Source organism: Triticum dicoccoides, chromosome 6B, assembly GCF_002162155.2.
Source record: "Triticum dicoccoides isolate Atlit2015 ecotype Zavitan chromosome 6B, WEW_v2.0, whole genome shotgun sequence".
NCBI lineage: Eukaryota > Viridiplantae > Streptophyta > Magnoliopsida > Poales > Poaceae > Triticum > Triticum dicoccoides.
Window position 1 is genome coordinate 613,978,832 of NC_041391.1, and position 72,089 is coordinate 614,050,920.

At 47.3% G+C, this 72,089-nt stretch overlaps 1 protein-coding gene and 1 pseudogene across 1 annotated transcript; one reads left to right on the forward strand and one right to left on the reverse strand.

Moving 5' to 3' along the window:
- Positions 1-18,121: 18,121 nt before the first annotated feature.
- Positions 18,122-19,195, reverse strand: LOC119324864 (annotated as a pseudogene).
- A 30,596-nt stretch (positions 19,196-49,791) lies between these two features.
- On the forward strand, positions 49,792-50,964 carry LOC119326681 (protein PHOSPHATE-INDUCED 1-like). Its single transcript, XM_037600306.1, has one exon. The coding sequence runs from the start codon at positions 49,930-49,932 to the stop codon at positions 50,860-50,862; it is 933 nt and encodes a 310-aa protein (XP_037456203.1). The 5' UTR covers positions 49,792-49,929; the 3' UTR covers positions 50,863-50,964.
- The last annotated feature ends 21,125 nt before the right edge of the window (positions 50,965-72,089 follow it).

Below are 72,089 nucleotides of genomic sequence, written 5' to 3' on the forward strand. Positions count from 1 at the left end.
GGCAGTCAAACGAACTCCGAATGCGATGTAATTTGGTAGACGGCCTGTCTACGCTACAATAAGACTGCACGCCAAGTTACATCCCAATCCGAGAACATTTTTATACCACTTATAAAATAATATTTCGGAGGTGCCGCGGGCGCGTGCGAGTGTGTCCAGACTCGGAACGGACAACGGAGAGAACCGGCGGAAGACGAATGGATGCAAGTTTTGAAAAACATGCAGATGAAATGCAGATGATGACAAGGCAAAATGCAACACGCAAGCAAATGACATGGCAACAACGGCGAATGACTGGCAGACACCTAGCGCATCGAATCCAGGGCGTTACACTATGGTTGGGGTCATCCTTGTGGATTTTGAACCCTGTGTCGGGAAATTCAAGGGCAATGACAAATTGAGCATAAGATGTTGTGAATGCAGTGCCTGAGGTCATCCATGTGACAGTGTTATCATGAGCAAAATAACATGTGGCATAGAATTGATGAATGGCAGCGTGGTTAAAATCATGTTGAAATGCAAATGGAGCAGCTAGATTGGAAGACTCAATGAGCTCAATAGCTCCCGGATATTTCTCTGGATGAGTGTGAATATGCTCAAGATCAATGCAGACATGGAGTGACAAGCCTTTAGGAATGACAATCATGGTGAAGATGTCGGCTTGGACATTTGTGTGAAAGCGACTATCCTGAGAATCCCTAACAACAGTAAATAGATCTACATTGCAACGCAATTTATGATTTGAAGCTTTGGAAACCTCGTTGAAACGCTTAACATGACGGCCGAGTGGTAATGGAGGCTCAATTGAGATGTGAAGAGCATCACCATGGGGTTGCACCAGAGGAGGAGGAGGCTGAAAGGTTGGACGACGAGTGCCCGGCTTGGGTGCAGCGAGGCGAACACCAACAAACGGGGCCGGTTCCACCTCCTCAAGTTCATCCTCAAAGTCCGACCCCTCTGAGGAGGAATCGCTAGACGAGCTAGGAGGACGAGCGGCACGTTTCCGAGGACGAGCCTGCTCCTCGGAGTCATCGGAGCCACCACGACGAGACGGACGAGCCGGCCCTCCAGCGACTTGCTTGTGAGCTGAGTGCTTGGTCCGAGGCATCATGACCTAGGGGAGAAAGAAGACACAAATCAATACCCCTCCATAGATCGAGGAGTAGATGCATGTGGGGGAAAGATATGGCCTACCTTGAAGGGAGGAACACGGAGGAAACTGCCGACCAGACCAAAACAAGCAACCGGAGAGAGACAGGCCGCCGGGGCTTGAGCAAAGCCAAGCAGGACAGCAGAGCCATGGCGAGGACGGAGGCCACAGGGAATATCCCGAGCGGAGAGGAGCCCCGGCAAGGGGCACAGCAGAATGCAGCCGCGGCAAGAGGCCACAAGGCAGGAGCGGCGGCGGCGGTGGGGAAGCAGTGGAGAGGAGATGAGGAAGCAGTTCCGAAACCCTACCGCGCACTATATATAGGGGCCGGTGAAAATGACCGGACGACCGGAGCCTACGGACGACCGGTGTCGAATAGGAGACCGGACGACCGAAGCCGGGGCCAGAAAAATGGAAGATGACAGAGATGAGTTTACGGACGGCCAGAAGCCTCGGACGTCCGGCCTGACGGCACCAGAAAGTATATTACGGACGTCCGGATAGGCCAGATGATCGTGCGGAGTGTAACAGAGAAGAAATTTCGGACGTTCGGAGTCTTACGGACGTCCGATGTTTCGGCGTCAAGGCCAGCTAAGGGAACCAGAGAGGATTTTACGGGCGTCCGGATAGGCCGGACGACCGGGCGAGGTCAATCGGAGAAGAATTTACGGACGTACGGATTCCTACGGACGACCGGCATTGAAGAAACACACGGACGTCCGGAACCTACGGATGTCCGACGCGGGAATTTGACAAGAGCAAGGTATAAGTGTATGAGCTGCTGATCATGATGAGGAGAAGACAATTACCGTCCACAGTAAAAATTTATTTATTTAGTAACTAATACCCTATCCCAATCAATAATAGCCATATACCATTCCAATATTGGTCTAGTGATACAAGTGGTGGATAATGCCACCATGTATGAGTAGACGTGACATGACACGGAAAGATTTGAACTTTGAGTGCATAATCACTACTCCATCATGTTAAAGCACCATAGTTCTAGAACCATGGTAACTTTGAGAGTGTTGGTTCTTTTTATGCATTAAGTAGGTGAGAATATTCATGAATTGAATGCTTCTCCTTAAATATATTCCTACATCATGACAAGACATTAGATTCATGCATGAATGGGTACTAGATTTCACATAATATTGTCAAGCTCCAAGATACCAAGTTCACGCCTAAGTCGACAAAACCTTGCTTCATCTAAAGGTTTGGTGAAGATATCTGCTAGTTGAAAATCTGTACCAATGTGATCAATGTGAATATCACCCTTTTCAACATGATATCTCAAGAAATGATACCTAATATCAATGTGTTTGGTGCGGAGATGATATTTGGGGTTCTCAGCAATATTGATGGCACTTTCATTATCACACAGAAGAGGCACATGTCTATAGGTGACTCATCCATAACAATTGAGTTGCACAACTGGCTGCAGCAATGTATTCAGCTTCTGCGGTAGAGAGAGCAATACAATTTTGTTTCTTCGAGGACCAACTTACCAAGGATCGTCCAAGAAACTGACATGCACTGGATGTGGACTTACGATCCACTTTGTCTCCAGCCCAATCCACATCCGTGTTCCCAATGAGATCAAAGTTAGCATCCTTGGGGTACTAGAGGCCCAACTTTGGGGTGTGAACAAGGTATCTAAGAATATGCTTAACCGCCTTATGATGACTTTCCATAGGGAAAGCTTGAAATCTAGCACACATGCATACAGTGAACATGATGTCTGGTCTAGATGCACAAAGATAAAGCAATGAACCAATCATAGAGCAGTAAGTAGATGGGTCGAAAGGAGTACCATTTGTGTCTTCAGTGAGAGCAATTTTGGTTGGCATGGGTGTCTTGCATGGATTAGCATCAGACATACCAAACTTTTCTAGAATATCCTTGAGGTACTTTGCTTGAGATAAGAAAATTCCTTCTTGAAATTGTTGAATTTGAAATCCGAGAAAGAACTTCAAATCCGTATTGAGTGACATTTCAAAATTCTTGGTCATTGAAGCCGCAAACTTCTTGCACAAATGAATGTTAGGAGAACCAAAAATGAAGTCATCTACATAGATTTGGCATAGGATCAAATCACCCTTGTCCCTCTTAGTAAAAAGAGTGGGATCGATCACCCCTCTCACAAAACCATCATCGAGTAAAAAGTTCTTCAAATGATCATACCAAGCACGAGGTGCTTGTTTGAGGCCATACAAAGCCTTATGAAGTTTATACACATAGTCTTTGTGAAAGGGATCAACGAACCCGGGTGGTTGTGACACATATACTTCTTCTTGTAGAGGACCGTTAAGGAAGGCACTCTTCACAACCATTTGATGTAATGTAAAACCATTGAAAGCGGCATAAGCAAGTAAGATGTGAATGGATTCAAGACGGGCAACGGGGGCAAAGGTCTCACCAAAGTCCAAACCTTCAACTTATGAGTACCCTTGTGCCACTAACCTTGCCTTGTTGCGGATGATTACACCATTTTCATCTTGCTTGTTCTTGAAAATCCATTTTGTTCCAATGGCGTTGTGCTTGGTAGATGGCCTCTTGACTAATGACCACACTTGGTTCTGTTCAAAACTATTCAACTCTTCTTGCATAGCAACTAGCCAATCGTTGTCCATCAATGCATCTTGTACCTTGAGGGGCTCAATAACACAAACGAGAAGTGAGCACAAAAGTTTGTCAAATGTTTACGAGTGATTCTACCTTCCGAGATGCCGGTGAGAATTTTGTCAACATCAACATGACCGGCCACTCGAGGCATGATGGAGGTAAGGGTTTCACGAGGTTCAACTTCATGTCCATCATCCACATCCTCAACATATGGATCATTAACGTGTGGAGGAAGATCTTCTTGTTCATATTGCATTTGTTGAGGTTCATCATCAATGATTGGACTTTCTTGTTCTTGCACTTGATGATGATCTTGTTCTTGAAGATTATCATTAAGAGGAACTTGATCATCCTCTTCAACTTGGGCTAAGGGTATCGGTTGAACAATAGGAGCTTGTGGTGGTATGAATATTGAAGTAGTTTGATGATGTGTGAGACTTCCATCTTCTTATTCATCATCATGAGGTTCTTGTTCCATAGGAAGAAGTGCACCAACACCCATGGTCAAAATGTCTTGAGAAGAATCTTCTTCACCTACATCACTTAGATCAACTTGCTCCCCATGGGAGCCATTTAATTCATCAAACACCACGTCACAAGTTTCTACAACACATCCATTGGATTTGTTGTAGACTCTATAGGCGTGAGAGTTTGATCCATAGCCAACAAATATACCCTCAATTGTTTTGGATTGAAATTTTCCTAACCGTTCTCTTTTGTTGAGGATGAAACATTTGCACCCAAATACACGAAAGTACTTGACATTTGGCTTGTTTCCAGTTAGAAGCTCATATGGAGTCTTTTCCAATATAGTACGGAGGAAGAGCCGGTTTGATGCATGGCATGCGGTGTTGACAGCTTCAGCCCAAAAACTATGTGGTGACTTGTATTCATCCAACATGGACCTTGCCATCTCTACAAGTGTACGGTTCTTCCTTTCGGCTACACCATTTTGCTAAGGAGTGTATGGAGCTGAATATTGATGCTCAATCCCTTCATCACTAAGAAATTCTTCCAAGGTATAGTTCTTGAACTCACAGCCATTGCCACTTCTTATTGCCCGGATTTCTTTGTCAAACTTGAGTTGGGCTTGCTTGGCAAAATCAATGAAGGTGATATTCGTTTCGTCCTTGGACTTGAGGAGGAACACCCATGTATATCTTGAGTAATCATCAACAATGACAAGCCCATACTTTTTCCCACCAAGACTATCCCATGAAGGAGGCCCAAAAAGATCCACATGAAGGAGCTCCAGGGGCCTTGAAGTAGGTACTATGTTCTTGGGTGGGTGCTTTGATTGATGTTGCTTCCCGGCTATGCATGCACTACACACATGATCTTTCTCAAAAGAGACATTGGTTAGTCCAAGGATGTGATTCCCCTTTAAGAGATCTTGAAGATTTCTCATGCCGACATGGGCTAGCCGGCGATGCCATAGCCACCCCTTGTCAGCCTTGTCCATTAGACAAGTTGCATGGAATGTGCTCTCTTTCGAGAAATCAACCGTGTAAAGGTTGCCATCCAACTCTCCAACAAAGGCCACTTCGAGAGTATCTCTCTTAAAGACTTTCACATCCGTTAGTCCAAAGAGTGTATCATAACCAACAGAAGCCAATTAGCGAACAGAAAGCAAGTGGTATTTAAGGGATTGGACAAGCATGACATTTGCAAGAGACATGTCATTTGTGATAGCCACCTTGCCCAAACCGAGTACCTGTCCTTTTGAACCTCCACCAAACATAATGCTCATGAATGGTTGAATAGCTTCCATGAAATCATAGAGCAATTTGCTATCTCCGGTCATATGATTTGTACATCCACTATCAATCACCCATTTCACTCCACCGGAGAAGGCAACCTACACACAATTAGGACTTGGTTAGAGGCACCCATTTTGCAATGGGACCTCTCAAGTAAGTCACAAGGGTCTTAGGGACCCAAACAGCATAGAACCGGAATGCATTTCGAGGGCCAACAAATTTTGCAAAGACTTCTCCATCCTTATTCTTACGAAGTACATAGGATGGAGGCATGAACTCTTTAGGCTTGTTGAGAGTGGGCATGCCCCTTGTGGCCTTCCCACTCACAACCTTACCTTTCTCCTTGTGCCCTTCTCTTAGAAATGTTTCTTTTACAGGAGTTGTGCACTTTTGAGAGGACGTCTTCTTCTTGCTTGTGCTTGGGTCAAACCCAAGTCCCTCTTTTTGCAAACACCTCATGGTGTTGACTCAATATCTCATCAAGATTCTTTTTCCCTTGAGCACATGTCATGAGGCCTTTCTCAATTTGAGCCTTGAGAAAACGATTTTCCTCAAGAATAGATGCTAGATCACTACTAGAGTTAGTAGTACAAGCTTCAACATTGATAATAGGAGAAGAGTAAGCCTTGGCTAGAGTTTCAAGATAAGTAAGTTTGAGTGTCTCAAAACTCTTTGTAAGAATGGTGAGCTCTCCTTCCTTAATCTTGAGAGACACGGATAGAAGCTCACAATCCTTATATAGAGAAGCATGAGACTTTACAAGCTTACTTTTATCATTCATTAATTCTTCGCAAGAGTCAATAGCCTTTTTCAAGGAGGCAAGATCATTAGTGTGAACATCAATATCTCCACCAATTTTTAAGCATAGTTCATCATTTCGTGCTTCCTCATATTGGACTTTCCGCTCAAGGATTTCACATTTTTCCTTTTCCTCAGTGATGAGGGTTTCGAGTTCCTTAATGGTGATGGTGTGCTTACTCACCATCTCGATAAGCATACGAAACATAGTGAGCCTCTTTCCTTTGAGGGAGCACATGAACTTATTAAGTTTAGCAATCATAGGATCATCTAGATCATCATCCTCATAACTATCCTCCGCATCAAGATACTCATCACTAGGAGTAGATGGAGTGAAGAGAGGAGGATTTGATCGTGGACTTACCTTGACCTTGTCAGAAGAGCTTTGGTCCTCTCAATCTTCAACCATGGCCTTTGCCATTAGGCACTTGTGAGTGTTGCCCTTGTAATCTTTCATGTAGTTGTAGGTGACCACGTCACCACTCTTGTTTACTAACCTCAAGGTGTTTTGAGAGTCTTGAGCAACTCCAGCAACACCACTAACATCATCCGGATCGGATTCTTCTTGAGCAACCATTGCTTTTCCATCTCTCTTCTTGAGCTTGGAGTTCAAAGGATTTGGCAACTTCTTCTTGGGAAAGGTCTTGGGAAACCTTGGTTTATCTTCTCTCTTCTCATAAGGGCACTCGTTGGAGAAGTGGTTGGTTTCTTCACAGTTGTAGCATTTTCTTACTTTCTTCTTTGGAAATCTTCCCTTGAATTTTCCTGCGCTAAACTTCTTGACAAAGAGAGCCATGTCTTCATATGAAGGGCCCTCGTCGGATTCAATCTCATCACCATCTTCATCATCATCATCATCTTCTTCTTCTTCTTCTTCACTTTGCTCATCTTCACATACATGTTTGGCCTTCAATGCAAGATTGATCTTTGATGATGGTGAACCATGCATGGCAAGATGTTTTATGGCATTAGCCTTCGACTCTTCAAATAGTTGAAAGGTGGATATGATGTCATCTATAGTCATTTCCTTGAAGGTATGGTGTTGTCTTATGTCCCACACCATTTGATGGTGATATGGGGCAAGAGCATGAAGCAACTTATCCACAAGGAAGCACTTAGTCATGTTGAATCCATCTTGTGTCTTGTCACACTCACATGACTCAATATCGGCAGTGAGAGTCATGAGATGCTCATGAAGTTGATTGGGGGTTTCACCTTTCTCCATACAAAAGTTTTGCAATTTCCCCTTGGCAATTTCATATTGAGCACTCCGGAGGGTAGAGGTGCCAGTCTTGGATCTTATAATACTTTCCCATAGTTTCTTGGCACATGTGATGTGTATGAACGGTCTCCTTTCCTTTTCAGCCATACCTCTCCTTATACACATGATTGTAGTGTCATTGAGGTTCTTGTCATATATTTCTCTTGGTGTGGGGTTCTTTGGATCAACCACATGATAGCCATACTCTATGATCTCCAGCATCTCATCGTTTCCATGTCGAAGATGATCCTGCATAGCAACTCTCCACAAAGCAAAATCGGAAGTGGCACTAAGTAAAGGAGGTTTTCCTTGAGGATTATATCTTGGTTTCTCAACCTGAGGTCTTGCATCAAGCCAAGGAACACTGGCGTGTTCATTGCTAGGAGGTTGTTGACCAACTGATGAAGTAGGAACAGTTGGCCTCGAACCCACACCACCTGAGTGTGGTGCAAGCACCATGGACAACGTGGCTAATCTCATTTGGACCAAGGCCTCAAGAGAAGCATCATGCTCCTCTTTTTGCTTAGCAAGGGCCCGTTCTAGATCCTTAGACGTAAAGGACTTGACTTCAGAAGAAGCCTCGCCTTTATCCTTAGGATCTATAACCAGGGAAGTCCCATCTGGGTTCATCTCGCTCTAGGGCGGTTAAGCCACAAGAATAGAGCACGAGGCTCTGATACCAATTGAAAGGATCGAGATGGACCTAGAGGGGGGTGAATAGGTACAACTACTAATTTTAATTATTACTTAACAATTTTAGGCAATAGTGTGGAATATGAAGGTGAGCCTAACAATTGCAAGTGAGTACTAAATACTAAGCAAGTAACACAAGCACGCAAGTTAACAAGCACAATATGGTATGCGTAAGTGCAAAGAGACAAGTAACCACAAGTAGAGAGTTAGGGTTAGGAATAACCACAACTCCGAGAGACGAAGATGTATGCCGATGTTCACTTCGTTGGAGGGAAGCTAGTCGCCGTTAGAGAGGTGGATGTTACCACGAAGGCACACCAACGCCAAGAAGGCTCACCCTATTCTCCCTTTGAGACAACACCACAGAGGCGTTTCTCAACCACTAGTGGTAGACCTTGGGGTGGTCTCCAAACCCTCACAAACTTTTCCGAGGGTAATCACAAAGTTCGATTCCTCTCCGAATGACTCCTACCGCCTAGGAGTCTCCAACCTCCAAGAGTAACAAGAACGATGGGGGAAAGCTCAAAACTTGCTCAAATCACGAATTCCTTTGGTGCAAAGAAGGGGAATGAGTGGATCTATCACTTGATTGGAGAACTTCTCTCAAATGCTCCTAGAACACTTGGGAATCTAGGATTTGGTGTAGGTGAATGAGAGATAGAGTGAGGAGTGTTCTTGGTAGGCTCAAAGTGAATGGTCAACCTTATCCCGTGGAAGGGAAAGGCATATATATAGTAGGTGAGAAAAGGTGACCGTTTGAGATACATAAGTGCACAGGATAGGTCGGACGTCCGGAGAACATCGGACGTCCGGAGGCACAAATAGGTCCGGACGTCAAACAGTCATCGGACGACCGGCCGCTGTGAACCTGTGAGCCACGACCCAGTACACAGGATACGGACGTCCGAGACGGGCTGGACATCCGGAGCCTGGACGACCGGAGAGTCCGGAAATCCATAAAAATGGTTTTGTTGTGAAAGTACCGGACGTCCAGAGAGTTCCGTACATCCGTAAAAACCACTCTGTAAAGGAACACCAGACGACCGGAGGGAGCCGGACGTCCGGGAAGCTGAGAGGGACCGGACGTCCGTAGAGCACCGGACGTCCGGAGGCTAAGTATAGGAACAATGGCTTTTGAGCAAGTTTTTCACTAGATCCAACGATCCCCTCTTAATAGTGCGGGATCCCTATACTCAAGAACAAACCATAAACAAAGTCAATGTCTTCTATCTCCATCTTGAATTATATGTTTTTTGTCCCTAGTCATGATCCCTGCACACGGTCTTTGAGACATAATCCTGAGATATACTTGATAAACATGATTAGTCCCTAGCATATGTGTTGTCATCAACATCAAAATATGATTAAGGGCATGATTGCACTTTCACCTGCGTCGCGCGGAAACGAGCCAAGGCTCCTTTGGTGAAGTTTGTGCCGTTGTCGGTGATGATGTTGTGTGGTATGCCGTGCCGAGTGGTGATGTCGGCGATGAAAGTCATGGCAGTCGGACCATTCAGCTTCTTGATTGGCTTTGCTTCTACCCACTTGGTGAACTTGTCCACAGCAACAAGCAAATGAGTCATACCGCCGCAAGCCGTCTTGAATGGCCCCACCATGTCCAGCCCCCAGACGGCAAAGGGCCGGGCAATGGGAATGGTCTTGAGCGCAGAAGCCGGCAGGTGTGGCTTGGAACGGAACTTCTGGCACCCTTTACACTTCTTGACCAACTCCTTGGCTTCTTCTAGAGCAGTCGGCCAGAAGAAACCATGGCAGAAAGCTTTGGCCACAGGTGATCTTGAAGCCGCGTGGCGGCCACATTCGCCTTGGTGGATATCTTTGAGGATTGCTTGACCCTGGTCTGGCTCCACGCGGCGCTGGTACACACTAGTGACATTGCGCCGCACCAGTTCTTTGTTGACTATGGTATACGCTGCTGCCCGCCGTTGCACTTGTCGGGCTAGGATCTCATCAGTCGGCAGCTCTTTGTTCACCAAAAAGTTGAGGATGGGTTGAGCCCATGAAGGTGCTGCTATTTCTTCGACTGCCACAACTGCAACTTGTACAAGGGTGGTTGGGCCGGGAGGCGGCGGGCTGGAATCGGTTGTCGCCCGTTGAGTTGAAGAAGTCCCCGGGCTGACTGCTGCAGTCCCCGGGCCGGGCTTTGGAGTCCCTGGGCCGGGTGCGATGGCCGCAGTCCCCGGGCCGCCTATCGAAGTCCCCGCGCCGGCTTCTAGGGCCCTCAATTCGGATCCGACTGCTTCAGGAGGGGCTGGCATGAAGATGGAGTCGGACTCTGGTGACGGCTTGACAGACGGCTTAAGGAGGCGATGTAGGGCGACACCGGCAGGTATTGCTTGGCGGGTGGAGCCGATCCGTGCCAGGGCATCTGCCTGCTTGTTGTCATTTCTCGGCACATGGAGGAACTCGCACCCGTCAAAGTATCCACTGAGTTGTTGTACGAGGAAGCGGTAGCTTGCCATATTTGCATCCTTGGCGTCCCAGTCACCTGACGACTGCTGGACCACCAAGTCAGAGTCACCATAGCACAGGATCCAGCGAATGCCGAGTTCCTTGGCAAGCCGGAGCCCCGTGTATGAGTGCCTCGTATTCAGCTACGTTGTTGGAGGCGGCGAAGTGGATTTGCAACACATATCTGAGCTTGTCTCCCTTGGGAGAGGTGAGGTCGATGCCAGCTCCTAGACCGGTGTGCATTTTTGAACCATCAAAGTGCATCCGCCAATGGGTGGAGTCTGGCGCTGGCGGCAGGTACTGGGTCCCTTCCCAGTCGACAAGGAAGTCGGCCAGTGCTTGTGACTTGATGGTGGTGCGAGGCTGGTAGTAGATGGTGTAGGAGGGCAGATCTATGGCCCATTTGGCCACTCGGCCTGAAGCATATCGGCTTCCAATGATCTCAGCAAGCGGAGCCGTGCAGACAACAGCAATTGGGTGCTCTTGAAAGTAAGGCTTCAGCTTCTTGGCGGCAAAGTACACACCATAACACATTTTCTAATAGTGTGGGTAGTTTTGCTTGGAGGCGGACAACGCTTCACTCAAGTAATACACCGGCCTCTGGACCGGCAGTGCTCTGCCCTCCTCCTTGCGCTCTACTACTATGACTGTGCTGACCACCCGACTGGTGGCGGCGATGTAGAGGAGCATGGGCTCCTTATCAGTCGGAGCCGCCAGGATAGGCGGGGTGGTCAACATCTTCTTGAGTTGTCGGAAAGCTTCGTCCGCCTTGTCGTTCCACTCGAAAAAAGTGGTCTTCTTCATGAGTTGGTATAGGGGAAGAGCCTTCTTGCCTAGCCGACTGATGAAACGACTGATTGATGCCAGGCAGCCGGTGAACTTTTGCACGTCCAGCAGTTGGGTGGGCACTCCATCTTCTCAATGGCCTTGATCTTCACACGGTTGCACTCTATGTCGCGCTCTGAGACCAGGAAGCCAAGAAGCTGGCCGACTAGTCCTCCGAGGACGCATTTCTCCGGGTTGAGCTTGATCTGAAATCGGTGCAAGTTCTCAAATGTCTCCTTGAGGTCTTCCAACAGCATGCCATGCTTCTCCGTCTTCACCACCACATCAAACATGTAGACTTGGGCGTTTCTGCCAAGTTGCTTGAGGAGACACTTCTGCATGCAACGCTTAAACGTGGCGCCGGCATTTCGCAAGCCGAACATCATGGTCAGGTAGCAGAAGGCTCCGAATGGCGTGATGAAGGCGGTCTTCAGCCTGTCGGCCGGGTTCAACTTGATCTGATGGTACCCTGAGTACGCATCCACGAAACTCAACAACTCACATCCGGTTGTGGAGTCTATCACTTGGTCGATTCTTGGTAGAGCAAAGGGATCTTTGGGGCAAGCTTTGTTGAGGCTGGTATAATCAATACACATGCGCCACTGCTTATTCTTCTTCAGCACAAGAACTGAATTGGCCAGCCATTCTGGGAAGAATACTTCCATGATGAAGCCGGCTGCTAGAAGTCGGGCTATTTCTTCTCCGACAACTCTTCTCTTTTCTTATGACAGGCGGCGCAAGGGTTGCCTGACCAGCTTGACATCAGGTCGGACATGTAGCTTGTGCTCGGAGAAATCCGTCGGAACACCCGGCATGTCTTTGGGAGACCATGCAAAGATGTCTCGATTCTCACAGAGGAAATCGACGAGCTCGCTTTCCTGTTTGCTGTCAAGGTTTGCACCTATGACAGCGTGCCTCTCCGGGTGCTCCAGATCCAAGGGTATCTTCTTTGTTTCTTTTGCCGGCTTGAACGAGCCCTCAACTTCCGACTCCTTAGGGGTGGGTGACTTTTCCGGCTGCTTGCCTGCCATCGCCACAACCCGATCAAGGAGCCGCTTTTTAGCTGCAATCACAAGGGACTCGGCCAGCCGGCTGCTGTCCGCAGCGCAGGTGGACGACTTCTTGTAGTCTCCGACTACGGTCAGGATTCCCTTGGTAGTCGGCATCTTCATCTTGAGGTAAGCATAGTGGGGGGCCGCCATGAACTTGGCCAGAGCTGGCCGGCCAAGTAGCGCATGGTAAGGGCTCTCAAGGTCCACCACCTCAAACCAGAATGACTCTCGGCGGAAATGATTTTTGTCCCCAAAGAGAACATCAATCTGGGTCTTGCCGATTGGTGAGCAGGAAAGGCCAGGGATTATGCCATGGAATACGGTCCGACTGGGGTGAAGCTGCTTCTGCTTGATTCCCAATTTCTCCATTGTGTCACGGTACAGGATATTGATGCTGCTGCCGCCATCTATCAGGACTCTGGAGAAATGAGTTGCCCGCCTCTCTATTGCAAAGGTGCCATCTAATACCAGGGCATAAGAGCCAGGGGAGGGCATCACCTCCGGGTGGTCGGCCTGCTCCAACTGATGGGCTTCTCAGACCAGTGCATGAACTCTGGAGTACTTGATGCCACTGCTTGTACTTCTTGCTATTGTTGCCGTCTGCTGCGCCTGTCGTCGGACAAACTGGTGAACAAAACGTAGGCTCCGTGCTCCTCTGGATACTCATCTTGTATGGCACCGACCAGCCGAGCCGCCGACTGCTGGGACGGAGGAGACGGCGGGCTGGCAGGCGGAGGAGGCATGAGTCCATCTCCCTTGGCGATCCTAGTGAGCCAATGGCACTTCCGAGTGGTGTGGTTGGACGGCTTCGCACCACTATGGGACTTGCAAGGTGCATCAAGAGTCTGTTCGTACGAAAAGGCGGGCAACCAATTAGGCTTGCCGCCCTTCTAACGCTTGGGCGGAGGATGCCCCTCCGGTTCCTGGTCATCGACTATCGCCACCTGCCGACTGGTGGAAGTCGGCTGCGTGGCCTTGCACTTGTTGTCGCTTGGTTGCTGTCGCCGACTGGTGTCACCAACCGGAGTCCGTGGAGCCTGTGGGGCTACTTTGCCGGTTGCGTCGACTTGAATCTCCGCCTTCATGGAGGAGTCGGCCGTGGAGTATTTGTCGGTGATGATTAGTAGTTCGTTGAGCGTTGCAGGCTCGTCGCAGAGAAGCCGGTGCTTGAGGAGGGTGCCCTCTCGGCACCCGACAGTGAAGTACTCGATGGCCTGCACCTCATGCAGGCCTTCGCAGGAATTGCGCAGCTTGGCCCAGCGCGTGAGATAGTCGCGAGTCGATTCGCTAGGCCCTTGAAGGCACAAGGAGAGCTGACGAGGCTTGGGAGGCCGCTTGTACATGCTGGTGAAGTTGCGGATGAAGGCTTCGGTGAAATCAACCCAGCTATTGATGTTGCGGGGCTTCAGGCTGTTAAGCCACGTCCGGACTGTGCCTTGGAGCATGAGCGGGACGTACTTCACGGCAACGCGCTTGTTGCCATTCGCTATGCTGATGGCCGTGGAGTAGTCGACGAGCCAGTCCTCCTGCTTCACAGAGCCGGTGTATTTGGGCGTATCCCTTGGGAGCATGAACCCCCGAGGGAAAGGCTCATCTCAGAATCGTGGGCTGAAACAGGGCGGGCCCAATGCGTCTTCTTCTTCTAGCGCCAGGGATTGGTTGAGGCAATCGATCTGATGGCAGACGTCATTCTCGCTGACACCTTCTCGGTGGCCAAGGCGGTCGCTGAGTGTCGGGTGCGTGACAGGCAGCGGAGTGGGATGCCTTTCTCTGCGAGGCTGAGGAGGAGGTGGGGCGCCTTGCCGCTCCACAGCTCGGGGGCGGCCGTCTGCGTCACGCTCGATGGAGAGGTGGGTCCGATTGTGGTTGGCAGCCGGCTCATCGCCTCTTCTACCGCGGGCGCCACTAGTCGGCGTCCGAGATGTCGCGTCATGATCCTCGCGAGGAGGCAGTTCATTGTTCCGCCGGACGGGCACTTCGGTGCGGCAGCCGGCTTCGTGCTGCTCTGCGGCCGCGTCAAGGAGCTGCTAGACTCGCTCCGTCATGTGGCGACGCTCGTCGCCCTCGTACTTGTCTAGCTCATCCGTCACTACCTGGGCAGCCCGGATGTTCTCTGTAGACGTGGCGTAGACGAGACAATCTGTCCCGAACATGTTGGCGATGGTCGCGCCACGCTGCCGGATCGAGCCGATGCGGCTAGGCCCCTCAAGAGCCGGCGTGCCGCTGACAACTCGGTCCATCTCGCGCCGGTAGGTTTCCGAGAAGCGTCGCATGCTAGCCAGTCGGTTGGCGCTTTCGATGAGCTGGACGCGGCATGCCTCCAGCGTCTCAGCATCTGCGTCTCCTGGGATGGGCGCTGACAAGTCTCGCAGTGCCGCATCGAGTGGGTCTCGAGCGCCTTCGTCTGAGTGCTCGCCACTATGGATGACAAGCACCTCTGTGACGGTGCTCTCGCCGCTGTGCTCGCGAGGAGGCGGCTCGTCGTAGACCCCCAGGTTGGTGGGGAACACGTCAAGCAACGCCGTGTCGGAATCGACGATCATCGGGTCGGTGGAGCCAACAGACTCCAAGTCCACAGTAGGCTCGCTGGCGACGTGAAGATGGTCGAGGAGGCTAACGAGGCGGCTCTCAGGGCAACCGATACCCGCGTCTGATGCGGGCTCGTTAGAGAGGCGGATCTCGCCAACAAGGTCGGCAAGGCAGCTCGCCGCGCAGGCGATCTCCGCATCGTGCAGCGCGTCGAGGCTGATGCCGTCAGGTGTGCAGGGCTGGCTGCGCTCGCCAGGAAGGAACAAGGTTCCCATCCAGAGCAGATCTCCAGACGACGGTGCACCTCGCCCCACGGTGGGCGCCAAATGTCGGGGGTTGGGTGCGACATATACCAAAGGATGGCTTATCATGATGGGAGCAAGTAGAACGTCGCCGGTGCCTGGAAGCGGGATGAGGCGTAGACATGAACGCCGGTGCACTATACCCAGGTTTGGGGCTCTCCTAGGAGATAACACCCCTAGTCCTGCTCTGCGGGGTCTCCGCATGATCACTAAGGCACTAGTGAATACAATGGTGCTCCTTGAGTTCTATGCTAGAGGCAGAAGGAGGCAGGGCTAGCTCTCTTCTTCCTCTAGGGTGGATGCTAGTTCTAACAGGTTGGGAACCCTTTGCATGGGTGCCCTGGGGGGTTTATATAGGCCTACCCCCCAGGGGTACAATGGTAATCTGGCCGGGTGCTGGACCCGGCTGTTAGTGTCTCTGGTCGCCGGCTTCCCCGCCGGCAACTGGGGCCCGCCGCCTGGTGGGCCCCGCCGCCTGGCCTGGTATGGAGCCGACAGGCTGCCACCGCCGCTGGCAGGTCTGGTTGGGGGCTGATCACTGTAGCCGTGATGCTAATGATGTAGGATCGGTCAGTGGAGCGTGGCTACAGTCCCGCCGCCTGGTGGGAGATCACTGTAGCCACACCTCGTCTTATCTGATTAATGGTGCATGGGCCTTGAGGGAGGAACTGGCTGCCTGCTGGAAGTCGGCCTCCCTCAGGTCCGGCTGGTCCGGCCTCCACCGTCTTCTGGGCTCTCACTGCCTGGTAGGGCACGTCGCCTGCGGGCCATACCGACAGACCGTCGTGGGAGTAGGGCTTCGCCTGTCAGGGATGACGTTAAGGGGTAGTGGCAACAGTGTCGCGTCGTGCGAAGATCTCCGGTCGTACGGGGCACTATAGCCACGCCACACCTAGGATTCGAGGGTGAGGGGCTGTGCTGTAGCCTCACCCAGTCTTGTCCTCTTGATGAGGGGCGCAGACTGTGAGTGCGCCTGGTGGCCGTCTGCTAGGAGCCGGCCTGTCTTGGTGCCATCTGCTGGCGCACAGCCGTCTCCGGGCAGCCGGCCGTTGAACCAGCCGGCCACCGGTAGGCGGCGTTTTATTCTGGAGTCCCGTGGGGCGGAGCCGGCCCAAAATCTAGAAAGGCTCAGGGACTAGAGTGAAGCTACCCGTGGCCCATTACTCCGACACATGAGTTTCATATTATTTAGAGAATTGCATATTTATAAATATGTGTGATAGAAGTAGAAGCTGAAATTTAGATATCCGCCTTGTAGGTATGTTGTAAAAGCTTAATGTTTTTAGCTACCTAAAACTTCTCTGCATCTAAAACAACATACCCCACATCCTCAAGGTTAATTTTTGAAATGGTTCAACTCCATGCAACTCTTTGTTCATTTGCATTTCGCTTCCATGTGCAATCATGAGTCAACAAGCCAACTGATTTTTTCCAATAGTCACTGAATCATATTTGGATATACCATGTTAACATGATCATTAACAACAGTTGGGTCATAAAAGCCTACAACCCCGCGTGTGACACTCATTTCACAACTGCAAACCATTTGTATGCAAGCAAACTCATCTCCATGTGCTATATTAGGTTTGAGGGTTCCGGTGTCCACCACTTATCTTGGTCACCAAGAGAAAGATGTGGCGGCAGAATATAAACTGCGCATGCATCAACCTTTTATTTTCAATTTTGATTGATATAAGTTGTTTGGGATTGTATTGTGTCTATCTCGACACCATGGATCACTCTGTGTGTTCGTATGAAGATTGACATAGTGGTGAGATATATCGAGATTAGACAAGACGTCGGGCACGACCTAAAAAGAAGAACATCAGGTGTCTAGAGCACCATCGAATTGGACATAATAATATCTTAGTTGACTCAAGCAATAGATGGAGCCTTTAGCAATATGTTTGCATTTCTCCTTGTACCATGAACTATTCCAAGTGAAAGCATGCAAATAGATTGTATTGTGGCCTTAGTGTACACCCAAAAAATGGTGCATCCAACTGCATCGCCACAAGAGTGCCTAGCAGCCTCTACCGTAGCTTGGGTCATGCCAAATAGTCAACCCTATGGTTGCTGCCTTCCAGCCTATTGGGGTGTGACTTCATGCATAATCAACCACCATGACCATACTACCACGTTATCGCACTCACGCCACCCACCAAGTTGCGCCATATCGTTGGGACAAAGACGTGTTGCGCCACACCTCACCAACGGCGAGGGAAGGAGCTGAGGAGGGGTGTTGGAAGCCACCGTCGTGGGGATGTTTCATTGGTCAAGTAGGGTTAGGCTATGCGTGGAGGTAGGGTCTTGTGATTGATATCGTTTAGGGTTCCGATGAACGGGCCAGTAGACTCATAAGCTGTGTTAGATAATGTAGATTACGGTTTGAGGAAAGGGTGCATGTGTCTGTTGCATGCTTAGAGCGCCATGGGGGGTAGGAGAATACATTCATAACTATGGAGGAGATAATGTTTTTTGGATTGGTGGTGTGTCCATGGCAGAGAAACTTGAAACAATGGGTGGGTACAAGTATGGTGTTCTAGCTGAACATACTCGAGATGGTAAGGATGAATCTAAATCATTGGATAGTCATCCGATGATTTAATTGCCGCACTTTTCTAACACAACACAGAAGATTTTTGAGAACTAAATTTTTTCGAGAAAACTCAAGAGACTTTGCGTTTCATTTCATTGAACAGGAAGACATCAGGGGTACAACCTCCAGAAAGGAGGGACACACACACACACACACAAATACACGACCGTCCTCACCAAGCGACTACAACTAGGTGAGGAGGTGCCCTCAACTATAGACACGCAACGACATTAGGCCTCGCCCAGCAGGGCAGCGTCACTGCCATTGCCAGACAGCTCCAGGGACGATTGCAGCTCCAGGACTGCCCAGGCCAACGTACCTCTCACCCATGTGCCTAGAGAGTCGGCGGGTGAAGGGCAGGGCTCAACAGGAACTGGTGTAGCAACCGTTGGAGAAGCGCGGGCGCTGGCATACATTGCGATCTGCTCCCTGTGTAGCAGTCTACGCCAGAGCGATGCATCACCAGCCTCCATCTGCCGCATCAAACTCCACTTGCAGCCAAAGCAGCGCCTACAAGAAGGGAACGGCGCTGAGACGCCGCCGCTGCCCGGTCCGGGAGGCCGGACCTGGGATTTCTCCCGGTGCTCGAGGAAGAGATCTGGTCAGGGTCATGCCAACGCCTCCAAGGAGGTGACGGCACCCTCGGGCGTCGCCGTTGACAGCGCAGGCCGTCGCCGCGCGGGGATTTCGCCCCGACCCATGAACAGGGACCTCAGATGCAATGGCAGACCGGACTTGGAGAAGAACGCCGGAGAAGACCAGCACACATGGAGGGATGCCTAGGAACGTTGTAGTCGCAGGAGGAGCACCGACCGGCGCAGCGCCAGCAGGCCGGCCACCGCCGGGAGCGCGACGTGCAGGCGACAACAGCCACCTGCACCGCGCCGCCGCCGCGCCGGCCCGCAGCCTCCACCGCCAGGAACCGCCGGGGCACAGCAGAGCAGCAGCCGTCAAGGACTGCCGCGCGCGTGCTCACCCGCCTAGCGGCTACCACCGACGGCGGCAGGGAGGGGTGGAAGGAGGGGGACGGGTGGGTTGGGGCAGAAATGCGCAGCCCAGATCTGGGCGCCCTCATCTCTGCAGCTCGCAGCAGCGGCCGGCCGCTGCCACAGCAGCGCCACCGCGCATGCGTTCCACACCATCACGGCCTCCCCTGAGCGCAGACGACCGCCTGCCTCGCCACCGCGCGCTCCCGCCGCTCCAGCGCACAAACAGCAGCGCGCGAGCCCACGGACAAGGGCCCCGCCGCCGCCGTCCACCGGCGAGGGCTACCGGCGATGGCGAGGGGAGGGAGGGGAGGAGGGGAGTTTGAGGTGGCGGCTAGGGTTTCGCCACCCGAGTCGCCCCCTGGGAGCGACGCGGGGGTCGGGGGGGGCAATGCTGTTGAGAACTAAATTTACTACTTTACCGAACCGGATAGATATACGGGGTGAAAGCAAACTTGTTTTATTTTAGCCTTTTTATTTTTGAATAAAGGACACGTAATAAGCATCTTAGATTTGATTAATATTGTGCACAACAAAGGCTAGTATAATGGATAGACAACTGGAAGTAGAACGACCAATAAAGCTAAAATTACATTGAAAAGCATATCAGTCTTCTTCTTCCTCCGAGTGTACGTCGTCCGCCAAAAACTGAAAATTGCACTACACAAATAGCAAAGAAAAGCGATATTTGCAAACACCATCGCCCTACCAGACTTTGAAGACCACAATAGCCACCAGTCCCCTGAGACGATATCTACAAATCGCTGAAGCAACATCGGCTAGAGCATCAGCCCATGCATAATAGGTCTGCAATCTACCACAACCAGTTTAGAATATTGGACAAAGAGGCCAAGCCACAGTACAACATGGACGAAGATGTCGGAGTCGTCACACCAATAACCAGCCAATATCTGTTCTTGAAAGATATACAAACTAATTGGCAAGATCTGAAGAGAACCAATAGATTTAGGGACATAAACTCTCGCAAGCCCTTCGTTGGCGCTAGAACAAGATGTCATCGAGGCAGCGAGAGTCCAAAGAGATCTTATTCCAACACGCCATTGCTGCCGCCACCTCGTCAATGTCGCTTGAGGCATAAAAACCTAAGAAAAATAAATCAAGACGGATGAATCCCCACACCTCTTGCCACCGACGAGGCTGTCGAGCAGGGAAGAGTAGGGTGGCCAAGGCAGCGGCGTGTAGGAAAGTTGTGACCGCGGTGACTAGGGCTGGGCGATGGTTTTGACTAGACTTGATTTGACATGTTTTATTTTAGACTTACCACTGGGTACCATGAAGTATTACAAGCAAAGGTTTGTAAATGGATGAACGCGCATCACCATACCAGACTTCGAAGACCATAATAGTCACTCGTCCCTTGAGACAAGATCTACAAATCGTTGAAGCAGCGTCGGCTAGAGCATCAGCTCATGCAGAAGAGGTCTCCAATCTATCACCACCAGTTTAGAAGATTGGACAAACATGCCAAGCCACAGAACAACATGGAAGATGTCAGAGTCGTCACACAATAGGCAGCCAATATCTCTTCTTGAAAGACATAAGAACGAACTAGCAAGAACTGAAGAGAAACAACATGTCTAGGGACGCAAACTCTCGCAGACGCTTCATCGGTGCCAGATCAAGATGTCATCGAGGCAGCAAGAGTTCAGAGAGATCTTATTCCAGCATGTCTTGCTGCCACCACCTCGTCAATGTCACTGGATGTATGACAACCTAAGAAAAATGAAACAAGACGGACGGGTCCCCACTTCTCTTGCTGCCGACGAACCTGTCGAACGGGGAAGAAGGGGGCCGGGGCAGCGGCGTGTAGGAAAGTTGTGTGGCGGTGGCTACGGTTGGGTGGTGGTTTTGACTGACTTGATTTGACATGTTTTATTTTAGACTTAGCACTGGGTACCATGAAGTATTACTCCTACAAGCGAAGGCTTGCAAATGGATGAATGAGCAACACCCACTGACCGACGCGATGGAGCGGGGCGTGGCAAGAGGGTCAAGCTCGCGGTTTCCTTCCCACCAGGCCATAGCCACGGCAGCACGATTTTTTGTCCAAAAGGACCCCCTGGCCAACAGAATTGCAAAAAAAGACCACATGTCAAAAACATTGTCAAAAAGGACCCCCTCACTAGTGGTGGCAGGTGCGGCAGGCGACACATGGTGCCTGCCGCCACACCACGAGGTGGCGGGCCCGGCCGCCACAGCAGGAGGCGGCAGTGCGGGTTGTAACGGGTTATGTATAGCGCAGCAGCCGCGACGTAACGGGCGAGGCCAGGTGGGCCATGCCGCCATTGAGTGAGGCGGCCACTGTTGCCGCTGTCGCTAGCAGGCCGACAGGCTGTGCTACTCGTGGGCCCAGCGTGTGGGCCATGCCGCCACTGCAGCAGGCGGCATCCCTGTTGCTGCACGCACGACAATTACGCAGACGGCGCTGATTCTGGTGCTGACGGCGCAGATTTTCACGTGCGCTGATTCCACGGTTCCTTGTTTTCCTTTCTGTCACAAGTTTCAATGATCTGGAATCGGATTCCCGCCTATACTTTGTAGTCCTGATTGCTACGTCGACGACACTGATTAAAGCAGTGCGTGATTCTCGCTTCCATCTATTGCTCCAGTTGAAGCGACAACACTCTGGCGTGCTGATTTCAACGTGTGTTTTCCTGACGCACACTCGAGAGCGTTGTTGTTGTTGTGTGTGATGAGACACCGCGATGCTGGAATCTGATGCCACGGTAGGTGAGTTCTGGCTCGTTCCGCCGACAATACAGTGGTCCTCTTCTTTTTAAACACACAACCGCGGCTCTGTGCGCATACACTCTCTCTCACATATCTCTGGTTGCATTCTCTGCCTCTTTGCTCTCTCTAAGTGTAGAAGAATACGTAGGCAGAAAGAAAAACTTGGTAGCCACTTTCACTCGTGATTTTGGTCGATTTAGAGTTGGATTTTGAAGATGATGAAGTTGAAGAAAAGATAGATTAAGGTAAGATCTATCCATTTTTGTTGGTTTCGTTCACGTGCATGATGTTTTCATTCTGTTTGGTTAGTTCCTAAATGTGTATTATTTGTTGTTTTAGGCATAATTTTAGCACTTGGAGGAGTCATTTGGAGTCATTTAGATCTTGAGGAGTAGGATTTGCATAGCGAAAGTGAACTACGAAGTTGAAGATCAAGGTATGAGCTTTGCAATACATGGAATCTTTTGTGCATGCACGATGGTAATTAGTTAGTCTTTTAGCTCGTCATTAGCTATGCGATGTTAGTGCTTAGAGGTTAGAAATAATTTCAGACGAAAGATACAATATTTATAATATTTTTTAGAAGAGTAGGTTGAAGATGTTGTATCTATGTTAGGTGCGTCCATTAGTATTGACATGCAAGAAATCTTAATACGGTAATTAAGAAAAAACTTGTATTGTAATTGTTCATTGCATGTGGTATGTTATTTCATGTGGTATGTTTATTAATAAGTCTATAGTTAGGAAGCCGTAGGTCTACTTTGTTATGTCGCAATAATCTAAATTTTATATGTTAAGATTATGTGCTAATGTACTTGATGATGTATGTAATTAGATAAAATAATTCATCTTAGTAGCAAACAAGGAGGAGATGACGTGATTGAAGAAATTGTGTTTCCATCTTCACTGTCCCTTTTGAGGTGATGACCACATATATGCAAGTGCTATTTCAATACTTTTGATAGCAAAAAGAAAAATCCATGTGTAATACTGATGTTCATGTGATAATAGGTTGACTCCATTCATATAGTACTGGTGACAGAAATTTATTCAAACTATTTAGACTCTAATTGCATCCGCAAGCACATCCATATTGGAGCTAAGGTATAAAATGACACCGTAATTTTATAATATTTTTTATATTGATGTACTGTTGTGAATAATGTGCATGCCGCTGCAAATATTATTATTTGTAAATAAATGATTGCTATCGCATGATATGAAAAAATTATATAAAGCCGGAAGAAATTAAATGTTTTACTCATATGATATTAAAATGTTATTATCGTATTATTATGTTTAGTGGTTGTTTGGATAGCGAGCAATTACCATTGGTTTTGTCATAACCTATTGTAAGAAAACTAGTTTTTACTAATAGTCATTTTTACTCTCATAGACGAGTTTGAGAAAAAAATAGATCTTTAAATACACGTTAACCAAACAACCCCTTAAAGTCTAAGCAAATGATTCTAGAAACAAATCGAATATTTGTAACGAAAATACGGTTATTATTTTAGTCGTATGATATGTAAATGTTGTCATCATTACTAAATGTTCAGTTACTAATTATTTGAAATGTAAACATATATGGTGGTTAGGTACTATGGAAAATTTAGTAGTGTATTATGGGAACGTCTTACGCGACGGTCCTTTCGGGGTGGATGTGTCCTTGTGCGAGTCGACTACAGTTGTTGTGAGAGACATGGTCAACGTGGGTTACGCAGCAGTTAGAAGGTGCATCTGAGCGGTGTTTGGCTCAGGGATGCATGGGGAAAATGGCAATGGAGGCCTTCGTGTTGACAGAGGAAATGATGGGACAGTTGCCCGTTGGGGTTTGCGGCTTGTCACAGGTGATCGGTCGTGGGGGTCGTACATGAGGTTTGCAAGCAATCCCAATAACTCAATGTATGGTCAACCGATGGTGTATGTGGAGTTCATTTTAGTCACTGATGTTGCCGGATGCAGTAGCAAGGGTGGTGAGGTCGAGTTGGTCATCACATCAGCCCCTAATGTCGGCCCATCGAAACCGACGGGCGGCCAGCCTGTGTATGACACAGGATATCGGTCTGCGGCCGTTGTCATGAGCGAACACGTGGAGGGATTGCCGGAGGCGCTAGATGATGATGATCATTCTTCTGCGTCTTCGTAGTCAAGCGAAGAAGAAGATGTTCCTCCTCAGAGGGCGGTCGCGGCGGCACTGCAACCTGGGTTTTTACTGGATATGAGCATCACCAACGAATTTCACTCTGCTTCTGGCCTAGGAGCGGGGATCCTGGAGGTTGGGCAAGTTTTCTCAGACAAGAAGTCTGCTTACCAGGCAATGGGTAGCTATGCAATCGGCATCCACCGCCAGCATAGAGTGAAGCAGTCTGATAAAAAAGAGTTGAAGCTCATATGCATCCACACCACGAAAGGTTGCCGCGGAAGAGTTCTCGCTAGACTGAAGCCTGGGGTATGTCAGTCATGGCATATCACAAAAATAGTGGAGCATACCTGTGAGCAAACTGGGACTCTTTTAAATCACTACAATGTGACAGCAAAATATGTGGCACAGATGATGGAAACGATTGTGCAGGGAAGTCTCAACTTTAGTGTTAGGGCTCTGCAAAAAGTTGCAGAGGATCAAATTGGCTTCCTTGTTAGCTACAGCAAGGCTAGGCGTGTGAAGGAAAATATATTCAAGAACTTGTATGGTACCTATGAGGAGGTCTATTCTTATGCCCCTAGAATGCTTCAGCAGATAGCAAGTGCTAATAGGGGACTCAAATTTGGCGGAGAGAACGTCCAAACGTCCAAACAATGTTTCTATGTGTAGGGCATATCTGATGTTAATTGGGACGATGGGAACACCCAACATGGCGTCAACACAGGCGTCCGGAGAGCATCACATGATCATGGCGACACGGTCACATCATTAGTTACAGAGTTCTTCGGAGGGGACATTATTGGCCCATCTTTTATCCCCGCGGAGTCACAACCATATGCCTACAATTACGCTTCAGGTTCGCAACAAGGATTCCCGACTCCACTACCTACGCAGGAGTCGCTGACAGATGAAGCTGAATTGGAGTACGGCCGCGGTCTTCGTGTAACTCGGCCACCTAATCGCTTGTCGCTTTCCGGTCGTAAGGAAAGGCCAGGTGGTCGTCGTAAACTAGGGTGATTCATCTATCAACGTGCGCGACCCATTGTATCTACATATGTCAGTATCAGACTTTTCGATTTGAACATCTATATATGCTGAAATAAAAATGCACCAGTCAGGAACAATTTTTCCCGCCTATATCTCCCACCATACTATCCCGCTCCACTCTTCGGCTTATGTTTTCGCGCAACCCTTTCCCCTCAATATTTTCCCGCCAACGCTTTCCCTCCATATGTTCCCGCCACCCGTTTCCTGCCAATCCCTTCCCGCCATATCTTCCTGCCACCCGTTTCCCGCCAACCCCTTCCCGCCATATGTTCCCGCCAATCCTCTATACCTATAAAACCCCCTTGAGACGGAGGTGGATAAGCATTCGAGTGTAGTGTAGTCGAGATGTCTCATTATCCTTTCGATCGTAGTTTTCACCCTGGGATGAGCAGGACTCTTCTGAGGCTAGCTACCGATTTCAGGATGGACAATAGGATAGTTCCATGGGACGAACTCATCGGTAGTGACACCATAATAAATGAGTTGGCTCACCAATTACGTAGGTCTGGATGGCTTGAAAGGACCTATGAGGAGGTACGTAAAGAACTTCTTAGGTTGCATGCAAGGTGGAAGAAGGTAGTGGAGCTGAAGAGTGAAACTTTCAGAAGGACTTTAGAAAAGCATCCATTTTTATGGACTAAGAAGAGCGAGGACGAAGATGATATCTTCATGCCGCCGCTTCCGGGTTCTGCATCGTCAAAGGGCAAGAGTTCTGCATCGTCTAAGGGCAAGAGTATTGCATCCTCGAAGAGCAAGAGTTCTGTATCGTCCAAGGGTAAGAGTTCTGCATCCTCGAAGGGCAAGAGTTCTGCATCGATGGAGGATGACGATGATGCCTTCATGTAGTTTTTAAGCTGTATTCCAGTTCTACCGTTTAATTCAGATGTACTTGCATTATTAGTTTGTACTCTCTTATTGTAGGGCATTATGTTCTATCTTAATTTCATTTTGTAGTTGTTGCACGATGTTCGATATTAGTGGAGGAAAAGAAAATGCCACTACTTTATTTTAAAACTATAATTTTTTCCATTACAACACGGTACAACTGAAAATAAGATACATCGTAGAATTGCAATAAAGCTACATTTAACTACTGAAATAAAGCTACATTAAACTGCAGAAACAAAGATACAAATGATTGCGAAATTTAAAATACTACCACAGAAATCTACTGAGTCCAGCGTGGATATTTTTCTTTTCCATCGCCAGCTTCATCTGCTACCTTGGCCTCACGAGCCCTTTCTTTCTTTCTCTGCCTCTCCGCCTCACAAGCATCCTTTCGCTGTCGTTCCTGCTCCTCCATGCGACGAGCCTCTTCCCTGTTTTTCTTTCCTAAATCCTGAAAAAAAGGTGTTGCTCCGCATAATATTCTTTTAACTCTCTTTCTTGCTCTGCTTTCTCCTCGGCTTCCGCCTTCTCGCATCGCTCTTCCGCATAGAAACTATTCCACGCACGGCGACTTCTTTCACGAATCTCAGTCATTGCCCAAGCCGGCATCTCCGTGTCAATCCAACGATAGTACATGCACAGAGGCGGAGGAGACTACAACAAGAAACAAAAATGTTATTAAAGAATCTATCAAAATACCAACAATATCTATTTGTGATGGTTAAAGCATACCGGAGGCTTGTCGTACTCTGAAATAGCTATGGGTGGATCTTCCTCATAATTGGCGCACATGAAAAACTTCATGCCCAACCAATCTGAAAAATCTGTAACCTCCTTCACCTTGCAAAGATCGCCACACCAACACCGCAGGACTGCCACCCCCGGAGGCAAATTTGCATCCTTCATTTTCCTCGGCCTAATGCTTTGATCCGAGCAAGGCAAACTCATACCGACTGGAAAAATGTGTTACACACTTTGCGCGGTGGCGATTTCAAGGATGGCTGGACGAGAGCCTCGGTGTCTCCTTTTATAAGCTCAGACGATAAATGATGGCGAGAAAATTAAGCGGGAAATTTTAGGATCCCTGTAGTGTCAGCACAACAGCTTCCCCCAGCGAGTGACTGATTCCCGCAGTGCCGTCGCATCCGCTCAAGCAATAGCCAGAGCGATTCTCACAGTGTTGTCCCATCCGCTGAGGCAAAAGAAGCTAAAGCAGGACTGATTCCCGGGCGAAAGAACCTAAAGTAGGGCATCAGCGTGCATTTTCCCGCGCGTGGGAATCACTGCTGTCAGCGTCGCTGTCGCACACGGGAATCAGCGCCGTCAATGTCCCCTTGTCCCTTGTAGCAGAGAGGCCGCCTCACCCGGTGACGGCGTGGCCCGCAGTCACGTCGCGAGTGCGGCAGGGCCTGTCGGTCTGCGACCAGCAGGAGCAAGAGGGGCCGCCTCACTTGGCGGCCGGGCCCACCGGGCTCGCCCCGTTCCGTCTTGGCTCATGGAACTGTACAACGACGTTATACACTGCGTCGCCGCCTCCTGCCGTGGCGGCATGTGCCACGTGTCGCCTGCCGTCACTAGTTAGGGGTCCTTTTTATCCATATTTTCGACGAGTGGTCCTTTTTGAAAATTCTGTTGGTCAGGGGGGCCCTTATGAAAAAAAATCCGGCAGCACGGGGCCGCGATCCGCACACGAGCGGCTGCAGCCGCACGCATATGCGCTTCCACTAGCGGCGCATCGTGGCCGGTGCCCCGGCCCGTCAAACAATTGGGACGCGTCTCCTCGGCGGGCGGGCGCGAGGCGCCTCGATCTGCACGGCGGACAGCCTGTGCCAGGGCCACCGTCGCCGGCCTTCGGGACGCCGTCACGCGGCGCCGTGGTAACTTGAGGCCGAAGAGACAATTAACCTCGCTTGCGTTCCAGACACTGGTGGGTGGTGGAGCCAGGGTATTCGCCTGGCAAGGGCAAATGTCTTGCCGGTGGACGCAGGCTCCGGCCTTCCTCGTGGACGGTGGAGCGCACGCTGGGAGTGGGCGATCGCTTTACTCCTGATCAAACTGTCACTATACTGCTCACTCCGTGTTATAAAAATTCCCTCTAGGTTCATGCACGCACGCGGCCGGACGCATGAGATATGCGAATCCACAGCTTGGTGTCCCCCAAGGAAGGAAGGCTGTATCCGCCCCGCATTCAGGATCAGCCCGAGCATTCATTCGATTCCAGAGCAGCAGCGCGGGGCAGTAGATGCGGGATGCCTGTAAATATACCCAGGTAAATTAAATCACGGAGCTCGAGTTCTGAATGAACAGTTCCTTCTGAAAACAAATGGACAGTTTGAGTAAGCAAGACTCCACAGATGCATGATGACCCGATGAGAAATTTTACTCGTCTGGCCATCTGAGATTTTGTATCAGCAGTATCCAGCTCAAGTTTCAGAGCTGACTTTGGTTTCCTTCCGGCCAGCGCGGCCTGTCCCCTCGAGGCCCTGGCACGAAAATATTCGTGCGGGTTCAACGGCGCCGCGCGGGCGGTCACCACAGGGAGATCCGTAAACAAAGTCAGGCGCCATGACCAGCGCCAAAAATGCTTGGGAGAATCATGGAAATTTCCGTTGATCGATCCTATCCATGGAGGCACAGCGTCGCGTGGCCATGTACATGCACCCGTGTGCGCTCCGCTTCTTGCCACGCGTACTGCGAAGATCCCGGGTCGATCTCCATGTCGCACCACCGAAACTTGGTCAATGAAGCGGTCACATGCCAGGTGTCATGCATCATGCATCTCGGAGTACTCTAGTCATTCGTTGCCACTGTTTTTCTTTAGGCCAACTCTACCGCGTGACCTCATCCTGTCGGGTGCGTCTGTTTTGGGGCAAAACAAACAAACCAGCCGGCCCAGCGCACAGGGGTTGCGTCCGTTTGGGGCAAAATAAACAAACCAGCCGGCCTAACGCGCAGGCGCAAACGAACTTTTTATCCGCTTTACGTCCGCTTTCAACCCACCCCTGACCCAAGTTTGGATCGTTTTTGAGGAGAAACGGACAGCGCGCAGACGGGTGGGACACGCGCGCTTGTCCTTGCGTGGCCCGCCCGTCGGTGGCACAAAGCACACCTCGGCGCCCCATTTCGCGACATTCCCCCCTAAACCCTCCCGCCCATGGTTGATGCCCAGCCGAATTCCGACAGCCAGGCTGTCGCCCCGCCCGGAAAGGTGAAGAAGAAGGCGGCCAAGGCTTCAAAGAAGCCCACGGTCGGAATGCACGTTGGAGGAGCTCGCAAAGCTGGACGCGGAATTGGCAAAGAGGAGGAACCAGAGGGCGGTCGTCAAGGGCAAAAACGCCGCGGTCAAGTTCGCCGCTGAGCGCGCTGCGTTGGAGGCCGCATGGTGCAAGGCCGAGGTCGACGAGAAGGAGGACATCGTCAACAAAGCGTACGCCCTCCTCATGCTTGGGATTTGTTGTCCGGCGGGTTTCTCTGCAGCTCTTGTTGGCCCAATGAGCACAGGCTCGTCGATCGCCAGGCCTCCGCACTGCCCCTCGCCGACATCACGGACCACACCTTTGTCGCCCGATTTTCCTTTGCCAAGGCACGAAGGCCAGACCCGTTTTTTGGGGTCGCCGATCGTTGCCGTGATCACGTCATCCACACCGCGTCCCTCGGCCGTCATCGACCTCAACTCACGCCGCGGTCCAGCAGCGGCGGCCGGCCTTACGTCGAGATGCAAAGAAAGCAAGCACGGCCGCCGTCTATGAGCACCATGTTGGGGAACACAGTAATTTCAAAAAAATCCTACGATCACGCAAGATCTATCTAGGTGAAGCATAGCAACGAGAGGGGAGTGTGTTGTCTACGTACCCTCGTAGACCGAAAGCGGAACCATTATGACAACGTGGTTGATGTAGTCGTACGTCTTCACGATCCAACCGATCCTAGCACCGAAGGTACGGCACCTCCGCGATCTGCACATGTTTAGCTCGGTGACGTCCCACGAACTCTAGATCCAGCTGAGGTCGAGGGAGAGTTTTGTCAGCACGAGGGCGTGGTGACAGTGATGATGAAGTTATCAGCGCAGGGCTTCGCCTAAGCACTACGACGATATGACCAAGGTGGAAATCTGTGGAGGGGGCACCGCACATGGCTAAAAGATCAACTTGATCAACTTGTGTGTCTATGGGAAAGAATGAGGGGAAGGAGAGAAGGAAAGGGGGGGCGCCCCCTAGTCCAATTCGGTTTGGGCTAGGGGGGGCGCCCCACTTTGGCATGCCTCCTCTCTTCCACCACTTGGCCCATGATGCCCAATAACCCCCCGGGGGGTTCCGGTAACCCCTCGGTACTTCGGTTTTATCCGAAACTTCTCTGGAATACTTCCGGTGTCTGAACATAGTCGTCCAATATATCAATCTTTATGTCCCGACCATTTTGAGACTCCTTGTCATGTCCGTTATCACATCCGGGACTCCGAACAACCTTCGGTACATCATATCACATAAAATCATAATACCAATTGTCATCGAACGTTAAGCGTGCGGACCCTACGGGTCAATAACCAATAGCCAAACTTGGATGCTCATATTGGTTCCTACATATTCTACGAAGATATTTATCGGTCAAACCGCATAACAACATACGTTGTTCCCTCTGTCATCGGTATGTTACTTGCCCGAGATTCGATCGTCAGTATCTCAATACCTAGTTCAATCTCATTATCGGCAAGTCTCTTTACTCGTTCCGTAGTGCATCATCCCTTGACTAACTCATTAGTCACATTGCTTGCAAGGCTTATAATGATGTGCATTACCGAGAGGGCCCAAAGATACCTCTCCGAAACACGGAGTGATAAATCCTAATCTCGATCTATGCCAACCCAACGAACAGCATCGGAGACACTGATAGAGCATCTTTATAATCACCCAGTTACGTTGTGACGTTTGATAGCACACTAAGTGTTCCTCCGGTATTCGGGAGTTGCATAATCTCATAGTCATAGGAACATGTATAAGTTATGAAGAAAGCAATAGCAAAAAACTAAACGATCATAGTGCTAAGCTAACGGATGGGTCATGTCAATCACATCATTCTCTAATGATGTGATCCCGTTCATCAAATGACAACTCATGTCAATGGCTAGGAAACTTTAACCATGTTTGATCAACGAGCTAGTCAAGTAGAGGCATACTAGTGACACTTTGTTTGTCTATGTATTAACACATGTACTAAGCTTCCGGTTAATACAATTCTAGCATGAATAACAAACATTTATCATTATATAAGGAAATATAAATAACAACTTTATTATTGCCTATAGGGCATATTTCCTCCAGTCTCCCACTTATACTAGAGTCAATAATCTAGATTACATTGTAATGATTCTAACACCCATGGAGGCTTGGTGTTGATCATGTTTTGCTCATGAGAGAGGCTTAGTTAATGGGTCTGCAACATTCAGATCCGTATGTATCTTGCAAATCTCTATGTCCCCTTCCGGCACTTCATGACAGATGGAATTGAAGCGTGTCTTGATGTGCTTGGTTCTCTTGTGAAATCTGGATTCCTCCACCGAGGCAATTGCTCCAGTATTGTCACAAAAGATTTACATTGGACCCGATGCACTAGGTATGACGCCTAGATCGGATATGAACTCCTTCATCCAGAATCCTTCATTTGCTGCTTCCGAAGCAGCAATGTACTCCGCTTCACATGTAGATCCCGCCACGACGCTTTGCTTGGAACTGCACCAACTGATAGCTCCTCCATTCAATAAAAATACGTATCCAGTTTGCGACTTGGAGTCATCGGGATCAGTGTCAAAGCTTGCATCGACATAACCATTTACGACGAGCTCTTTTTCACCTCCATAAACGAGAAACATATCCTTAGTCCTCTTTAGGTATTTCGGGATGTTCTTGACCCCTGTCCAGTGATCCACTCCTGGATTACTTTGGTACCTCCCTACTATACTTATAGCAAGGCACACAAACGTCTAGTACACAGCATTGCATACATGATAGAACCTATGGCTGAAGCATAGGGAATGACTTTCATTTTCTCTCTATCTTCTGCAGTGGTCGGGCATTGAGTCTCACCCAACTTCACACCTTGTAACACAGGCAAGAACCCTTTCTTTGACTGGTCCATTTTGAACTTCTTCAAAATCTTATCAAGGTATGTGCTTTGTGAAAGTCCAATTAAGCGTCTTGATCTATCTCTATAGATCTTGATGCCCAATATATAAGCAGCTTCACCGAGATCTTTCATTGAAAAACTCTTATTCAGGCATCCCTTTATGCTATCCAGAAATTTATATCATTTCCAATCAACAATATGTCATCCACATATAATACAGAAATGCTACAGAGCTCCCACTCACTTTCTTGTAAATACATGCTTCTCCAAAAGTCTGTGTAAAACCATATGCTTTGATCACACTATCAAAATGTTTATTCCAACTCCAAGAGGCTTGCACCAGTACATAAATGGATCACTGGAGCTTGCACACTTTGTTAGCATCCTTTGGATCGACAAAACCTTCTAGTTGCATCATATACAACTCTTCTTCTAGAAATCCATTCAGGAATGCATTTTTGACATCCATTTGCCAAATTTTATAATCATAAAATGCGGCAATTCCTAACATGATTTGGACAGACTTAAGCATCGCTACGGGCGAGAAAGTCTCGTCATAGTCAACCCCTTGAACTTGTCGAAAACCTTTCGCAACAAATCGAGCTTTGTAGACAGTAACATTATCGTCAGCGCCAGTCTTCTTCTTTAAGATCCATTTATTCTCGATGGCTTGCCGATCATCGGGCAAGTCAACCAAAGTCCACACTTTGTTCTCAAACATGGACCCCATCTCAGATTTCATGGCCTCAAGCCATTTTGCGGAATCTGGGCTCATCATCGCTTCCTCATAGTTCGTAGGTTCGTTATGGTCTAGTAACATGACGTCCAAAACAGGATTACCGTACCACTCTGGTGCGGATCTTACTCTGGTTGACCTACGAGGTTCAGTAGTAACTTGATCTGAACTTTCATGATCTATCGTTAGCTTCCTCACTAATTGGTAAAGGAATCACTGGAACTGATTTATGTGATGAACTACTTTCCAATAAGGGAGAAGGTACAATTACCTCATCAAGTTCTACTTTCCTCCCACTCACTTCTTTCGAGAGAAACTCCTTTTCTAGAAAGGATCCATTCTTAGCAACAAAGATTTTGCCTTCAGATCTGTGATAGAAGGTGTACCCAACAGTTTCCTTTGGGTATCATATGAAGACGCACTTCTCCGATTTGGGTTCGAGCTTATCAGGTTGAAGCTTTTTCACATAAACATCGCTACCCCAAATTTTAAGAAACGATAACTTTGGTTTCTTGTCAAACCATAGTTCATAAGGCGTCGTCTCAACGGATTTTGATGGTGCCCTATTTAAAGTGAATGCAGCCGTCTCTAAAGCATAACCCCAAAACAATAGCAGTAAATCAGTAAGAGACATCGTAGATCGCACCATATCCAATAAAGTACGGTTACGACGTTCGGACACACCATTTCGCTATGGTGTTCCAGGTGGTGTTAGTTGTGAAACTATCCCATGTTATTTCAAATGAAGACCAAACTCATAACTCAAATATTCTCCTCCACGATCAGATCGTAGAAACTTAATTTTCTTGTTACAATGATTTTCCACTTCACTCTGAAATTGTTTGAACTTTTCAAATGTCTCAGACTTATGCTTCATTAAGTAGATATAACCATATCTGCTCAAATCATCTGTGAAGGTAAGAAAATAACGATACCCACCACGAGCCTCAATACTCATTGGATCGCATACATTAGTATGTATTATTTACAATAAGTCAGTAGCTCGTTCCATTGTTCCGAAGAACGGAATTTTAATCATCTTGCACATAAGGCATGGTTTGCAAGCACCAAGTGATTCATAATCAAGTGATTCCAAAAGTTCATCAGTATGGAGTTTCTTCATGCGCTTTACACCGATATGACCCAATCGGCAGTGCCACAAATAAGTTGCACTATCATTATTAACTTTGCATCTCTTGGCTTCAGTATTATGAATATGTGTATCATCACTATCGAGATTCAACAAAAATAGACCTCTCAGCAAGGGTGCATGACCATAACATATATTAGTCATATAAATAGAACAACCATTATTCTCTGATTTAAATGAATAACCGTCTCGCATCAAACAAGATCAAGATATATTGTTCATGCTCAACGCTGGCTCCAAATAACAATTATTCAGGTCTAAAACTAATCCCGAAGGTAGATGTAGAGGTTGCGTGCCGACCACGATCACATCGACTTTGGAACCATTTCCCACGCGCATCGTCACCTCGTCCTTAGCCAAACTTCGCTTAATCTGTAGCCCTTGTTTAGAGTTGCAAATATGAGCAACAGAACCAGTATCAAATACCCAGGCGCTACTGCGAGCATTAATTAAGTACACATCAATAACATGTATATCAAATATACCTTTAACTTTGCCATCCTTCTTATCCGCCAAATACTTGGAGTAGATACGCTTCCAGTGACCAGTCCCTTTGAAGTAGAAGCACTCAGTCTTAGGCTTAGGTCCAGACTTGGGCTTCTTCACTTGAGCAGCAACTTGCTTGCCGTTCTTCTTGAAGTCCCCCTTCTTCTCTTTGCCCTTCTTCTTGAAACTAGCGGTCTTATTGACCATCAACACTTGATGCTCCTTCTTGATTTCTACCTCCGCAGCTTTTAGCATCGTGAAGAGCTCGGGAATTGTCTTATCCATCCCTTGCATATTATAGTTCATCACATAGCTTTTGTAGCCTGGTGGCAGTGATTGAAGAACTCTATCAATGACACTATCATCAGGAAGATTAACTCCTAGTTGAGTCAAGTGGTTGTGGTACCCAGACATTCTGAGTATATGTTCACTGATAGAACTATTCTCCTCCATCCTGCAGCTATAGAACTTATTGGAGACTTCATATCTCTCGATCCAGGCATTTGCTTGAATTATTAACTTCAACTCCTGGAACATCTCATATGCTCCATGACGTTCAAAACATCGTTGAAGTCCCGGTTCTAAGCCGTAAAGCATGGCACACTAAAATATCGAGTAGTCATCAGCTTTGCTCTGCCATACGTTCTTAACATCATCAGTAGCATCTGCAGCAGGTGTCAGTGTCAAAACCGGCGGATCTCGGGTAGGGGGTCCCGAACTGTGCGTCTAAGGTTGATGGTAATAGGAGGCAGGGGACACGATGTTTACCCAGGTTCGGGCCCTCTCTATGGAGGTAATACCCTACTTCCTGCTTGATTGATCTTGATGAATATGAGTATTACAAGAGTTGATCTACCACGAGATCGTAATGGCTAAACCCTAAGAATCTAGCCTATATGATTATGATTCTGCCCTATGGACTAAACTCTCCGGTTTATATAAACACTGGAGGGGACTAGGGTTATACAAAGTCGGTTACAGAGAAAGGAATCTACACATCCGAATCATCAAGCTTGCCATCCACGCAAAGGAGAGTCCCATCCGGACACCGGAAGAAGTCTTCTGTCTTGTATCCTCATAGCCCAACAGTCCGGCCCATGTTAACAGTTCGGCCGTCCGAGGACCCCTTAATCCAGGACTCCCTCAGTAGCCCCTGAACTAGGTTTCAACGACGATGAGTCTGGCACGCAGATTGTCTTAGGCGTTGCAAGGCGGTTTCCTTCTCCGAATACTCCACAATAGTGTTCGAACATGGAAAACGTGTCCGGCTCTGCAAAACAAATACCACACACAACCGTAGAGAGTGTAATATTTCACGAGTCCAATCCGCTGACAACTTTTTGTAGCGTGACATCATGCCACCACCCAGCCATTATTCGAACCATTTTTAGCCTGCCGCTCCATATTTTGAGGTGCGGTTTCATTGGCACGTCTTGTCAAAGCAGAGATCGTGTCCCCTTATTACGGGATTCTCATTAATACGGGCATGGGTAACCCAACCGTGACATTTGCATGACCCTTGGGGAATAGGCGAGTTTTAAGGCGAGTGGGGAGGTGCATGATATTCACTGCCTTTATAAAGGGATAAGGATTCACCCTTTTTCACCCACGCCTTCTCTCTCTCTCAGCCCGTCCCATTCTCGAGCTCCAGCGCCCAAGTTCTCATCTTCTTGGCCCCCAAAAAGCACTCCAGCCATGTCCGGATCTGGAGCGCAGGGCAAGTGGATGGCCTCCTCCGTCAAGGAGAAGGACATCACAAAGCTCCGGGAGGCCGGGTACTTGGCCAAGGAAATCGCCCATCGGCTTCCGGGCGAGGGACAGATCGTACCCACTCCGGAGCCCCATGAGAGGGTGGTGTTCATGTCCCACTTGGTCCGCGGGCTGGGATTCCCTCTCCACACGTTCATCCATGGACTCATGTTTTATTATGGGCTGGACTTCCACGACCTGGCCCCCAACTCCATCCTCAACATCTCGGCATTTATTCTCATGTGCGAGGCCTTCCTCCGCGTCCCACCTCACTTTGGACTATGGTTGAAGACCTTCAATGTGAAGCCAAAGGTGGTGAGTGGTCAACAAGCAGAGTGCGGAGGCGCCATGGTGGGCAAGATGCCCAACATTACATGGCCCAAAGGCTCCTTCGTGGAGACTGTCAAAGGGTGGCAGTCGAAGTGGTTCTACATCACAGAGCTGCGCGGCACCAACTGGGTCGCAGCTCCCGCATTCCAATTCGGAGTCTCGATGCAGCTCACCTCCTAGCAAGAGAAAGGACTGACCTGGTCTTCTCCGGACGAGCTGACAACGCTCCAGACGCGCATCCAGAACATGATAAACAAGAAAATCAAGCTCGTCAATGTGATCCAGGTGATGCTGGTTCGCCTGATCCTTCCATGCCAATGCCAGACTTGCCATCTATGGGAGTTCGATCTGGCCAAGCACCAGACCCTGCTGGAGCTCTTCGGCACTACGCACAAAGACATCTGGAAGGTGCTCTTCAAGGCCAACGAGGCGCGGCCGGCCACGACCGAGGATCGCGGGCACGACTTAACCCACCCTGCTAGTCCGGTAAGTTTTATCATGTTTTCAAGGTGTACCCTTTACTTGTATACTCGAGGAAGGTGTCTAAGCCTCCCTATTGATCCTTTCAGGCCTGGACAGAGAAGGCGGAGTGGATTAACTGTCCATCTCCGCTGCCCGAGGACCCAAAAATCCCGCTTCTGACGAAGATGCTGGTTCCGACGCCTTATCAGGTGCCGGAGAAGAAGGCCAAGGGGACCAAAGGTGGTCTCCGTCGCAAGGACACTTTGGACGCGACATCCAAAGACACCGAGACTCACTCCTCCGTCGCCGAGGACGACGAGGAAGAGGAGAAAGAAGAAGAAAGTCGTTCCCCCTCTGAGGGGGGGAGAAAGAAGAGGCCGGCCTCCACGCGTCTGGAGGCCGTGGCATCCAAGAAGGGGAAAGCTTCCCTTCCGGGCAGCTCCACTGCGGCCACCGACAGCAGCTCGGAGTGGCGCCCCAGGGACAAGCCCCTAGCCAAATTGTAAGTATCCGGACACATTCGTATATCCGGTCCCTCTACTTTGTTGTTTTGACGTGTTGGATTGTATATTTTCAGCCTGGCTCGGTCCAACCTTGAGCGGTCCTTATTTTCCGAGGACTTGCTGGACCCGGAGGCGATGGACAGCGGGACCCTTCCAGCGGCCTCCTCTCCCAAGGACATAGATGGCACCGAGGCGTCGTCCCGAAGGATCCCAGGCCCGGGAGAGATACATGAGGCCGTCAGGGAGGCGCCGGAGGGTGAAGCCTCGGCTATCGGACACATGGTGGAGCAAACCCCCATGGATACTAATGATGGGGGTCGTATTCAATTCGCCCCCAGCTGAATACAGTTCCGGAGACCCATATGGCTCCGAAATCAGGCCAACCGCCTCTTTCAAAAGAAGGAGGTGTGCCTATCCCACCGGTGACCTCTGTCAATCCAGAGGCATCAGTTAATTTGTTGGAAGCGCTGCGAGGCGCTTCCATTGTTGAGGAACACCGTACCCTTATGGGTACGGTGATTGAGAGGATTCTGTTTGCGAAGAGCAGACTGGCCGAAGCCTGCACAAGCCTTCTAACAGGCTTTGAGGTAAGCAACGTAATTATAAAAAGAATGTCACATTATAGACAGTAGCCCCTGATACTCTGTCCGATGTTCGGAAAGAAAAGCCGAACAGAGGATCAAATAATTTTCGCAAGAGACTAACCTACAATGTCTATGTGAATAAGCAGGCGTCGCTGCTGGCTGCGACCTCTCATACTACTGAGGTCTCTGGACTGAAGTAGAGTCTGGAGCGGACCGAGGAGGAACTCGGGCGCATGAAAAAGCAACTGGAGGATAGCCAAGGTATGCAATAACCTTGTATATATTCAGGAAGGATGAATGATTTGTACTGACTAAAGTGCCATTTTATTTGTTAGTAGCGGCGACCGAGGTGGAGACCCTCAAGAAGGCGCTAGCCAAGGCCAAGGAGGAAGCGGCCAAGGAAAAGGCCACCCATGAAAAGCACGACGCCAGGGTCAGTGAGGTCCAGCAGGAGCTCTAGGACGCCATCAAGAAGTGCGAGTCCTTGGAGCGCGACCTTACAGATCAAAATTCCGAACTTGACAAGGCCCGCCAAAATGCACACGATGCCCGGGTTGAAGCCCAAGGCGCCCTCCAGGAAATCCAGGAGGCCAGGAAAATCGCGGCGGGTAAGGCCTTTATTATGCAGAGCAAATATGTGAAGAAAATGTTGCTCTTACTGACTCGGATTTGGAGTTCTCCAGGGGCGTTTGCGAATCTTCCGTGCAGTGTTTCAGACGCTGCGGAATTCTTCCGAGCCGAAGAGGGGGGCTCCACGGAGAAGCTATTTTGGTTGCAATACCTTGCGCCAGAATATCCGGTGCCCTTTAGCGATCAACTGAAACAGCTGGTCGAGCTGCATAGGGTGGCCGAACTAGCCATGAAGGATTTGATAATCCGGCTATGGCCTGGCGAAGCTATGCCCAGCAGCTACTTCGGGCTCGTGAAGCGGCTGGTCAGTGCCTGCCCTCGGCTTGATGCCATCAAGCGGTCGGTCTGCATTGAAAGCGCGCACATGGCCTTCGCCCGAGTCAAGATGCATTGGGTGAAGATGGACGCCGTGAAGGTTGCGATCGAGGGACCGCCCGCGGGTAAGGAGCACCGCACGCCCGAGCTATATTTTGACAGTGTCCTGGATGGATCCCGCCGTGTGGCGGAGCAATGTGCTAAGGATGTCATCTTTGAATGAATACATTCATGTTATCATGTCATGTACTATGAAACAAGATCGTTATGTAATATAATGCTTGTTATTTAAAATTTTACCTCCTATGCGGCCGTATTGTTGAATTTGAGAGTTGGCCAGTCGTCAGCTTCCGCCCCCACGTAGGTAGTACGGGGGTGTTTAGGATAAATCTAAACACTCTTTACTCCAAAGTTTGGTCCTTAAAAGAGGTGTTTAGCGCAACGAACCAGGCAATCAGACTATATGGCTTTATCACCCTCACTTAGCCATAGGAGTTTGACAATATAAATTTAGGCGCAGCCCCTAGTGTTCGTAAGTCCGAACTTGGGGTACTTTAAATACCTGATCGGATAAAACCGATTCCTCGCATAATGCAGAAAAAATCGCTAAAGATTTGTAACCACTCAAACAGCTGACCGGCTCACGCCGCGTCATGACAGTTAGTTTTCGGCTTTCTCTACTAAGGTGCTCATCCGGATGAACCAGGACACAATCGCAGTAGTTCTCCCTTTACTACCCTAGCCGATATAGCGGAACGTAAGGTAGCAAGCACATGAGCCAGGAAACCCAACTATTGACCAAAGACATGATTCGGAGACGATACATATGATGCTATAAGTTCGGAGTGCCGAACTACACTGTAAAAAGGTGTTCAGACTTTGTTGCCGTATTATGGAGCGTAATGAAGCCCCTGGAAAATTAAGGCGTACCAGAGTGTACAGGCGCAATTTGATAAAATATCAAGAAAAAGAAAAATGAAATAATAGGCTAATGCTGCAAAAATTGGGCCGCAAACTATTTTTTCATTATAGTTTGATTAATACGTAAAAGCGTATTTTGTACAAGTAGTGCGATAAGCAACATGGCTATTTGACATGCCACAACCAAGGGAGAGCTGTGTGCGGGTCCTCAAAAACAGGTATAATGATAGTTTAAAGAGACCATCTGGAAATTCCCTTATACATCAGTGCTTCTTGCCATGAAGGACCTGGGAAAGAAAAGAGACCTGAAAAAAAAGAAGTATGTGGGTCTAGGAGCGGTTGAGCCATACGATGGACCCCGATCTAGCTGTGCCTCTGTCTATGCCCTTGGTATTTTAAGTGCGTAGTTATGTACGCACGGTACGAATGTCGCCGCTTGGTCAGGACTGGGACGGAGGCTGGATTGCTAGTAAAGCTCTTGTCGAGCTGAACTGTCCTGCTGCAGGGTAGTTCGGACTCATTTGACAGTGTCCAGGAGGTTGGTAGCCGAATTAAGGTTCTGCCTGAAAAGGCCACTCTATACTTCTGCTGCAAGGGTCGCGGTGTGCTCCTCGGTACGGAGGGAGCGTTTCGTGTTTCCATTGACTGTTATGACACCGCGTGGTCCGGGCATTTTGAGCTTGAGATAAGCGTAGTACGGCACCGCATTGAATCCAGCGAATGCAGTTCGTCCAAGCAGTGCGTGATAGCCACTGCGGAAAGGGACGATATCGAAGATCAATTCTTCGCTTCAGAAATTGTCCGGGGATCCGAACACCACTTCTAGTGTGATTGAGCCCGTGCAGCAGGCCTCTACACCTGGTATGACACCTTTAAAGGTGTTTTTGGTGGGCTTGATCCTTGAGGGATTGATAGCCATTTTGCACACAGTATCCTGATAGAGCAGGTTCAGGCTGCTGCCACTGTCCATGAGGACTCGCGTAAGGTAGAAACCATCAATGATTGGGTCGAGTACCAGTGCGGCCGAACCGCCATGACATATACTGGTCGGATGGTCCTTGCGATCAAAGGTGATTGGGCAGGACGACCATGGGTTGAACTTTGGGGCGACTGGCTCCATCGCGTAGACGTCCCTGAACTCACGCTTACGCTCCCTCTTGGGGATATGGGTAGCATATATCATGCTTACCGTTTTAACTTGGGGAGGGGGGGACTTCTTATGTCCCCTTGTGTTCGGTGGCCAGGGCTCCTCATCATCGTCCTCGCTTTGCGACCCCTTCTCCTTGTTCTCAGCATTTAACTTGCCGGCCTGTTTAAAAACCCAACACTCTCTATTGGTATGACTGGCTTGTTTATTAGGAGTGCCATGGATTTGACATGGACGATCGAGTATGCGGTCCAAACTGGACGGCCCTGGATTATTTCTTTTATATGGCTTCTTCTGTTGACCAGACTTAGAGCCACTGAATCCGGCGTTGACCGCCATGTCTTCGGTGTTGTCACTGTTGCTTCGACGTTTGTGTCTGTTGCGTCGGGGCTTGTTGTTGCTGTTTATGGCTTCAGAAGTGCCAGGTTCACTTGCATTGTTATTGCTACGGGCTAGCCAACTATCCTCGCCTGCGCAGAAGCGAGTCATAAGCGTTGTGAGGGCTGCCATGGACTTCAGTTTTTCTTGGCTGGGGTGTCGGGCGAGCCATTCGTCACGGATGCTGTGCTTAAAGGCCGCTAGAGCTTCGGCATCCGGACAGTCGATGATCTGGTTCTTTTTAGTTAAGAACCTAGTCCAGAATTTCCTGGCTGACTCTCCGGGCTGTTGAACTATGTGACTTAAGTCATCGGCATCCGGAGGTCGGACATATGTACCTTGGAAGTTGTCGAGGAAGGCATCTTCCAAGTCTTCCCAGTTTCCGATGGAGTTTTCGGGCAGACTGTTCAACCAGTGCCGAGCTGGCCCCTTGAGTTTTAGTGGGAGGTATCTGATGGCATGAAGATCATCACCGTGGGCAATATGGAGAAGGAAATCCTCAATCCACACTGCGGGGTCTATTGTTCCATCATATGATTCGATGTTCACGGGTTTAAACCCTTCCGGGAATTCATGTTCCATTACTTCATCAGTGAAGCAAAGGGGGTGTGCGGTGCCTCTATACCGGGCCAAGTCATGACGTAGCTCTGATGGGGTTTGTCTGCGGTCTTCGGTCCGGACGTGGTTATGTTTGTCACGTCCGGCCGGATGGCCATCATTGCGCATCAGGGCACGCCCCCGCAATCCATAAATCGATATGGTCTGGTCTGCTCTGTTTTCCAAGTCATGCCGCAGGTCATGTGTGTATCCCCAAGCTGTTGTATTTCTATTTTTACGACGAGGTAGTGCGGGCTGGTGTTCGGCTCGAGTTGCCGCTTTGTCCCGGCCACGTGGTGGTCGGTCAGCCGCATTACGTGCTAGTAGGACGGGCTCCAGTGCCTCGTCATTGAATTGAGGTGACAGTTTGCGCTTCGGGTAACTTTTGGTTGGGCGCTCAAGGTCGTATTATTCGGCTGCTAGGACATTAGTCCATCTATCGTTGAGCAAATCTTGGTCAGCTTGAAGCTGTTGCTGCTTCTTTTTCAGGCTCCTTGAAGTGGCTATTAGCCGGCGCTTAAAGCGCTCTTGTTCGATGGGATCCTCAGGCATGATAAAGTCTTCGTCGCCGAGGCTCACCTCGTCCTTGGAGAGCGGAAGGTAGTTACTATCCTCCAAGTCTTCATTTATGGCCTGTTCGTCAGGGCTAACTCGCCCATCTTCCCGTTCGTCCTGTTCGGAGGTTGGCTCAACGGGGTCTTCATTGTCTTCGGCATTGCCAGAGTATTGTTTTCTCATGTGACAGTATTGCTATTTTTACCACGGCATGGCTTAGAGCGGCGCCGCTGACGCCGGCGCTTTGGATGTATCTCAAGAGGCTTATCCTCGACTGGATTTTCATTGTCGCTGTTGTTCTCTTTGGGTCTATCCACCATGTGTACGTCATACGAGGAGGTGGTTGTCCAGCACCCTGTAAGGGGTGGTTTTTGTGCCTGCTCCTCTCCGGCATAGTCGTCCATACCGTCGATGTCTTTGGAGTCATAGTCGAGCATGTCGGTTAAGTCCTCGACAGTGGCTATGTAGTGGGTGGTGGGTGGGAAGCGAAATTCTCTGTCATCAGCTTCCAATTAAAGCCGGATATAGTTCGGCTGAGAGTCTCCGACAAGGAGAGGGCTTTTAGTGAGTTTAGCGCATCGCCTAAAGGTGAGTGCCGAAAGATGTCCGCGGAGCTGAACTCGACGATAGGCGCCTGATCAGGTTCGATGGGCGCGGACGCATGCGGTTTGGAACTTATGGCCGGAGACGAATCCGAGGTTCCGATGACACAGGCCCCGCTCGAGGTTGGGCCTGTGTGCGGCTCCAGCGCCGCTGAGTCTGCAGCTTCCATAGCGGGGTTGAACATCCCGTCCTCGGATGGCACAATCTGCTCCGGGTCTAGGGCCAGAGCGGTTATAGGCACTATCTCCTGATCACGATCCAATGACAGATTTAGGTCATGTTCATCGTGGTGGCAGGGAGCGGCCGTCATGGGCTCGAATCGGTCGAAGATCAAGTCTCCGCGGATATTGGCCATGTAATTCAAGCTTCCAAACCTGACCCGATGGCCAGGGGCATAACTGTCGATCTGCTCCAGATGGCCAAGCGAGTTGGCCCGCAGTGCGAAGCCGCCAAATACGAAGATCTGTCCGGGGAGGAAAATCTTCCCTTGGACTGCATTGTTGTAGATGATTGATGGAGCCATCAAACCTTTTGGTGACGACGTAGCGGAACTCTCAATGAAATCACCAATGTCGGTGTCAAAACCGGCGGATCTCGAGTAGGGGGTCCCGAACTGTGTGTCTAAGGCTGATGGTAACAGGAGGCAGGGGACACGATGTTTACCCATGTTCGGGCCCTCTCTATGGAGGTAATACCCTACTTCCTACTTGATTGATCTTGATGAATATGAGTATTACAAGAGTTGATCTACCACGAGATTGTAATGGCTAAACCCTAAGAGTCTAGCCTATATGATTATGATTCTGCCCTATGGACTAAACCCTCCAGTTTATATAGACACCAGAGTGACTAGGGTTATACAAAGTCGGTTACAGAGAAAGGAATCTACACATATGAATCATCAAGCTTGCCATCCACGCAAAGGTGAGTCCCATCCGGACACGGGAAGAAGTCTTCTGTCTTGTATCCTCATAGCCCAACAATCCGGCCCATGTTAATAGTTCGGCCGTTCGAGGACCCCTTAATCCAGGACTCTCTCAGCAGGCCTGGAACCTAGCGGTGCTTCCAGGACATAATTCTTCTGTGCAACAGTGAGGATAATCCTCAAGTTACGGACCCAGTTCGCGTAGTTGCTACCATCGTCTTTCAACTTAGCTTTCTCTAGGAACACATTAAAATTCAACGGAACAGTAGCATGAGCCATTTATCTACAACAACATATACATGCAAAATACTATCAGGTACTAAGTTCATGATAAATTAAAGTTCAATTAATCATATTATTTAAGAACTCCCACTTACATAGACATCACTCTAATCATCTAAGTGATCACGTGATCCATATCAACTAAACCATGTCCGATCATCACGTGAGATGGAGTAGTTTTCAATGGTGAACATCACTATGTTGATCATATCTACTATATGATTCCTGCTCGACCTTTCGGTCTCAGTGTTCCGAGGCCATATCTGCATATGCTAGGCTTGTCAAGTTTAACCCGAGTATTCTGCGTGTGCAAAACTGGCTTGCACCCGTTGTATGTGAACGTAGAACTTATCACACCCGATCATCACGTGGTGTCTCGGCACGACGAATTGTAGCAACGGTGCATACTCAGGGAGAACACTTATACCTTGAAATTTAGTGAGAGCTCATCTTATAATGCTACCACCGAACTAAGCAAAATAAGATGCATAAAGGATAAACATCACATGCAATCAATATAAGTGATATGATATGGCCATTATCATCTTGTGCCTTTGATCTCCATCTCCAAAGCACCATCATGATCACCATCGTCACCGGCTTGACACCTTGATCTTCATCGAAGCATCGTTGTCATCTCGCCAACTCTTGCTTCTACGACTATCGCTACCGCTTAGTGATAAAGTAAAACAATTACATGGCGATTGCATTTCATACAATAAAGCGACAACCATATGGCTCCTGCCAGTTGCCGATAACTTTTAGAAAAACATGATCATCTCATACAACAATTTATATATCATCACGTCTTGACCATATCACATCACAACATGCCCTGCAAAAACAAGTAAGACATCCTCTACTTTGTTGTTGCAAGTTTTACGCGGCTTTCTTACCTACGCATCAAGACCACAACGTTTTTTTTTGTCAAGTGTGTTGTTTTAACCTTCAACAAGGACCGGGCTTAGCCACACTCGATTCAACTAAAGTTGGAGAAACAGACAATCACTAGCCACCTGTGTGCGGAGCACGTCGGTAGAACCAGTCTCGCGTAAGCGTACGTAATGTCGGTCTGAGCCGCTTCATCCAACAATACCGCTGAATCAAAGTATGACATGCCGGTAAGCAGTATGACTATTATCACCCACAAATCTTTGTGTTCTATTCGTGCATATAACATCTACGCATAGACCTAGCTCGGATGCCACTGTTGGGGAACACAGTAATTTCAAAAAAATTCCTACGATCACGCAAGATTTATCTAGGTGAAGCATAGCAACGAGAGGGGAGAGTGTTGTCTACGTACCCTCGTAGACCGAAAGCGGAAGCATTATGACAACGCGGTTGATGTAGTCGTACGTCTTCACGATCCGACCGATCCTAGCACCGAAGGTACGCCACCTCCGTGATTTGCACACGTTCAGCTCGGTGACGTCCCACGAATTCTAGATCCAGATGAGGTCGGAGGAGAGTTTCTCAGCACGACGGCATGGTGATAGTGATGATGAAGTTACCGGCGCAGGGCTTCGCCTAAGCACTACGACGATATGACCGAGGTGGAAATCTGCGGAGGGGGGCACCACACACGACTAAAAGATCAACTTGATCAACTTGTGTGTCTATGGGGTGCCCCCTCCCCCATATATAAAGGAGTGGAGGAGGGGGCCGGCCGGCCTCAAGGGATGCGCCCCAAGGGGGGAAATCCTACTCCAAGTAGGAGTAGGTTTCCCCTTTCCTAGTCCAACTAGGAGGGGGAGGAGAGAAGGAAAGGGGGGCGCCCCCCTAGTCCAATTCGGTTTGGGCTAGGGGGTGCACGCCCCACTTTGGCCTGCCTCCTCTCTTCCACCACTTGGCCCATGAGGCCCAATAACCCCCCGGGGGGTTTCGATAACCCCTCGGTACTCCGATTTTATCCGAAACTTCTCTGGAACACTTCCGGTGTCTGAACATAGCCGTCCAATATATCAATATTTATGTCTCGACCATTTCGAGACTCCTCGTCATGTCCGTGATCACATCCGGGACTCCGAACAATCTTCGGTACATCATATCACATAAACTCATAATACCAATCGTCATTGAACGTTAAGCGTGCGGACCCTACGTGTTCGAGTACTATGTAGACATGACCGAGACGCGTCTCCGGTCAATAACCAATATCGGAACCTGGATGCTCATATTGGTTCCTACATATTCTATGAAGATCTTTATTGGTCAAACCGCATAACAACATACGTTATTCCCTTTGTCATCGGTATGTTACTTGCCCGAGATTCGATCGTCCGTATCTCAATACCTAGTTCAATCTCGTTACCGGCAAGTCTCTTTACTCGTTTAGTAATGCATCATCCCGTGACTAACTCATTAGTCACATTGCTTGCAAGGCTTGTAATGATGTGCATTACCAAGAGGGCCCAGAGATACCTTTCCGGAACACGGAGTGACAAATCCTAATCTTGATCTATGCCAACCCAACAAACACCATCAGAGACACCTGTAGAGCATCTTTATAATCACCCAGTTACGTTCTGACGTTTGATAGCACACTAAGTGTTCCTCTGGTATTCGGGAGTTGCATAATCTCATAGTCATAGGAAGATGTATAAGTTACGAAGAAAGAAATAGCAACAAACTAAACGATCATAGTGCTAAGCTAACGGATGGGTCATGTCAATCACTTAATTCTCTAATGATGTGATCTCGTTCATCAAATGACAACTCATGTCAATGGCTAGGAAACTTTAACCATCTTTGATCAATAGGCTAGTCAAGTAGAGGCATACTAGTGACACTATGTTTGTGTATGTATTCACACATGTACTAAGTTTCCGGCTAATACAATTCTAGTATGAATAATAAACATTTATCATGGTATAAGGAAATATAAATAACAGCTTTATTATTGCCTCTAGGGCATATTTCCTTCACACCATGTCGTCGCCCCGCATCCTGTTCGACGAAATGCCAACACCAACGCCAACGGTCGACGACCCCTTTCTACAACCAGTTCATGGAGGATGTCATCTACTAGGGTGGGCATGGCGCTGCCTACGATCCCGACGAGACCAAAAGTCAGGATGGTCGTTCCCAGTACGTGGCCGATGAAGACATTGAGGCCCAGGACCATGCTGACTACGACCATGGTGACCCGTGGCATGAAGATGATGACATCTATTGTGAAAGTGGTAGTGATGAAGAAGATGAAGGCATTGATATTGGGGGCGAGCCATTGTTCATCGACGAGCTCACTCAAAGAGCGGAAGCACTAAAGATGAAGAAGAGCATTCGTACGGGATCATACTCACAAGAGGAGGACAAGTTGATTTGCCAAATTTGGATGGAGGTTGGCCAAGATCCGAAGACCGGTGCGCAACAAAAGGGACTTGTTTTTTAGACAAGAGTTCACAAAACATTCCATGAAAGAAAGTTGTTTGCACCCTACCAATTTACGAGCAACCGTGGCATCACCTCGATTCAAAAGAGGTGGTTGTTCATCCAACACAAATGCAACTAGTATTGTGCCACACTTGAGAGCATTGAAGCACGTCCCATGAGTTGCCTCGGCATTGGGGACATGGTATGCTCTCTTATCTTTCGTTGCTATGGCCATGAGACCTCGGCCTTCTATATGTTTAGGATGTTAAATTTGTTGTTGATCGTGTAGGCATTTCAATCTTTGGAAGCATTCAAGGCCCGGCACAATGACAAGCCATTCAGTCTTACGCATTGTTGGACGCTTATCAACAATTGCCCTAAGTTCAAAGATCAATACCGTGAACTTCAAAGGAAGAGAGGAAAGACGGTCGCGTTGACCGGAGGTGGAGATGGTGAGGCGTTGAAGAGGCCAAGGGGCAAGACCAACTCCAAGATGGACGATATACGTGATGCGTCATCCATGGCCTTGCATGAGACGTTGCACGACATGATGCCTCAAAAGGATGTGAGGGACGAGAAAAAGCGACAAAGCAAGGACGAGCAAATGAACCTATAGCTTCAAAGGAAGAAGCTTGAGATGGAGGAGGCGGCCAAGAAGAGGAAGATCGACATGAAGGAGGCGTCCCGGCAAAGGCAAGTCGACATCGAGGCCGCCAATGTCATGGCCAGGCAGAGGCAGCTCGACATCGAGGCCACCAATGCCGCAACCAAAGCAAATGAGGTGGCCCCAGCGATCATAAGCGTGGACTTGACCAAGATGAGCGAGAAGACGAGGAGCTGGTTCGAGGCCAGGCAGAAGGAGATGTTCGACGCCGACGGCCTGAACTATGTGGTCTGTTCGGCCGTGGCCGTTCTTTTTGGAGGCTGGCATGGGTGCCGGCCGCTGCCTGTGTGCTGGCGAGAAACCTATTCATTTTGGAGGCTGGCTGTGTTTTGCCGGCGAGGTCGTGTAGGTGGGTTGTGTTGCCGGCGTGAACTAGGGCCACTGGCATGAACTTTCGAATATTTGCGTTTGAAAAATGAGGCGGATAGGATGCGGCCAAATGATGGAGTGGCGGCGCTAGGGATATTCTTGGTTCTTCATGTGAGTACCCATAATTTTTACAAAACAAGTGTTGATTTTGGCAAAACAATGATAATTTTCAAAAAATAACAATGATTTTGGCAAAATGAATACACATTAATACCCGGTTGCAAATTCCTGAAGCCCACACTGAAAGGGTGCGGCTGCGCGTTGAGCGCACCACCACCGCATCCCAAAAAATAACCGAACACGACCTCATTGCCCACCTTAAACGGACAGAATTCGGGCGAAACGGACGTCCGCTTGGGGTCGTGCGCTGGAGTTGACCTTACTGAATTTACATGCCGTTAATCCCCGGCAAACAATCAAGCAGTCTACTCTACTGAGGGGCCATCACTGCTGTTTTCTATGCAACGGAGCACAATAGCCACGTACTCCGCCGGCGCCGGCCATGACTAGGGAAGCATCGGACCGCGGTTTGGCCGGTGTAAAGTTTGCACTCCCCGGCGCCACCATCATACTTACATGGAAGCTCATCGATGAGTTCACTGAAACATATCCATCCGCCCGCCCAAAGCTGACCCTCTGCTCTTGGGAACCTTCCGCGGACAGCTGTGGCGCTCATCGACAGGCGACGGGAATCTGCACAGCCAAGCCAAGTCGTCATCCGTTGGAGCGGGAATAGAGTATCGCCCCAAATTTGACTCGCGTGCGTCGCCGCTGCGTCTGGAGCCGTGCCCGGAAGCAACTGGGCAGCGCGGCGCGCGGCGCGAGCGACACGCTCCGGCGTGCGTGCGCTGCACAGCTCATCGCTGCCCCCGCTCTGTCCCCCACGCCCGCCACGCCATACCGCCCTGCCCTTCCCCGGATCATATACCTATGCCGCACGTAGGACGGTAGGGGTAAACGAGCGGAGTAGGATAGGAACCATCATCGAAGTCGCACGAGTCGGGTCGCGACCACGCCTATAAATACGAGGCATGAGCGGTGTTGCCACTCATCCCATCACCACAGCACCAGTCACAAGCAAAAGTAGGAGCTCGATCACCGAGTGTTAGCTCTCACAGTTCGCAAGTGTTTTATTTCCAGGGGTGCAGTTTCAGCAGGTCGGCAATGGCTACGATTGCTCTGATAGTGGCCATGGTGCTCAGCCTGGCGCAGCTCTCCGCTGGGAGCAGGAGGCTGATGGAGCTGTACGTGCCTCCGGAGAGCGACCGGCTCACGTACCACCAGGGCGGCGTGCTCAGCGGCGACATCTCCGTGTCCATCCTCTGGTACGGCAAGTTCACGCCCGCGCAGAGGTCCATTGTCTCCGACTTCGTCGTCTCGCTAAACTCCGCGCCGAACGGGGCCGCCACGCCCTCGGTCGGGCAGTGGTGGGGCACCATCGAGCAGCTCTACCTGTCCAAGGCGGCTGCCGCCAACGGCCAGGCCGGCGCCACGCACGTGCTCCTCGCCGAGCAGGTGACCGACGAGCAGTGCTCCCTCGGCACGTCGCTCACTCTGGCCCAGATCGACCAGCTCGCCGCGAGCGTCGGCGCCAAGAAGGGCGGCATCGCGCTGGTGTTCACCGACGAGGACGTCGCCGTGGAGGGCTTCTGCAGCAGCCGGTGCGGCAGGCACGGGTCGTCCACCGGCGGCGACTCCACGCACATCTGGGTCGGCAACTCCGTGAAGCAGTGCCCCGGGCAGTGCGCGTGGCCGTTCGCGCAGCCGCAGTACGGGCCGCAGGGCGCGCCCCTGGTGGCGCCCAACGGCAACGTCGGGATGGACGGCATGGTGATGGTCCTCGCCACCATGGTGGCCGGCACCGTGAGCAACCCGTACGGGGACGGCTACTACCAGGGCCCCAAGGGCGCGTCCCTGGAGGCGTGCACGGCGTGCCCCGGCGTCTACGGCAGCGGGGCGTACCCGGGCTACGCCGGCAACCTGCTCGTCGACCCCAGCACCGGCGCCAGCTACAATGCCAACGGCGCCAACGGGAGGAAGTACCTGCTCCCGGCGTTGTACGACCCCGCCACGGCCTCCTGCAACACGCTTGTCTAGTCCGGTGCGTCCATCCGGGCACGTACAGGCTTTCCCTGTACGCTTGAGAAGTTGTACATAGTGTAACGTGTTGGAAGAAATGGAAATTGCTTCGTTCGTTTATATTGGCATCTGTTCCCGTCCATAAGAACTTCTTTTTTCCTCATCAAAAAAGAAAATGCGAATCAACCTGTGGTTTAGAGGGACAGTGGTATACCTAGTTCACCAGTGTTCAAGTCCTGTTGCTCGCGTTATTTCTGGATTTATTTCAAGATTTCTGGCGATGCGTTTTCAATGGGAGGAGACAGTTTCCGTCGAGACGAGGCGCCTACAGTGACTTCATAAATCTCAAGATGATACGCCGGCTCAGTCGCTCGAAGATGCTCATAGGGGTAGGGTGTGCGTGTGTGCGTTGACAAGGTTGAATGTATGCACGTATGTTTGAGCGATTGCATCTGTACTGTGTTAAAAAAATCGAAAATAAAAATTATCTTCCCTTTTTGGGCGTGGCTTGTTTTTTGAGCCAATATTCAGCGCACGGCTATATAGGTCGCTTATTGCGGGGCGCCCCTACACGGGCCCTCCTATCTGCCGCCGAACTCACTAAAAATATTTTAAAAATCAACGAACATTTTAGGTACATGGACACATTTTATCTCAATATAGGTCAATGTTGCACATATATTTTTTACAAGATACTTAAGGCATGAACATATTTTTATATGCACAAACATCTTTTTCTGTATATACAGAGTTTTTTGAGTTTGCTCCATGAACGCACACGCAAATGGCCACATGGGCCGGCCCAACAGCAGGACCGCCCCATGCAAAATTCCAAAAATTAGTGTTCTGGCTGCGAGTCAAAGACAATACCTAATTCCCTCAGACACAGCGGCATACCAATGCACCAACCAAGCATTCATCAGTAAAGAGTACTGCGGTACTTTAAGAACTAGGAATAGATATAGACTTGGAAGATTTTTGAAATTTCAAACGTGTTTTCTTGAAACAAAAATTAAATCGGGAACATTTTTCAACATTGTGAGCCAAATTTTGAAAGAATGAAACAATCCTGAAAAATTGGAACACATTTTCAAATCGTGGACAATTTTTGAAACTCTGAACTTTCAAGAAAATACGAACAAGCTATAAAATTTGCGAACAATTTTCGGGAAACATGATTTTTCTTTATACATTGAACTTTTTTGAAAATGGCAACAAATTTCAAAATTCTAAATTCTTAGGAAAATATTTTTTCTGGAATTTTCGAACATTTTTTGAACACGCGAACAATTTTTGAGAAATGAGAACAAAAACTACGAACATTTTTGGAAAAATGGAATAAAATTTGAAACTCTGAACATTTTTCAAAACGTGAACAAATTAGGAAATCAATTTTTTTTGGAAAACTTGAACACAATTTTGAAACTTCAAACTTTTTGGAAAACATGAACGAATTTCAAAACTATGAACTTTTTGAACAATGCAAGGAAATTTTGTAAACATCATTAAAATTTAGGATTTTTCTTTTTTTTTGAAACGAACAATTTTGGAATACGTGAACAACTTTTTTGAAAATTGTGATTAAAAAAAGAATATGAACTTGAAAAGGAAGAAAAAAACGAAAACAAAGAAATGAAGAAAGAAACAGAAAAAAAGGAAACGAAAAAAAAATTAAATTGAAAAAAAAGAAAGAAACAAAGACAAAAGAAAAACCATTATATAAAAACAAAAAAACAGGCTCAGGGGAACCTTCTGGATTATACCTTTTTTTTTAGTAACACCTTCTGGATTATACCTAAAACCGGCTACCTCCAAGTGGGGAATGGGCCGGCCCAATTCTCGCGCTCGGGGGATCGACCCTAACCAGTTGAGCTAGTGTTGTGCAACACCTTAAGAAACTGAAACGCCGATCCGAATGTTTTCAAAAATTTGCACAAAAAACTTTTTTTTCCAAAACAAAACGCGAATTTTTATCAAACGGGAACATTTTTCAAATTTGTTAAGAATTTTGAGAAAACACGAACATTTTTAAAGACACAAATGAATTTTGGAGAAGTGAACATTTTTTTGAAATGGGAACATTTTTTAACTAGCCAAAAAAATGAACAGGAACATTTTTTCAAAAACAGGAACACTTTTAAAATTCCAAAACAAATTTGGAAACACAAACAACTTTTGCACACGAAGAATTCAAATCTTTTTATGAAAACATGACGGTTTTGGAATTTGTGAACAATTATTTAAAGCATGAACATTTTTTGAATCATCAGAACAACATTTGAAACAGAGAACATATTCAAAGCACAAACAATTTTATAAAGCTCCAACATTTTTTGAATCTTGAGAACAAATTATGGAATGGAGACCAATTTTGAAAAATTCCTAACAAATTTGGAACCGTGATTTTTTTTGAATACGTGAACACAAAATTGAAATCCGGTAAATTTGATGAATTTCGAACTTTTTTGTGTAATGGGAACAAATTTTAGATTTCGAGAACATTTTTTTCAAAAACTGAATATTGTTTGAATCATGAACAAAACTTGAATATTTTGAAAAAAGAGAAGAAATAAAAACCAATGAAAGAAAAATTGTTGAAAAGAGAAATTAACTTGAAAAGGAAAACTAAAAGAAAACAAAAAAGTAACAAAAATAGAAGAAAAAAGAACCAGAAAAAGGAAGAAAAAGAAAAGAGAAATCGTAAAAAAAAAGGAAAATAACGGTTCAGGAACCTCCTAAAACCAGTAATAACCGGCTGGAACGCTCTAGAAGGTTCCAAAGCCCGGCGTAGGCTAAAGATGGGCTGGCCCAAACCGCTCGCTAGTCGCATCCCTTTTGCGATTCGTCGACAGTTTGATGCAATATGCGTCAAATAGGTTTTTCACGTGCCTTCAGCGGGTGCAATAACCGACTCGCTGAAGGGGCGAGCAAGATGGGCTAGCCGACGCGCGCGCGAGGCCTCAGCCTCTTTATCTTTTTCTTTTTGCTCAAAAAAATTAAAATCTTTTTTTTACATTTTTTGTTATTGTTTGATGATTTATTTTTGTATAATTTAAAATATTCTACAAACACACACACACATACGCACATACACACACACACAATAGTCAATCTCTCTCTCTCTCTATATATATATATATATATGTAGGGATTGACTATTCGTCACCCTGGGTGAGGAATAGTTATTCTTCCCCCCTCTCCCCCCCTCTCTATTTTACCATCAATGCATCGTAATTTTACGTTACATAAGTTTTGTCTTATTTCTGATGTAAAAAGGGACTGTAAGAAAATATATAATCATCATAAAAAATATTTTATGTTATGTAAAATTACAAACGTAAAAACATAGTGTAAAATACACATAAACTGTAACTTTTTTTGTCTTATGACCTATATTTTTGTTTTCTTATGCAAAATTTTACGTAGTGGATCAATAGGAATGTAACTATTTGAATTCCAAACGTAATTTAATTATGAAACGATTGTAAGATTATCTGGGTGAAGAATAACTTATTCTGCACCTTGGATGATGAATAACATCACTATATATAGATAGGGAAAATAAATTCTACCATCTAGTGATAGTTACCTCTATCTTAGAAGCCGTCCGATTGCATTAGATCCGTGCAGTTCCTAACGGGTATGGGCAAAACAAAGTTCCACCCTATACCTTCCGATTTGTTGGCCGTCAGCTATCTTCCTATTTTTTGGGCGTTATCCCCATACATCGCTATATATCCTCGTTCTCTCTCCTAAGCACGCTCTCTCTCTCTCTCTCTCTCTCTCTCCTTGTTTCACGGAATCAGAAGCTTCATGAGACAAATCTGAATCAATCAGGAACGGTAATTCATGGGAAAAGGAGGTATGCATCCACGCATGCTTTTGTGATTTCTGCGGATGCATCATGCAAACTGATTGCTTCGTGTTCCTAATTCCATTGGTAGTGCTTATCTAATAATCTATACGTTCTATAGGCTGATCGTTGATGTAACTTTTTCCCCGTTGCATGCAAGTTCCCACCGCAGCGGCGGCGGCGATGGCATGTACAGGTGCATATGTCCAACCATTTGACTGCTCCAGCCCAGCATGACGACGACTACGTACGACATCCCATGGGTGACTGCTCCGACGGCGGCCACAGCGACGAAGATAAACTTAGCACATTCCACCTGGCGGCCCCATGATGACGAACAACCGCGGACGGCTTACGGGTGACTCTTCTAATATCGTGGGCGGCGGCAACAGCGACAAAACGACTGCACACGGCCGACCAACTCCTCCTCCGGCTTCAGCGGCCGTCAAGGACTTGCATGTACTATATACTCCATACTCAGATGTGTATATCAAGCCGATTATGGAGTTATATGTCTGTGTATACGTGCATGCTAATGCATGCATCACCACCAGTCAATGAATCTGCCTGTTCAAATTCTTCTGGCTAGTATATGCAACTGCGTGAAGGATATGTACATAGATATTCATTCTGCACTGCAAATGCACGCATTTTTGTTCAAAATATATTCTACCTGGTCATGTGGAGAGAACAGAACAAATACCATCCTTCACTATGTGGAGACACGGTTCAAGATTGGTGACTCAAGACGATAAACTCTGGAGGGCACATCAAGAAAGCCGCTGCCTCTGTTCTGATGCTTGTCATGTGGGAAATTTGGAAGGAGCGGAACGCAAGAGTCTTTCGCAACACGGCTTCACCGACCACCATTATTGTTGCCAAGATCAAAGAGGAGGCCCATCTTTGGGCGTTGGCGGGGGCCAACCACCTGAGTGAGCTTATGTCGCGAGAGTAATCTTTCTTTATTGCCGCTCTGCGGCTCTTGTCTTAACCTTCTCCTTAATTAATGAAAGTGGCAAGTCTTTTGCCTTGTTTCAAAAAATATATTTGGAGTATGTAGTCTTTCTTGTAGGAGATGCTTCATACTATATTTGTTATGAAATACTCCTATCAGATACTCCATTCTTCCTTCGCGTTTCTTTCTTCCGCTAGAAGAAAGAAAAAGCGACCTCGCCACCAGGAGTCTTCCCCGCCGCCGCCGTCCGGCGGCTCCCCTCCGCCGATGGCCTCGGTCATCGATGGTGAGGGGGGTCGCCGGATCCACACGTGTGGATCGCTTTTTCTCTTGTAGATTAGGATTTTAGGCTGCTCATCGTCTTGCTTCGGCGGCGGCGATGGCGGCGCTGAATAAAGTTTCTTCGGATCCTACTCCAACAAGGCGATCGATCCTATGGTTGGGGATGAATTTGGCAATCAGTTTGTTCAAGCAAGGATTGCGTGGCGGCGACGACATCCTTGTGGTGGACCTGTGTCCTCGGGCTCCGCCGTTGCGATGGCGTTTGCTCCAGCACCGCCGCGGAGCTTGGGAGGTAGTCCAGGAGTAGATGCAGACTGTGGTCTACATCGACATCATCTGGAAGATGGTGGATCGTGTGCTGGGTTCGCGGTTCGTGGATGACAGATGTGGTTTTCTCCTCCGGCGTTCTAGTCGTGTGGGGGTGCCAGATCTGGAGTTTGATGGCGTGTCCGGGGTGTTGCCCCGGTCTGATTCGTTCAACGGTAATGGTTTTACCTTTGGTGAGCCACCTTGGAGGTCCGCAAAGCTGCATATCAGCGATGGAGCCGCTACGAGCTTGGGTGTGAAGGTGATCCGTCATTTTTCCCTTTGGTGGCTACTGTCGTGGTTCCAGAGGCAGGTGACAGGTGTTGGTGTCAAGTTCAGAGGTTTCTTCAATCTTGATTGTAATTTTACTTCTTGGTTGTTGTTCCTTTGTACAAAGGCTAGTTTTCTGCCGTCTTTTCAGTTTTGCCAGGTCGGTTACGTGACTTGTACTATGATACTTATGACATAAATGAGACACGTATTCCCATGAAAAAAAAGATACTCCATTCTTCGTGAAATACCATGTACTCCATACTACTTTCTTAATACTCCGTACTACCTTTTCCATATATACTACATACTACAGATTTCATATATACTCCATACTACTCTTGATAACACATATTCTACATACTCCCACAAGTCTTAAAGAAATGTTCAAGCCACCGCTTCATAGTATGTTCATAAATGCACAATCAATATTTAGTTTCAAAGAGAAGTATGTATGAATGTTTCTTTTTCAGAACAAAAAAAATCATATACTTCCGATTAAAAGAATACACAAACTCCTTACTAAAAACTATAAATATACTCCATACTACAACAAAGAGTATGGGCGCTCTCTCCATACTAAAAAGAACACTATATACTTACATACTAAACATTACTTTTTGACGAGCATGGAGTTGTATGCCAAAATATTTTCTTGATATGTTTATACTCCTTACTCCAGTTTAATGCTAATACTCCATACTTCATACTCCAATTTTATTTTAACACTCCATACTTCATACTACAATAATTATATGTTAATACTCCAACTATACAGGATAATGCTCCATGCGGTTAAAAAAAGCAATATATTTGTATTATTTTTTATAAAATCTAAAAAGTTGTAACGCTCACACTATATACTCTATACTGGAGTACCTATTTCAAATGAAAATGACGTATATACTTAGACCATTTTTCTTTTTGCCTACACATAATAAAAAAAAAATAGCGTCACATTTCATGTGCCTATCTGAAGGACAATTACTTACTTGTACGTAGCCAGGAATTAAGGAGGGAGTTGAACCAACCGATCACTTGCCGGATTATTTTATTTGAAAAATAGACAGGTTGTCTATCGGATTCTGCAGCACCCGTTAGTTAACCCAGATCTATATAACTGGCTGATTACTAATACTACGGTGAGGGACACGTGGAGGCTAAACAACTAGGTGGTAACTACCACTACTTGTAGATAAAATTTGTCTATACATATATATATTACAAAAAGCACTCTAAAAATATGTTTGGAAGATGTTGTACAAGTATTTGAAAAATATTGAACAAGTATTTCAAAAATGTTAATCAACAGTTCAAAAAATGTTAAATAGTATTTGAAAAATGTTGAACAAGTATTCTAACAATGTTAATCAAGCATTCGAAACATCTTGAACGAGTATTTAAAAAATGTTGAACAAGTACTTGATGAAAATGTTTGTTAACCATTCAGAAAATGTTAATCAAGCATTCAGAAAATGTTGCACGTGTATCGAAAAATTGTTGATCATCATGCATATAAAATGTTAATAAAGAATTAGAAAAAGAAGTTGAACAAGTATTTGAAAAATGTTAAACAAGCATTCTGGAAATGTTAAATATGTATAGAAAAAATATTGACCATATATTAACAAATGAGGAAAATGTTTCATCATGTATATAATAAAAATAAAACGGGGAAGAAAAATAAAAGGAACAAAAAATAAAGAAAAAACTGAGAAAAACGGCTCTTCTTACCTCAAGGACGCCCCCTACTACTAACCCCAAACCCCTGGTGGGCGGAGTTGTTAGGAGCGACATCCCTCTTTCTTTAGGTGTCAGGGTCGATCCCCGCGAGTGCATCTTTTTCTCATTCTATTGTTTAAAAAAAAAGTGCGGTCCTGGGCCAGCCTAGCTGCATGCGCGAGTGGCGACTCCTTCAGCGAGAGAGCAGCTTCTGTCTCGCTTAATGCGAGACATAACTGTCGCGCTTATTTCGAGCCGGAACGTTGGCCCTCATAACAAGCACACGCTCGCGGCGCACTTCCTACATGAAGCTGGCCGCGAAACTGAGCGTATTATGCTTTTTTCATGGAGGTTTAATGTTGGCAGCACGAGTAGCTCATTGAGTTGATTCTCGTGAGTGCCTAAAAGAAAGTCTTCTATGCATGCTATCTTCTGTTAGAAAAGAAAGTTAGATAAACGTTTCTTTTATTACACTAGGTATGTACCCGTGCATTGCTACGTGATCCCAATAATCTACCCAATCTTCATGGGCATTTCTTTGTCCCATGGATATTTGAAAAAGAATTTGCGCAAATAGTAGAGAACGTGCATAGTTCCTCTAGGGGTCAGAACAAATTGCAAGGCCGGTATCAAGCAAGACATCCAACATCTTTACCGTGATAAGGAGGCCTAATTGATATGCTATAAAACATGGCCTAACTATTAATCTTGATGAGAAGATAGTTTGAGTGTTTGCATGGAGTATTATTTTCAAAATATGAATGCAGCTCCTCCGAGCAATAATGCCGACAAATTATGCACAAGCAAAAGAAATACTCCATCCATTCCTAAATACAATGCACATAGATAGTAGCCCACATACCTAATGGAGTGAGTAAATCTTTGTCGCTTCCATGTTGTACATAACAAAGAATACCACGATGTTGATTGGTGCTTTGAGTTACATGTAGAAAATAAATTAGCTATTGCAATTAGATTATAATAAGATGCCAATAAAATACTGTGAAGATAGATTTCCCCCTTTGTTGAAACGACCATATTACCAATAGGAACCAATAGATAGACCTTGAGCCTCTTGAGAAACCAGTAGAAACGATAGTAGCCAGCTTCACCATAAGAAGAAGAAGAAAGACTTCTATAACTTCACTTTCATATTGAGTGGAATGTATGGCAAGATTTTAAAGGGGAACGTGCTACACAACAACAAAAATTATGCACAATCACACCTAGAAACACTATGAAGATGGAGGTAACGATCAAACTCACTGACGAGCAGAGTAGCGGAAGCAGTGAAGAGTTGGTGCAGCATGATGATTTCCCACAGCTAGGTTACACCTTCAAGATGTGAGAAAGTTCTCCGAGGTGAGAGTTGAAGTAGACGACCCCTTCGAGGTATCCACACGTTCTTAAGTAGTAGTCCAGCAGAGCTTAAATGTCCAGGAAGAACTCTGAGAAAGCTAGAGAGAGAAAGCCTAGCAGCGCTTCTCGTCTAATTAGGAGTGCTAACTAGATTATTGACTCTAGTGCAAGTGGGAGACTGTTAGAAATATGCCCTAGAGTCAATAATATTGTATTATTATATTTCCATATTCATAATTAAGTGTTTATATTTCATGCTATAACTATTATGATCCTGGAATATGCGATTCGGTGGAAAACTCATATGCATGTGTGCAATGATAAACGGATAAAATAAAGGTTCCTAGTCTCACCTCTAAAACTAGCTCAAGTGTTGTTGGTGATCACATTTTCTGGATCTTAGGATATCATCAAGTGTAACAATAGTCCTAAAACAACATTGAGATTATGACGTTGGAAGAACAATCATATTGAATCGACCCAAACTTGTTTGTTATGAATTGAATTAATATCGTCTGTAATCAACTGTAATAATATAGAGTATTAATGTGTGATTTTGCTGCTTAAACCACGAGAGTATCGTAGTCACTTCTTACCATATAATGGGTTTTGGGGTTGCTGAAATGTCACCTATAACACGGTGATCATAACTACAACTTACAACCACATCAAAAAGTTTGACAAGGGACTAGATATCTTGAGAGTAGAATTTGCTCCTCCGACGATGGAGAGAAATTCTTAGGGTCCTCTCTATGTGACGACGTCAGTCATCGTCTGGCCATACATCGGTGACTTCGTCACGAGGATGCTGGAACACAATAACGAGGAAAAAGAACAAAAGTAATGAGGATTTCAGTATAGTGAGCATGGTGATGACTTGGAAGGATACCGATGCATCCGGTTTTGTGAAGTATCGTGAAGCAAAGGGAACATCACATGATAACATAAGATTCACTCGAATATCATTCATGTGCTCATAGGGATCGATATGGACGTCCACGGTTCCGTTGTCAGTCATTGAATGGACGGTTTCGTTCATGTCTATGAGTTACCAAACCTACGGGGTCACAAGTTTAAGGCATTCACGATCTATTGAGTGTTAGTAGGACAGGAGTGATCAAAATATATTTGTGAAATTATTTAATTAATATTCAAAATAGTTCTGAGTGGATCCAGAAGCGTTTCGGGGTCACCGAAAGGGATTCGGTGAATATCAGGTAACACTGGGTATTAATAGACGGAAAATGTTTTTCGGGAATGTTAAATTATATATATAAAGGTCTGAAAACATTTAGAAATTTTATATATTTAATTTAATATCAATGGGGCTAAAAAGGCCGAGAAGTGGAAGTCATATGGGGACACGAGGGCCCAAGAGGGGATGAGCCCCTTCCTAGAAGGAAGGAGGCCGAATTGCAAAGGGGGAGGAGTCAGGCTCCTACTCCCCCTGGCCGGCGCACCAAGGGGAAACTTTTGAAAGTGCAACTAATCCCCGGGTGGTTTTGGTAATTCATAACAACATATAGCTCATTGAACTAATATCCATTTAAGTTACATATTTCAGAGAGTTCAATTATTGGCATGGCATGGACTAGAGATGTGGGCCCCTCAAAATGCTAAGGACAAAGATTGGCAAAAGATCAAGACTCTTCATTTCTATTTTTGTGATCCAAGATCACATTGAGTCCATAGAAAAGCCAATACTATTAAAAGGGGATGAGGTGTTGCTTAATGGTCTACTTGCTCAAAGTGCTTAGTGATATTGCTCCAAAAATCCTCAGCCACTTTCTCATTTCCACATATGTCCAAATATCCAAGTCAAAGTCGGCCCCACCGATATGATCTATCTGGCGCCACCGAGTTCAGTTGACATAGCCACTGCCAGGAACCCTAGACAATTCGGTCACACAGATACGGATCTCGGTCTCACCGAGATGGCCTTGCAAACTCCCTGTTTCCCTTCGTAACATTTTGGTCATACCAAAATGAGCGGTCGGTCCCACCGAATTTGCTTGACATCCTCTCAGTTTGCTCTTTGCTGAAATCGGTCTCACTAAGTTCAAGCAATCGGTCTCACCAAGATGATGTTTTGCCCTAGCCCTAGCACATAGGTCACACCGAGTTGTTCCAGTCGGTCCAACCGAGATTCCTAACGTTCATATTTTGAACTAAATCGGTCTAACCAAGTTCTTCTATTCGGTCTGACCAAGTTGGGTCAAATGTGTGTAACAGTTGGATTTTGTGTGGAGGCTATATATACCCCTCACCCCTTCTCCATTTGACAGAGAGCCATCAGAATGTGCCTACACTTCCACTACATATTTCCTAAGAGAGAACCACCTACTCATGTTTTGAGACCAAGATATACCAATCCTACCACAAGAATCTTGATCTCTAGCCTTCCCCAAGTTGCTTTCCACTAAGATCTTCTTTCCACCATATCCAAATCTGTGTGAGAGAGAGTTGAGTGTTGGGGAGACTATCATTTGAAGCACAAGAGCAAGGAGTCCATCATCAACACACCATCTATTACGTTTTGGAGAGTGGTGTCTCCTAGTTGAACCAAGAAGTTTGTAAGGGCAAGGAGATCGCCTACTTCATGAAGATCTACCCGAGTGAGGCAAGTCCTTCGTGGGCGATGGCCATGGTGGGATAGACAAGGTTGCTTCTTCATGGACCCTTCGTGGGTGGAGCTCTCCGTGGACTCATGCAACCATTTCCCTTCGTGGGTTGAAGTCTCCATCAACGTGAAAGTACGATAGCACCACCTATTGGAACCACGCCAAAAATCTCCGTGTCTACATTGCGTTTTCCTTCTCCAAACCCTTCCCTCTACCTTCATATGCAATGTTTTACTTCCAACTGCTACACTCTTAGAATTGCATGTGTAGGTTGATTGCTTGACTTGTGCTAGTTGCTAAAATCTGCCAACACTTAAGATTGGGAAAAAGGTTAGATTTTTATTTGGTCAAGTAGTCTAATCACCCCCTCTAGACCTACTTTCAATCCTACGAGTGGTATCAGCTTTGGTCTCCATTTGCCTTGATTTCCATAACTTTGGTGATCATAGCCTTGGTTTCACAACCTAGGAGAGTATGGCGTCTAGTGAGAGAAATTACCACCGTAGAGGTCCTTACTTTGATGGTACAAATTTTGCTAGTTGGAAGCATAAGATGAAAATGCATATTCTTGGTCATAACCCCGCCGTCTGGGCTTTGTGCGTATTGGCTTGCAAGGTGAATACTTCGAGGATGGAAGAGAACCGGATCGTGAAGCATCCGCGAAAGAATTGAAGATGTTGCAATACAATGCTCAAGCTTGTGATAGCATCCATGAAGAATTCAACAAAATCAGCCGTCTTGAGAATGCAAAGGAAATTTGGGATACTTTGGCTGATATGCATGAAGGTACCGAGTCAGTCAAGGAATCCAAGTTAGATGTGCTTCAAAGTCAACTTGGCAAGTTCAAAATGAAGGATGGTGAAGGAGTCGCTGAGATGTACTATAGGCTTGCTCTCATCACAATGAGATTGCTGGCTTAGGAAGTGAAGAGATGACCGACAAATTCATCATCAAGAAGATCCTAAGAGTCTTAGATGGAAAATATGACACCGTGTGCACATTGATCCAAATGATGCCCAATTACAAAATCTCAAGCCAACAGAAGTCATTGGTGTGGGAGTCCTCGGGCGTCCGGTATACTTATATGGGTCGGACTGACGAGTTGTCAAGATACAAGACGGAAGGTTATCTCTCATGTCCGGTGGGGACTCTCACATGCGTGGATGGCAAGTATAGGTGTCCGGATACATTATTCCTTTATGTAAAACCGACTTTGTACAAACCCTAAGCCCCTCCGGTGTCTATATAAACCGGATGGTTAGATGGGAGGCACGATCACAACATTGGTAGGCAAGCTATCTAGGTAGGCCGAATCGATCTCGTGGTAGATCAACTCTTGTAACCCCTATACCCTCGAATATAATCAAGCAGTAGGGTTTTACCTCCATTAAGAAGGTCCGAACCTGGGTAAACACTGTGTCCCTTCTCCATTGTTACCATTGATCCTCAGACGCACAACTTAGGCCCCCCTACCCGAGATGTGCCGGTTTTGACACCGACATTGGTGCTTTCATTGAGAGCTCCGTTGTATCGTCGACAGAAGGATCGATGGCTCACCTTTTCGCTAATGGCGACGCTGTGTCCAGGGAAACCTTTCTTCCTGGACAACTTTTTGTGTTCGGTGGCTTTGTGCTTCAAGACAAATCGATCGGCCGCCTTGAGCAGGTCGACAGTTATGCCACCGGCCACCATATCAGGTTTGGAAGTCTGAATTACGTTGCTGACATCCGAGGAGACCTAGTCTTTGATGGGTTTGCGGCCCCGGCCGCCACCCTGTGTCCCATCCAAGAAGAATCTTCGGATCCCCTGCCAGACCCCATCCAGCGGTCAACACCCACCTCGCCTTAGATCCGGTGTAGGTCCATTGTGCGAAGACGGGAGCGTAAGCCCCGCCGAACTTCTTCCCCTTATCAAAGTTCCTACCGAAGACCCAGACACATGCTTAAACTTGGCTCTGGGCAGCCGTTCTGAACTGCCGAGGTCTGCACTTAGCGGGTCCGATCAAGTGCTCCAAGCCGAACACAACATGACAGACCCGCGGTTTCTGGTAGGGATGGGCAAAAAAACCGATGAACTGAAGACCAAACCGATGCCAAAACCGAACAAACCAAAATTTTGTTTTTTGGCTAGTACAAAAAAATTCGGTTTTCACACTTGCTAACCGAACTAAGTTTTCTCGGTTCGGTAGTACCCAGGTTAACCGAATAAAAATCCAAACGCACGTGAAGGTGCTGAACAAACAGTCAAACTAGCTTGCTCTCCCGCGCCATAATAAATTATCACGCGCCAGATCGTGCATGCAACAGGAGCACATGCAGCTGGTTGGATCAATCCACGGGGGTGATATTTTATCGCGAAAAAAGTACTGCATGCAAGGCCCAAGCATCGAAGCCATTCTGGGCTTCTTTTACTAGTGTGATGATGTGGCCGTTGTATGGTTGTACTCCCTCCGTCTAGGTGAGTAAGTCACCTTACGAAAATTAGATTTTCCCAAAATGTTTAGGCGCCATTCATTAACTTTCCATCTCGATGCCCGCCCTGCCTTATTCGCAGCATGCGCTTCCACCTTTGCCTCGTTGTCTTGCCATGGAAACCGCTTTCCTCCCTTTTTTTGCTCGGGCAAGGACCAATGCATGCAGCACGTCCATGCAGTTATTAGGCAAGAAATAAAAGCGCTTTGCATGCTATGAATTACGAGGGCCTGCATGGGTAGCTAATAAGGCATCCTCTTAACTGCTGTGATTAAATGTTGTGTTTAGAGGAGAGAAATATTCTTCTTTTCCACCAATCTGCTTGCACCTAGATCGTGATGCACCTTCTAATATGACTTATTCACCTAGACGGAGGGAGTAGTCTGCTTGTATGTGCGTAACCTATAGAGCCACGAGGGGTTGCCCGTTGTTGTTTAGTCCCACCTTGGCCAGCCGGGCACAATCAGTTGGATAGCGAGGCTATATAAGAGCGCACGAACATGGGTGCTAGGCACACAACTCAAATTCTTTTGACATATTCGGTAAATACGGTATAAATAGAATACCAAACCAAAATATCAGTTAACTGAATTTTCGGTTAGCTATTTTAAAAGGTATTTTTTGGTTTTTCATTTTGGAAACTGAATTTACAAAAAAAACGAATGGTAGAAACCGAAATTTTGGTTTATACCGAATGCCTAGGCCTAGTTTTCGGTCCCGCTCCCTCTCTGAGATGAAGCGTTGGGTACTGAACTGCACCCAACCTAGACTGGGGGCTGAGAGAGGGGAATTTTACGCCCCACCCACCACCCACTTGATAGCCACTGTCGAGGACTTAACTGACATGCTAGATTATGCGTCTGAAGACATTGACAGCATGGACGACGATGCCGACGCTGAACCAAGCCAAGTCCCACCCGTCATGGGGCGTTGGACGGCTACCTCAGCCTATGATGTGTACACGGTGGACACTCCGAGGAACGACGAGGATAACCCTAGTCCATATGAGGACAAACCCATCGACAAACCACCAAAGCGCCGGTGCCAGCAGCGCCGTTCACGATCGCGTCGTCCAATGGATAGAAATACCGGCACCGGAGACAACAAGACTCTGGACGATGCCGAAGATCCCGAATACCCCATCGAGCCCACGTCTGAACATGATGAGAGGGAAGAGGGTGAACACAGCCCCCACTACAAAAAAAAGACACATCCGTGACATTTTGGGCCAAACGATTTTTTTTGTCATACTTATGACACTTCTATGATGATAATTGTGACAAAACCCGGTATCATCATAGATGTGGTGGCTCCTACTTCTATGACAAAAAATCATGACAGAAAATGGGCTTTTCGTCCTGGGCGGGCCGGAGACGCAGTTGCATGACATTCTTTGGGCCGTCCATGACGGAAAAAACCGTGGTAGAAGCGAGGGCGAGGAAAATTTTGGTGAGTTCCCGGTTACAGTGGGTGGTCGAGGGCCGAGCTATGCGCGTTTCTCTCGTACATGTACGCGCGTGTGTGTGAGGCGTTGGCTCTAACTGAACCCGGGCGAGGCGTTGGGCTCTAACTGAACCCGAGCGATTGCACTGCAGGCTACACGTTACTGAACCCGAGCGATCGATCGATGGCTGTTAACTGAACCCGATCGAGCGATTCCTTCGCTACTGCTGCTAACTGAAGCTGATTGATGCTGCCTCTGGATGAACAATGAGCGTTGCGAGGCGGTTTGGATGAACAGTGAGCGGTGGGGGTGGATGAGCAGGACCCCGTGGCGTTGCCTCTGGATGAACAGGACCCCGATCGATCGAGCCGGTTGGGGCTGGATGAACAATACCCCGTGGAGGGCTGGATGATCAGGACGACCCCGTGGAGGGCTGAATGAACAGTAGACGGTGGAGGGTTGGATGAACAGTAGCCCGTGGAGGGATGGTTGAATAGGAGCCCATGGAGAGGGGTGGTTGAACAGTAGCCGGTGGAGTAGCGCGCGGTGGAGGCTGGATGAACAGGAGCCCGTGGATGAACAATCGCAACTGGAGGCTGGAGGAGGTCAATAGTGGATGAACAGTAGCCCGTGGAGGCTGGAGGAGGTCAACGGTGGAGATGAACAATATCCCGTGGAGTCCCGTTTTGTGGTATGCCACACCCCTCCCGATGAACAGGACCCCCGTTTCGACCGTAGTGCTCCAACACAAGTCCGGATCGTCCATTTTGCGGTACGCCACACCCCTCTCGATCAACAGGACCCCGTTTCGACCGTAGGAGGTCCAACACAAGTCCGTTTCCTCCGTTTTGCGGTACACCAGACCCCTCCCGATGAACAGGATCCCGTTTCGAACGTGGCCGGCGAACACAAGGCCGTTTCCTCCGTTTTGCGGTATGCCAGGCCTCATTTCCATCGCCTGTTCTGTGCAAGCCCTCCTGATGAACACGACGACGCATTCCGTTCCGACCCAGCCGGTTGGCTCCCCATGAACACGACGACGACGTTGTTTCTCCGTTCCAACCCAGCCATGTACATGAGCCCTGGGCATACGTATGCGCGAGTAGGCATTCAAGACCCCGCCCGCATGTACGTACGTGGCCGTATTTTCTTTCTTGCACACTGGCCGCTGTACGTATGTGTACATGCTACGTGTGCGCCTCTACTACGACACGTGCGTGCCTCTACATCCACCAGTATGTACGTACATGTTCGCGACCAGAATGACAATGCTACGTACGCTTCGACCAGGTGGGTCCCGACTGTCAGGCACTTCCTTCCGTGCGAAGATGTAGCAGGTGGGCCCCAACAGTTGATAAGTCCATTTTGCATCATGCTTTTATATCGATATTTATTGCATTATGGGCTGTTATTACACATTATGTCTCAGTACTTATGGCTATTCTCTCTTATTTTACAAGGTTTACCATGAAGAGGGGGAATGCCGGTAGCTGGAATTCTGGCTGGAAAAGGAACAAATATTGGAAACCTATTCTGCACAGCTCCAAAAATCATGAAACTCCACGGAAGTCAGTTTTGGAATTAATAAGAATTATTGAGCGAAGAAAGCACCAGAGGGGGCCCACACCCTGGCCAGGATGGTGGGGGGCGCGCCCACCCCTACTGGGCACGCCCCTGTCTCCTGGGCCCCCTGGTGGCCCTCCGGTGCCCATCTTCTGCTATATGAAGGCTTTTACCCTGAAAAAAAATCAGAGGCAAGCTTACGGGACGAAACTCCGCCGCCACGAAGCGGAAGCTTGGCGGAACCAATCTAGGGCTCCGGCAGAGCTGTTCTACCGGGGAAACTTCCCTCCGGGAGGGGGAAATCATCACCATCGTCATCACCAACGATCCTCTCATTGGGAGGGGGTCAGTCTCCATCAACATCTTCACCAGCACCATCTCCTCTCAAACCCTAGTTCATCTCTTGTATCCAATCTTGTATCCAAAACCACAAATTGGTACCTGCGGGTTGCTAGTAGTGTTGATTTCTCCTTGTAGTTGATGCTAATTGGTTTATTTGGTGGAAGATCATATGTTCAGATCCTTAATGCATATTATTACTCCTCTGATTATGAACATGAATATGCTTTGTGAGTAGTTACATTTGTTCCTGAGGACATGGGTGAAGTCTTGCTATTAGTAGTCATCTGAATTTGGTATTTGTTCGATATTTTGATGAGATGTATGTTGTCTTTCCTCTAGTGGTGTTATGTGAACGTCGACTACATGACACTTCACCCTTATTTGGGCCTAGAGGAAGGCATTGGGAAGTAATAAGTAGATGATGGGTTGCTAGAGTGACAGAAGCTTAAACCCTAGTTTATGCGTTGCTTCGAAAGGGGCTGATTTGGATCCATATGTCTAATGCTGTGGTTAGGTTTACCTTAATACTTATTTTGCAGTTGCAGATGCTTGCAATAGGGGTTAATCATAAGTGGGTTGCTTGTCCAAGTAAGGGCAGTACCCAAGCGCCGGTCCACCCACATATCAAATTATCAAAGTACCGAACGCGAATCATATGAGCGTGATGAAAACTAGCTTGACGATAATTCCCATGTGTCCTCGGGAGCTCTTTTCTCATTATAAGAAATTGTCCTGGCTTGTCCTTTGCTACAAAAAGGATCGGGACACCTTGCTGCACTTTATTTACTTTCATTGCTTGTTACTCGTTACAACTTATCTTATCACAAAACTATCTGTTACCTACAATTTCAGTGCTTGCAGAGAAAACCTTACTGAAAACCGCTTGTCATTTCCTTCTGCTCGTCGTTGGGTTCGACACTCTTACTTATCGAAAGGACTACGATAGATCCCCTACACTTGTGGGTCATCAAGACTCTTTTCTGGCACCATTGCCGGGGAGTGAAGCGCCTTTGGTGAGTGGAACTTGGTAAGGAAACATTTATACAGTGTGCTGAAATTTTCTGTCACTTGTTACTATGGAAACTAATCCTTTGAGGGGCTTGTTCGGGGTATCTTCACCCCGACCAGAAGAGAAAAGAGTTGCTCCTCAACCTACTGAACCTACTGAAAATATTTACTTTGAGATTCCTTCGGGTATGATAGAGAAACTGCTAGCTAATCCCTTTGCAGGAGATGGAACATTGCATCCCGATTTACACCTTATTTTTGTGGATGAAGTTTGTGGATTATTTAAGCTTGCAGGTATTCCCGATGATGTTGTCAAAAGGAAGGTCTTCCCTTTATATTTGAAGGGAGATGCATTGACATGGTATAGGTTATGTGATGATACGGGATCTTGGAATTATAAACGATTGAAGTTGGAATTTCACCAGAAGTTCTATCCTATGCATCTTGTTCATCGTGATCGTAATTACATATATAATTTCTAGCCTTGCAAAGGATAAAGCATCGCTCAAGCTTGGGGGAGGCTTAAGTCAATGTTATATTCATGCCCCAATCATGAGCTCTCCAGAGAAATGATTATTCAAATTTTTTATGCTGGGCTTTCTCCCAATGATCGCAACATGCTCGATACTTCCTGTGTTGGTTCTTATATGCTGAAGACGATTGAATTCAAAAGGGATTTATTGGAAAGAATTAAACACAACTCTAAAGATTGGGTTCCGACGATGGTAAGGAGTCAGGTATAACACCTAAGTTTGATTGTGTTAAATCTTTTATGGATACCGATGTTTTTCGTGGATTTAGCGCTAAGTATGGACTTGACTCTGAGATAGTAGCTTCTTTTTGTGAATCCTTTGCTATTCACGTTGATCTCCCTAAGGAGAAGTGGTTTAAATATAATCCTCCAATTGAAGTAAAGGTAGTTGCACCTATTACAGTTGAAGAAAGGACTGTCACTTGTAATGATCCTATTGTTCCTACTACTTATGTTGAGAAACCCCCTTTACCTGTTAGGGTAAAGGATCATGCTAAAACTTCGACTATTGTTCGTAAGAGTAATACTAGAACTTATACACCTCCTGAGAAAATCAAAGTTGAACCTAGTATTGCTATGGTTAAAGATCTCTTGGATGATGATTTAGATGGGCATGTTATTTACTTCTGTGAATAGGCTGCTAATATTGCTAGACCCGATGCTAAGATACATAGACATGTTGTAGGCATGCCTGTTATTTCTGTTAAAATAGGAGATCATTGTTATCATGGCTTATGTGATATGGTGCTAGTGCTAGTGCAATACCTGTTGACTTATATAAAGAAATTATGCATGATATTGCACCTGCTGAAATAGAAGGTATTGATGTTACTATTAAGCTTGCCAATAGGGATACTATTTCACCAGTTGGGATTGTTAGAGATGTTGAAGTCCTGTGTGGGAAAGTTAAATATCCTGCTGATTTCCTTGTTCTTGGTTCCCCACAAGATGACTTTTGTCCCATTATATTTGGTAGACCCTTATTGAATACTGTTAATGCTAGGATTGATTGTGAAAAGGATATTGTTACAATTGTCTTAGGGGATATGTCTCATGAGTTTAATTTTGCTAAGTTTCATAGGCAACCCCATGATAAAGAATCACCTAGTAAGGATGAGATTATTGGTCTTGCTTCTATTGCCGTGCCTCCTACTGATCCGTTAGAACAATATTTGCTAGACCATGAAAATGATATGTTTATGAACGAAAGAAGGAAAATAGATAAAGTGTTCCTTCAACAGGAACCTATTCTGAAACATAACCTACCTGTTGAAATTCTAGGGGATCCCCCTCCACCCAAGGGTGATCCCGTGTTTGAACTCAAGCCATTGCCTGATAATCTTAAGTATTCTTATCTTGATGAAAAGAAAATATATCCTGTTATTATTAGTGCTAACCTTTCAGAGCAAGAAGAAGAAAGATTATTGAAAACTCTGAAGAAGCACCGAGCTGCTATTGGATATACTCTGGATGATCTCAAGGGCATTAGTCCCACGCTATGCCAACACAAAATTAATTTGGAGGAAGATGCCAAACCAGTTAGAGATCCTCAATGATGATTGAATCCTAAGATGAAAGAAGTGGCAAGAAAGGAGATACTAAAGCTCCTTGAGGCAGGTATAATTTATCCCGTTGCTGATAGTGATTGGGTAAGCCCTGTCCATTGTGTTCCTAAAAAGGGAGGTATTACTGTCGTTCCTAATGATAAAGATGAATTGATCCCGCAAAGAATTATTACAGGTTATAGGATGGTAATTGATTTCCGTAAATTAAATAAAGCTACTCAGGAAGATCATTACCCCTTACCTTTTATTGATCAAATGCTAGAAATACTATCCAAACACAGACATTTATGCTTTCTAGATGGTTATTCTGGTTTCTCTCAAATACCTGTATCAGCGAAGGATCAATAAAAAACTACTTTTACTTGCCCTTTTGGTACTTTTGCTTATAGACGTATGCCTTTTGGTTTATGTAATGCACCTGCTACCTTTCAAAGATGCATGATGGCTATATTCTCTGACTTTTGTGAAAATATTTGTGAGGTATTCATGGACGATTTCTCCGTTTATGGGTCCTCGTTTGATGATTGCTTGAGCAACCTTGATCAAGTTTTGCAGATATCTAAAGACACTAGTCTCGTGTTGAATTGGGAAAGTTCCACTTTATGGCTAATGAAGGCATTGTCTTGGGGCATAAGATTTCCGAGAGAGGTATTGAAGTTGATAATGCTAAAGTTGATGCTATTGAAAAGATGCTATGTCCCAAGGACATAAAACGTATAAGAAGTTTCCTTGGTCATGCCGGTTTTTATAGGAGGTTCATTAAGGACTTCTCTAAAATCTCTAGGCCTCTGGCTAATTTATTGCAAAAAGATATTCCTTTCGTCTTTGATGATGATTGTGTAGAAGCATTTGAAATACTTAAGAAAGCTTTGATCACTGCACCTGTTATTCAGCCACCTGATTGGAATTTACCTTTTGAAATTATGTGTGACGCTAGTGATTATGCTGTAGG

Coding starts and splice junctions, on each gene's coding strand:
- LOC119326681 (XM_037600306.1), top strand. CDS start 49,930: ATGGCTACGATTGCTCTGATAGTGGCCATGGTGCTCAGCCTGGCGCAG.